General features: G+C 42.4%; 2 protein-coding genes and 1 long non-coding RNA gene across 3 annotated transcripts in view; 1 reads left to right on the plus strand and 2 right to left on the minus strand.

Moving 5' to 3' along the window:
* Positions 1-5,171, minus strand: part of PHF13 (PHD finger protein 13) — a 30,805-nt gene extending 25,634 nt beyond the window's left edge. The window contains exons 1-3 of the mRNA XM_068121236.2: positions 4,338-5,171; positions 2,310-2,411; positions 1,090-1,978 (exon numbers count right to left, since the gene is read on the minus strand). Of these exons, the coding sequence (XP_067977337.2) occupies positions 1,090-1,978; positions 2,310-2,411; positions 4,338-4,349 (1,003 nt within the window). The 5' untranslated portion in view covers positions 4,350-5,171. The remainder of the gene's footprint in view (positions 1-1,089; positions 1,979-2,309; positions 2,412-4,337) is intronic.
* A 76-nt stretch (positions 5,172-5,247) lies between these two features.
* LOC137430393 (uncharacterized) lies at positions 5,248-9,468 on the plus strand. The gene is made up of 3 exons (XR_010985048.2): positions 5,248-5,611; positions 6,040-6,417; positions 6,801-9,468. It is a non-coding gene; the product is annotated as an uncharacterized LOC137430393 (long non-coding RNA).
* A 21,312-nt stretch (positions 9,469-30,780) lies between these two features.
* On the minus strand, positions 30,781-59,292 carry LOC144892667 (uncharacterized). The gene is made up of 5 exons (XM_078780636.1): positions 59,074-59,292; positions 46,738-46,869; positions 44,171-44,226; positions 33,560-33,641; positions 30,781-33,273 (listed from the first exon to the last, which is right to left on the minus strand). The coding sequence occupies exons 1-5, from the start codon at positions 59,165-59,167 to the stop codon at positions 33,248-33,250; spliced, it is 390 nt and encodes a 129-aa protein (XP_078636762.1). The 5' UTR covers positions 59,168-59,292; the 3' UTR covers positions 30,781-33,247.
* Positions 59,293-60,948: the final 1,656 nt, after the last annotated feature.

Here is a 60,948-nt window from a genome sequence, read left to right on the forward strand (position 1 = left end):
TAGACTAACACAGCAGGATTCCTCGGGCCAATAGACTAACACAGCAGGATTCCTCGGGCCAATAGACTGACACAGCAAGCTTCCTCGGGCCAATAGACTATCACAGCAGGCTTCCTCAGGCCAATAGACTAACACAGCAGGATTCCTCAGGCCAATAGACTAACACAGCAGGCTTCCTCGGGCCAATAGACTAACACAGCAGGCTTCCTCGGGCCAATAGACTATCACAGCAGGATTCCTCGGGCCAATAGACTAACACAGCAGGATTCCTCGGGCCAATAGACTAACACAGCAGGATTTCTCGGGCCAATAGACTAACACAGCAGGCTTCCTCGGGCCAATAGACTAACACAGCAGGCTTCCTCGGACCAATAGACTAACGCAGCAGGCTTCCTCGGACCAATAGACTAACACAGCAGGCTTCCTCTGGCCAATAGACTCACAGGAATCCTCCCTAAGATCGGGTCTGCTCTTGCTTATTGCTCAAATTAGCAGAGTAGATCTAGTTTCTTTTTGGTTGGAAGCACCTCTCTTCTTTAAAAAAAAGATTACATGTGTATATTGTGGAAATGTCTCCTAGTGGGTTAAAACTGTTTAATATAACTCTAGTTATTTCTTAGTTTGTTTCGGTAAGTGTGATGTGATTTTATTCGATATATATCAAATGAATTGTTATCCGTATGGCCAGATTCTCTTCCCTCTCCAAATGTTTGTGTTTAAAACAGCTTTTTTCTTTACCCTTTTTCTCTGTAATCAGTCTTACATGCCCTTTTAAGGAGAATAGCAGCCTTGCGCACCATGAAAGGCGTCAGTTTAGGCGGTAACCGGCTATTTGGGAGCTTCAGAGGTCTGGCCTCTGGGCTGTGACGCCTACGCGGTCAATGGGTGCGGAGTGAGTGGAGTCAAAGATGAACGGATGATTTAACTTGATAGTTTTGCATGACCATCTCTAACTTGCTTACATCTTACATACTTTTTGACCTACAAATACCATTCCCACATCATTTTACAACAAAAATGCGTTTTCATTACTCGTTATATATGTGGTCCCTTCATACAGCCCAATTATCCACAAGTTATAAACCTCACCTGACTCCACCATAATGTCCTCATCATTTGGGTTACCACTCTCGTCACGATACACTTTCACTTTCGGTCTGGGTTGTCGTGGTGGCATGTTTGACGGTGACAGCGGTGAAGAAGATGGTAGCATGTGTAGCTGCCTCTCTAAAAGGTCATCATCATCATCATCGTCGTCATCGTCATCTTCGTCTTCATCATTATTATTATTTTGTTGATCGAGGAAGAGGTGAGGATTGCAATGGTCCGATTGTTGCGAATCCTCATCCTCCATCGTAGCCATTACAACAGTTTTCATTTCTGTAATGGTCACCTCTCGTGCGTCCCTATCATGTTCAATTCTGGTATCATGGCCAAGAGGTACAGAGATGATGGGAGCAGGTGGAGCACATACCATGTCCATCTCAATGGGCGCTTCCCGAGCCAAAATTGCCTCAATCTCGCCATCTGTGTCGAGTTCAGAATGCTCCGACTCGGGCTTTACTGAGTCAATCGTAGTGAGAGACGAAGCCACAGCTGCAGCAGCAGCAGCAGCAGCAGCAGCAGCAGCAGCAGCAGCAACAGCATTCTTCTCTTTACGAGCTGCCTTCAGAGCTTTCAGTTTCTCCAGCTTCTTCTTCTTTTTATTTTTCCGAGATTTCTGCTTCAATGTAGACAGAGATCTTCGTCCGTGCGCCCTATGCCGATGCTTCTGCATACTCGAAGCAGATTTGAGTCGGTGGATGGCAGGTTGGATGTGCCTCGGTGAGGGAGAAGCAATTGGAGAGATATTGCTCAGTTTGCCTGAAGTTGGTTCCACAGCATGGGGATCTGGAGAGGGTCCAGCACGCCAACCTTCACCATCAAACGAACTCGCAAGGCTATTGGACGGGCTCAGTGCCGCATTCACTCTGCTGTACTGTAGAGTTTAGGTAGTAAATAAAAGACAGGAAGGATAGGGGAGGTCGAGATAAAATGTTTAAATGTGCACAGTAACTGGCTTGATTCAGAGATACAGTGATGTTTCACACAAATAAATGGCAAAGGGGAAAAAAAAGAAAAAGAAAAAGAAAAATTTGGGGAAAGAAAATAGTGTTGGCCAGAATAATAAACATGTATAGATAGCAGTAGATAAAACAAGTTACAAAAAATGAACAGGCACCAGGAGTGAGATGGGCAAACATGAAGGGGCGGCATGACAATAAGATGGTTCATAAATAGGCAAGAATGTACACACAGAGATGACCAACCTCAGCTGGGTAAGGTATGTAGCCAGCGTAGGCAAGAACAAAAGTGCAAAACTGGTTGAAATCTTCAACTGTCCGTCGGCGCTTTGCCTTGGGGAAGCTTGTCTAGATAAACAACAGAGGAGGAAGAAGATTTTGATACAGCATACACATTGGTGTTCAGTAATTTATTTGTAAAATAGTAAAAAAAAAAAAAAAACGACTAAAACAGCAATTACAGCATATGGATAACAACGCTGGCAAAAGGGACTGACACCCAAAATGGAGAGAAGTGGGAGAAGCGAGTTAAGGAAGAGAGGGGTCCACAAAAGGAGTAGAGGTGGAGAGTGGTCTGCGGAAGGAGTAGAGGTGGAGAGTGGTCTGCGGAAGGAGTAGAGGCGAAGAGTGGTCTGCGGAAGGAGTAGAGGCGGAGAGTGGTCTGCGGAAGGAGTCGAGGCGGAGAGTGGTCTGCGGAAGGAGTAGAGGTGGAGAGTGGTCTGCGGAAGGAGTAGAGGTGGAGAGTGGTCTGCGGAAGGAGTAGAGGCGGAGAGTGGTCTGCGGAAGGAGTAGAGGCGGAGAGTGGTCTGCGGAAGGAGTAGAGGCGGAGAGGGGTCTGCGGAAGGAGTAGAGGCGGAGAGTGGTCTGCGGAAGGAGTAGAGGCGGAGAGTGGTCTGCGGAAGGAGTCGAGGCGGAGAGTGGTCTGCGGAAGGAGTAGAGGCGGAGAGTGGTCTGCGGAAGTTGTAGAGGCGGAGAGTGGTCTGCGGAAGGAGTAGAGGCGGAGAGTGGTCTGCGGAAGGAGTAGAGGCGGAGAGTGGTCTGCGGAAGGAGTAGAGGCGGAGAGTGGTCTGCGGAAGGAGTAGAGGCGGAGAGTGGTCTGCGGAAGGAGTAGAGGCGGAGAGTGGTCTGCAGAAGGAGTAGAGGCAGAGGGGTCTGCAGAAGGAGTAGAGGCAGAGGGGTCTGCAGAAGGAGTAGAGGCAGAGAGGGGTCTGCGGAAGGAGTAGAGGCAGAGGAGGGGGTCTGCAGAAGGAGTAGAGGCAGAGGAGGGGGTCTGCAGAAGGAGTAGAGGCAGAGGAGGGGGTCTGCAAAAGGAGTAGAGGCGGAGAGGGGTCAGGGGAAATTGTGGGAGGATTGGGGGGGGGGGGTAGCAGAGGGAGGCCGAGGGGAAGGGAAAGTGGGGGGAAGGACTGGATGGGAGGAGGCCGGGGGGAAATGTGCGGACAGGCTGTGGAGGGGAAGCGCGGGTAGGCCGGGGGGGAGTGCGGGCAGGCTGGGGGGCAGCGTGGGGAGGCCGGGGGGGTTAAAGCGCAGGGAAGCTGGGGGGGTTAAAGCGTGGGGGGGGCGGGGAGGGGGGCCGGGGAGTGGGGGAGCATGGGGAGGCTGGAGGGGGCAGCACAGGGAAGCTGGAAAGACAGCACGGGGAGGTCAAGGGGGAGGGGAAGCACGTGGAGGCCGGGAGAGGGGAAAGCGGCGGGAGGTCGGGGAGGGGGAAAGCGTGGTGAGGCTGAGGAAAGGGGGTTGGGGAAGCATGAGAGAAAGCACGACGAGGTTGAGGTGGGGGAATGCGCGGGGAAGGCCAGGTGTGGGAGCGACTTTGAACAAGTACGAGAAGCGGTGCGGGCTCATAGAAGGGCGGGGAGAGGTGGACACTGGAGAGAAGTGGACGGGCAAGGGGATACACTCGGTCGGACAACGGTGAAAAGCATGCACGTTGCGGACAGTTGGTTACGCACGGGCCTACGCCAGGTGAAGATGCGCGTGCAGGCTCGAGCCGACCGACTGTCCGACGCACGCGGGTCCACGCTGAAGCGCACGCGGCCCGACTGTCCGACACAAACATGGCTCATACGGCGCCGGTGCAATGTGTGGGTTGTTATCTGTTTAAATGTTCGTGAAAATACTTTCCCTGCGCTGTCGAGCCAAATATACTCGCCCTCCTCGCGCAGGGTGGACGGACAGCCATGCTGTTGCAAAATAAAATTCAAAAAACAACCGAATCAAACGCCTTGTGCAAGCCAACGGACACCGAGAACAAGTGCAGCGGACGAAGCTCACCTCACAATCCATGACGTATCGCGCGAGCTCAAGGTAGATCACAGCACCTGGGAAGTAGTCGCAGGCGAGCACAGGTCCCAAGCTGTTCGCGCTTTGTGCGCTGGCCGGCCTGCCTGTCAGAGAGGCCGGCCGGCCGCGCTAGTCGATGCCGTGGTCCCAGCGGCGGCGCTAGGCCAAAGCTTCAAGCGTTCCCGGGAAAACCGCTGTTTGTGAGCGAACCCACGGTCTTCAAACTCCCACCGACGGTTACACGAGTCCCGAGCGAGTCCGTCTCAGTGTCCGAACCGTAAAACAAGTTTCTGAAAAGCCCAACGGGCGAGTGAACGGATTTTCACGCAGACATCTATTATTCCCTCATCGATCACTTCATGTCTGTCTCCGAACTCTCCTCTTTCTAAACAGTCCGTTAACAGTTTAAAATGCGAGGACAGAAGACGCAGTCTCTCCTCGTTACCCGTCTTCGTCAAGCCCCGTTCCTCCGTCACTGCGACCTGCCGCTATCCTTGTTCCTGTACCACAAACACACCGTCTAAAAGCAAGAGGGCACAAAAAAGGAGCGAAAAAGCGATTCTTTGCAGACTCCAATGTCTCTTCGACTTATCCACACAATTCCTATTAACAGCTTCGTCTCATCAACAGCTCGACAAGTCGCAGAAAGCGAACCCGAGTCCTCGACAGGCATGGAAAGAGCGACTGAACGAAATTTGAACGATCGAGAGAACGAAAAAATAACGATCGATGAAAGGAGTGAAGGAGGTAATAGCATTGAATAGAATAACGAGGAGATTAATGATAATAATAACAATGATAATAATAAAATGGCAAATGAGGCGGGAAATATGGACAGGATGTGGTGGAAACAAATTTGTGAGGAAATGAAAGTGGCGGGGGAGACTTGAAGCCCTTTGAAGAAGAAGAAGTAGTGGCTAAAGAGGAAGAAGAAGAAGTATTAAAGGAAGACGAAGAAGCGCTTAATTTCCGGTGGAATGGAAAACGGTTATAGTCTAGGTACGTGACTATCGGCTGCTGAGTAGCGCGGCGCTGTGGCACGACTACCTGGTCTGCCAGCGATCTCGGCTGTCTGCACAGACCTCTATTACTATCGCTGCAGAGATCGTATTTGTTTTTCTTAAATGAGCCGGAAATACTTATGACGCAGTTCAGATTTTTCCCTTTGACCTCGTCTTCCAACCTTTATTTTCCGACTTCGAGAAGTAGGTGAATTTATTGCCGCAAGTTTGGGTTGTCAAAACCATTCACTGATTTGGACGAAGGTAAGTTTATATCGTTCTGAAACCAATTTATCCTGTTAGTGTATATATTTATCCAAATATAGTTTTAATATTCAGTTAATTTGAGTACCGAAACTTTGTGTTTGACCATAATAAATATCATAGTCTAAGCCGGAAGGGATGCTTCAGTTAGAATACGCTGAGTTATGATAAGGCAGCTATCATCAATGAATGTTTATCATGTTAACATTGATAACTCGGTGATAGCTGCCTCATGCTTATTTTGTGTGGTAGGCATTAAAATTATTATTAGTCAATGGTTGAAGATAGCCCTCTTGAGAGGGGTTTTTTCCTCATATTTTTTATTTATTTCAATTATTCTTATTATTAGGCCTATTCATATTATTATTATTATTATTTTTAAATTATTTTAATTATTATTATTATTATTTTTTTTTTGTTGTTGAAAGGTGTGACACTGACAATCATGCCACGGCCATCAAAAAAGCTACGAGTGGCATTGCCACCGAAGATGGGTCAGAATCGACAATATCTTACAACAAATTTTAGTGTTTTACCGGAGGACCTGAAAGATTTAAAGAATGGTCACATGCTGCTTCTTTACATCACAAATGACAAGTCCCCAGGAAGAACAGTAAAGGCAGTCATGGAAAGGTCCTCCCACAAGATCACCCCAACCCAGATGCAGTCTCTTTGGAATCGTACAAAGAAGTTCTCGAACAGCACCTCAGAGAGTGTCAAGAGAAGATATACAAGCTTTTGCTGTGAAACATTCAAACTTCATCCACCAGAACTGCCACCTAGTAATTTACCTGGACCTTCAGATTGTAAGTAGACATTTATAAAAATTTTAAAAAACACTAATTGTCTCAAGTAGGCCTACCCCGTGCACATTTACTTTATTTACACTGCACGTTTTGTCGTTTACACGTACTTCAGTAAAATTGGAGAAATATAATTTTATTTTGATTGATTTTTAAAAACATTTTCATGAAAACTAAGTTTTAAATCTTGGGCAAAATCTGAAGAAATCCTGTTTGAATCCTGCTATTATTTTACAATTTAAAAGAACAAAATGTCGCTATTCCATGATATAAAAATACGTATGAAAAATAATGCTAACGGTGCACACCTGTTTCTATAGTTCAGGAACTTTTTTTTAAATCCTATGGGATATGAGACAAATGTTTTTGTTTTTTGTTTTCCCCAGTTTCAGACCAAGCACCTCTAGCCATTTCTGAAGCATCAGAATTGGCAGTGCCCAAGACGCCAGGAACAATGCAGTCACCCAAGACTCGGGGATCGTCTATTCGCTCCTCTAAACGCAAAGAGCCTCTAACCCCGAGAGAGCAGCAGCTCAAGAAAAGACTAGAATTTGTTGCACATTCAAAGAGTGTCATGAAGCAACAATACAAAAGGAAAGTAACAGAATTACGGTCCCATGTTGACTTTCAACGGATCCATCAAATCAAATACCTGAAGCAGGACCTCAACCGTAAAAAACCTGTCATTGCCAAACAGAATGCTAAAATGAAGCTGCCACAATCACAGTTTTCGAATACAGTCGTGGCACAGGAACTCAATCAAATGAAAAAGACATTTGAAAATGAAAGAAGAAAACACAGACGTACAGTAATTACATTACGTACAGTAAAAAGCCTATCTAAGGTGGTTGTCACTGAGTCTGAATCTATTGTGAATACTCGCATTGAAATTGTACAACTGAAGGAGCAACTGAAGGTGAAAAACAAAGCAATTGAAGAATTGGAGAATGAAAATTTGTCTTTGAAAGAAAGTGTCGATTTGTTACAATCTCAATCTGGTGAATCAAATTTTCAAAGGGAGGGGAAAAAATATTCTGTGAATAGAAAGGACCAAAATTGCACGTAATTGGTAAATGTTGCGCGTTGCGCTGACTCCGCACGCGAAAAAGCTGAATGCCTCAACTCTGTGTTTGCCTCTAAATCTTGTGTCCCAAACCCATCCCTCTCTGTACCCACCGTACCCAGTCGTACCCAGCTGCTCCTGGACTCTGTGTCCTTTCCTCCTGACAAGGTGGAAAAGTTTCTGTCAACCCTCGACTCGGATTCTGCAACTGGACCTGACGGCATCAGCCCACGGGTCCTAAAATCCTGTTCTTCTGCTCTTTCACTCCCTCTCTCTGTTCTCTTCACCCTCTCTTTTGCTCAAGGTCATCTTCCATCTGCTTGGAAATCTGCCAACATCACCGCTTTGCACAAAAAAGGTGCAAAAACAGATCCCAGCAACTACAGACCAATCAGCCTTCTCCCAATTATCAGCAAAGTCATGGAATCCATCATTGCTTCAGATATGAAATCTTTCCTCTTCTCCAATGGCTTGATCTCTGATCATCAATTTGGTTTCAGACCTGGTCACTCTACTCTGGACATGCTGCTTCTGCTTTCTCAACAATGGATGGAGGTCCTCAATGCCAAACAGGAAATTAGAGCAGTCTCCCTTGACATATAACGTGCCTTCGATACGGTCTGGCACCCCGCTCTGCTCACCAAACTCTCCTCACCAAACTCTCCTCTTTTGGTATCCATGGAAATCTCCACGCATGGCTGGCGGACTTCCTCTCTAGTCGTAGTCAACGTGTGGACCTGAATGGGTATCTCTCATCTCTTCCTGTTCAGGCTGGAGTTCCACAAGGCAGTGTTCTAGGCCCTGTCCTTTTTCTGGTCTTCATCAATGATCTCTCTGACTCTCTTGAAAATCCTCTATCTCTTTGCTGATGACTCTACTCTCTGTCGCTCCATTCTTCATCCCTCAGATCGGCAGTCTGCTGCCTCCTCACTCTCTGCAGACCTGGACAAAATCGCAGACTGGGCAAACAAGTGGAACATGTCTTTCAATCCTGACAAATCTCACACTCTTACGATGTCTCTCCGAAAAGACCGACTGGACAACCCTCCCATCCACTTTCTGAATAATCCTCTCCAAGAAGTTCTGTCACTCAAGCTTTTGGGTCTCACTATCTGCCATGATCTTTCCTGGGAAAACCACATTTCAAATCTGGCCTCCAAAGCCAGTCGCCGACTGGGCATCCTCCGTCGTGCGAAGTCCTTCCTTGGCACACCTGAGCTCCTCACCACATACAAGGCTTTCATCCGCAGCTCAATGGAATACTGCTCTCCCCTCTGGGCTGGTGCTCCTGCCTCACACCTAGCTCGTCTTCACGCTGTTGAAACCAAAGCATTCAGAATCATTGGAATCTCCCACGATGAAGCTAACTCCAAGGGCCTCTCACTCACTCACCGCAGGCAGGTTGGTGGTCTTTCCATCTTCTACCGACTCCTCTCTGGCCTTGCCCCCCCAGCTCTCTCTGGGCTCTGTCCCGCAAATATTCCTACAGGTCGCACAAGATCTGCCTGCAACCCTCTTATGGTCAAACTGCCAAAATCAAGACTCTCTGCTCACCTTCACTCCTTCATTCCTCTTTTCTCCTGCCTCTGGAACAAACTCCCTCACTCTCTTCAATCCCACTCCACCCTCCAGGTCTTTAAAACAGCTGTTCACCACCATCTCTTATCTTCCCCCATCCAAAACCTTGATCTTTTCTACCCCCGCTAATTTCACCCCAATTCCACTTTTTTGAAATACCAACTTCTGTCCTGGAAGTCATTGGTGTCCTTGTGTTTTATACTTCTCCCTCCACCCCCCCCCCCCTTCCCATGCCTCCTCCCCCCAAGCCCTCTCCCTTCCACACATCTCCCTGCTCTCAAATGTTGTGTTCGTGTGCTTCACCTTCTGTCCCCATCTTGTTTTCCGCTCCCGCTTTTTATATATTTTGTTTGTCTGGTTGATTTGTTTGTGAAGTAAATGTTAGCTCTTTCACGAACCTCGATTCAGTATACAAAAAAAAAAAAAAATGTCAATGCTTTAACTCTCTTAATATTAGACCGAGGACAATGATCTGGGTATCATTTTAATGGTATTTTCATGCTCTTTCCAATGGTACCAGTTGTAAAGGAGTTCCTTGTTTTTGAAATTTTTTGTCACGTACCTACTCATTCGTGAGGACGGGAACGGCTGTGGAGCGGGCTGCACGCCTGCTTGTTCATCCTATATAGCCTTCATCGAGGCCTAGTGAACAAGGGCGCATTGAGGCCTTCTTCCCACCAAGGCAGAAGTGGCGTCGGGCCTGCACGCTCCGGTAATGCCTGACATTACTGACGAGACACCGATCCGAGTTAAGTCCTCACAATTAAATTGCACCATTATTTTCCAGTTATTTTTACATTTTCCTTTGTCCGTGTTTAAGTCTGGTGTGGAGGATCCCATAGGAATTTAGTTGTACCATCGCGCTTTTCTTATCGACATTTTCTTTTAATAAATCATTTTGTTATTTTTTTGCACATTTTAAAGCCGTCTTTGTTTGAGTTTATTTATTGCAGGTTTGAGGACTGCCGGTGGGATCCGTGCAGGTAAGCGTTCTTCAGCATCCTCCCCTTTCCCTCCCCACGTGTTTTAACTCTGCCACATTTGATGAACGCCTTGGAGTCGCAGCTTGTTCGGCTATCCGTTCCTTGGAAAGATTTTAATCGCCAGGAACGCGACAATATTAATAATAACACTCGTCTGTCCGCCCGTCACAGAGGCAGGAACTTGAGCTTGCTTTAATGTAGGGGTTTCCTGCTGTCCTGGAATAATAAAACTAGTGGTAATGCCCTTGGGCCCACCTGGTAGAACCAGGGAACCACTGGTAGGCATGGATGACCCACAAAATATGTAAATCGGCCGATGGTTTGAACGTTATTCACAACTTGTGAAAGCACCATGCAGAGATGATTCCTACCAAGTTACATTTAAATCCGGTGAATAATGTTTGAGAAGTCAAAAGTAGCAATCCAGGAATGGTAATGACCTTTGACCTTTAAATTGGTCTACTTAATAAGCACTTTTTATGGGATTTGCAAGGCATCAGGAGGCCGTGGCCCTCAGAAGTTCTACAAAGATTGGTGAAAATAGGACTATTCGTTTTAGCATCACAGGTGTTAAAGGTTGTGGTCAATTTTCATCAAAATCGCCTGTGTAGTTTGAGAAGAAAGCAAAACCTATTTTGGAGGGGTCAAAACTGGACCCACTTTGACCCCTCGTATACCCCACCAGACCCCAATTTTTTTTAATGCCGTGAACAAACTTTTGTATGTCACGTGTGATGAACGTTGTGGTCAAGTTCTATTGAAATTGTGTTTGAAATTTCTAGAAGACAGCAAATGCGTTTTTGGGGGTGGGGGGGGAATCGCCTCCTCCCCTGCCCTCCCTCCCCGTAAACACCCTCAGACTGATTTTTTTTATATGTCGTGTACAAACTTTATTTCATCGTCTGCGATGTAGGTTGTGGTCAAGCTTTGTTGAAATTGTGTCGGTAGCTTCGGAGAAGAAAGTGAATACCTATTTCGGGTGGGGCCCCCCCATAGACCCTGATATATATATATATATATATATATATATATATATATATATATATATATATATATATATATATATATATATATATATATATATATGTATATATATATATATATATGTATATATATATATATATATAATTTATTTATTATTATTATTTTTTTGCTGTCATTTGCTGTCTATATATATATATATATATATATATATATATATACTAGCAGAAGTACCCGGCATTGCCGGGTGGGGGAAGGGGAGGGGAACGGGGAGGAGAGGGGGGGAGGGGGAGAGGAGTGGGGGGAGCGAGGAGTGGGAGGGTGGGGGGAGCGAGGAGTGGGAGGGTGGGGGGAGCGAGGAGTGGGAGGGTGGGAGGAGTGGGAGGGTGGGGGGGAGCGAGGAGTGGGAGGGTGGGAGGAGTGGGGAGGGCGAGGGGGGGTGGTGGGGGGAGGGGGAGAGGGGTGGGGAAGGGGTAGGACAAAGGAAGGGGTAGGGGGGAAAGGGAGGAGCATGAGGGATGGGGAAGGGGTAGGGGGGAAAGGGAGGGGCATGGGGGAAGGAGAGGGGGGGAGGGATGGGAGGGGGAGAGGAGTGGGAGGGTGGGGGGAGGGGGAGGGATGGGAGAGGAGTGGGAGGAGGGGGAAGGGGAAGGGGTAGGGCAGAAAGGAGGGGAGAGGGTAGGGGGAAGGGGGGAAAGGGAGGGGGAGGAGGGAAGGGGAGGGGAGGGATATAGATGGTTACTGGCAATTGATCACATCCAGAAATGATGTAATCCACACAGTTTATGTACTTTACATAACGTTAATAGGAATACATGGCCGTGTAGATGGGAAATACAGTTTGTTTGAAATAAATCACAAATATCAGATGAAAGTGAAAAAAAACCTATGTGGTGTGAATGGCAATGTTCCTCGCTGAAATGTGAAAAAACTGAATTACGTGCGAACGCATAACTGAGATTATGGCGGTAAAGTTGGAACATCACGTGATCCTAGCAGAAGTACCCGGCATTGCCGGGTGGGGGAGGGGAGACCCGTACATTCCCAACCCGGACATTCGCCCTCTCGACTCGAGCTCATATTCGAAATCGAAAGGGGAAAGGGGAAATCCTTCGTATTCGAATTCGTAAACACGAAATATGAATTAAAATATAATTCATATCGCACAAAATCGACACAAAACACGGTCGCATAAAGGTGAAAAACGCAATGGCTTTTCGCCCTGAATCACATGCAAACGTGACGTGTGACGGGATGGAACATCACGTGATCGCTCTGAGCGAATCAGCAAGCTGCTCGCACTGGCTGAGATTAGCGGGTACTTCGCTGAAATGCGCTGAGATAAATATGAATAAAAAATATGGATCTCGTCAAATATGGTCTCAGCCATGTTCGTCCCAGGCTCAATGGCCATGTCTATGCCAAATATCAAGCACGTGAGCCTCTCCGTTTCGGAGTCTATCGGTAACATTACACACACACACACACACACACACACACACACACACACACACACACACACACACACACACACACACACACACACACACACACACACAACTGTTTTATTTATATATATATATATATATATATATATATATATATAATACAACAATACCCCGGCCTACGTCATTAATTGGTTCCATAAGCCGTGACGTAACTCGGTTTTTGACGTAAACCGGGCGTAATGCCTTAAACATGCTTTAAAATGAAGACAAACACCGTAAAACCCATGCCTTCATATTATTCATCCAAATGACGGGAAGAGACGCCTTCGGGATGTTCTTAAGTGCCCAGGGGTTCCCCGCATGATACACCAAGAGCGGCTTCAGCTTGAAGTCGCCGGTGCAATTACCCCAAAGCATTAGGGTTAGCCGCTCCTTCGCGACTTTGTAGCCTGGCATGGTCTTCTCCTCCTTCGAGATAAAGGATCTGTCGGGCATCCTCTTCCAAAAAAGGCCTGTTTCGTCGACGTTGAAGATCTGCTCGGGCAAGAATCCCTCGTCCTCAATGATCTTCAATGTGGCAGGAAATTCCTCGGCGGCTACGGTGTCGGCAGCTGCGGCTTCGCCCTGAATCTTGACGTGCAAGCTGAAGCGCCGTTTAAAGCGTGCAAACCACGCTTGGAAACACAAGCACTATCCTTCTTAGGACCCATGGCTAACACAGACACAGAAAAGGAATAATCACAAAAACTAGCTTCACTTTTGAGCGCCCAAAATTCCCAGGCAAACGCTATAACGCACCAGGTTTACAACCTGTGCGTTAATAACAGCAAAAGGCAAAGCAAGCACGCGACCGCAGCACAGGACAAAATGCATATGGCGTCGCCTTTGTTTTGAATGAGAACCAGCAGCTATGTGTACGTATTAGGGTGGTCCTTATTCCTCAACATTCGGATTTTCTAAGCTCCAACCCCCGGGATTCATTGGAATAGTCGAGAAAACTCTCCTGGTGGACTTTTTTTTTCCAATCGGACAACATTTACCCCTCCCTCATCGACCTTGAAGTTTCACCCTGAGGAATAAAAACAACAATCCTTGAAAAAAAAAATTTGTGCCATTTATTCCCAAAATGTTAGCTTATAACACACAACATACAGTATTTTATAAATGGTTACCTCATTACACAGTTAAATGTATTAAACTATAACAAAAATCTTAAGCAAAATGTCCTACAAGTCTCCTAGGCCCGTCCGACTTAGTGCTCCTGCTCCTGCTGGGCCGCCACACCAGCAGCCACGGTCTTTTTTCTGGAGCCAGGGAACTCCGCGCGATGACGAGAGACAACTTGGAGGAGAAATTGCAGTTGCTCATCATCCTGAGTTAGCATTCGGTTGTATTCCTGGATGAGGGCAACAGTCGCCTGTACGCGAAAGCCTGGACACTGGCTCCGGAGGCCGCAGCTGCCCCTCGACACGACCTGCAACTGCTGAAGGATTTGATGACCTACATGGACATCAACCGGGACGTGGGCAAGGCAGCTCTGACCAAGCTGCAAGGGCACCTGTGGTACCTCTCGGAGGAGCTTGTCGCTCTGGCGCTCTTTGACCCCCTGGTCACGGTGGAGGAGAAGAGGCAAATACTCACCTCACCTCACTTCACACTACGGTGGGAGATGAATCTCCAGCGAAGCGCCCAAAGCTGCCCAGCCAAGACGTCTCAGGACTCCAACTGCAAGACATGGCATCAACCAACACGCGACGGTTCTTCCAGAAGCTGCGCCTGGACGACGGCTTCCTCGACACCGATCCCGCGACCTGGCTGCAGCGGGAAGACTTCCGGACAGCGGCGGCCTTCATGCAGGGGATAGCAGTCATCAACGACAACGTGGAGCGAGGAGTTGCCCTCATCCAGGAATACAACCGAATGCTAACTCAGGCTGATGAGCAACTGCAATTTCTCCTCCAAGTTGTCTCTCGTCATCGCGCGGAGTTCCCGGACTCCAGAAAGAAGACTGTGGCTGCTGGTGTGGCGGCCCAGCAGGAGCAGGAGCACTAAGTCGGACGGGCCTAGGAGCCTTGTGGGACATTTTGCTTAAGATTTTTGTTATAGTTTAATACATTTAACTGTGTAATGAGGTAACCATTTATAAAATACTGTATGTTGTGTGTTACAAGCTAACATTTTGGGAATAAATGGGACAAATTTTTTTTTTCAAGGATTGTTGTTTTTATTCCTCAGGGTGAAACTTCAAGGTCGATGAGGGAGGGGTAAATGTTGTCCGATTGGAAAAAAAAAGTTCACCAGGAGAGTTTTCTCGACTATTCCAATGAATCCTGGGGGTTGGAGCTTAGAAAATCTGAATGTTGAGGAATAAGGACCACCCTAGTACGTATACTGTACGTACATTTTAAAATATTTTTAATGTGCTTGTTGTTGTATTTTAAATTGTTTTTTACCTTCTTTTATTGTTAATTTTTATGTACTATTTTATTTATTTTAAATATATTTTTAAGGAAAAATTATTTTTTCCCACGTCGTCCTATTATGATGTAGGAGTGACGTAAAGTCGCACATAATGACGTTCGCTGAACTGAAATTTACTCTAGAAGAGTGGCGTAAAGTCGGATTTGACGTAGGTCGAAATGGCGTAAAACGGGGTATTGCTGTATATATATATATATATTTTTTTTAATGCATTAACAAACTTTTGTAGATCACAGGTGATGATGATTGTGGTCAAGTTTCATTGAAATTGTGTGTAATTTCAGGGAAGAAGATCCCAGTGTTTACAAACACCTTGATGACTGGCTGACAGACACCGCACGATGCCAATACCTCACCTGAACAATTTAAGTTCCAAGTGAGCTAAAAATGGTAACTAATAACTAGAACGGCACTCGGTAAAGTGCATCCCTTCGCCAGGCTGATTAATTTACGTTTTGTATCCCACTGATAGGCCGCATCTGGATTCAGACCGGAACCAAAATCGAATCGGCTTGTTCTTGTCGCCTAACCAACTCATCCACCTAGTTTTGTCATAACCCGTCCACAACCTTTTGAAATATTGTGCTAGATATATGGTCTTTGCCCTATCTCTCAATGGTAAATAATCACTTTAAAGATTAAAAAACTCGAGTATCCGCATTCGGACCTTCACCAAAATCGAATTGATTCGTCCTTGTCACACCCAACCTGTCCACCAAATTTCATCCGAATTCGTCCATAACTTTTTAAGATATCCTGTTCGCAGACAAACAGGCAAGGGTGAACACATAACTTCCATCCACCTTCGGTGGCGAAGATAATAGTTGGCAATAATTATAAGGATAACTAGAGCGGCCACTTAAACAGTGCCTTTTGAGTCTACACTCTTTCATAATTTTCACCTTTTCTTGCCTTAAAGCCTTGAATTAAATTGCATTAAATTAAACCTTTTTCACCTTTATTTACACGTTTGCTGTATATAGCAAAGAAGACCATGCAAACCCACACCTTCCAAGTGAAAAAGAAAGTCTACAAATTTCAGAGATTAATTAAAAATACAAAACTAGAATATCTTGGTTGGATAAGTGTCCACCCCCCTGAGTTAACACTTGTTGGACCTTTGACAGCAGTTACAGCTGTGAATCTGTTGGGATAGGTCTCTACCAACTGTGCACACCTTGATTGGGGAATATTTGCCCATTCATCAGTACAAAACTGTTCAAGCTCAGTCAAGTTGCATGGGGAGCATTGATGGACAGAAATCTTCAAGTCATGCAACAGATTTTCGATTGGATTTAGGTTGGGGCTCTGACTGGGCCACTCAAGGACATTTATATTTTTGTTCCTTAGCCACTCCAGTGTAGCTTTGGCTGTGTACCTGGGGTCGTTTTTCATGTTGAAAGGTGAACTTCTGCCCCACTTCAGCTTTCTTACAGAGGACAGCAGGTTTTCCTCCAGGATTTTTCTGTATTTTGCTCCATCCATTTTCCCTTCTATCCTGACAAGTGCCTCAGTCCCTGCTGATGAGAAACATCCCCATAATATGATGCTGCCACCACCATGCTTCACAGTAATTATGGTGTTCTTTGGGTGATGCGCTGTGTTGAGTTTGCGCCAAAAGTAATGTTACATTTGTGGGGGTAAGTAATGAAATACCTTAGTCCAGATAGGATTGTATAGGGTAGTGTGCTCCGATTGTCACGAAGATGAACCTTCCTGTAATTAAGTCAGGCCCGGATGTCCGTGTAAGCGTTATATGTCTCCATGGCGAAGGGTGGAGCTATGCTAATTAGTTAGGGTATAAGGGTAGATTTCCTGTGTGGAAATGCCTCTAGTTTTCTCTGTGTTCTTAGAACACTTGCACCACCAGCAATGCGTCAGCGCCTAAATTAAATAATGTGATTGCCGACCGGATCCAGACACTACTACTGACACCATCCAGCTCGAATCTTCTCGATGGGCGCCAAAAGTGGCCGTTAGGCCATGGCCCGAAGACCGATTGGTTAAAGCCGCATGATGCGATGGCGCGGCACGATTGCTGAGAGTGTGACGTCATCGTCGAACATTCCAGCACCAGGAACAAAAAGGCGAAGCGCCGCCATTTTCTCTCTGTTCTGGCGTTCGTGGCAGGCGGTTTCATCTTGTGCACTCTCTCTGTCCTGGGGTTCATCGTGAGCAGTCGTACATTCACTCTCTCTCTCTTGCGCTGGGTTTGATTGTGTGCGGATGCACTTTTCTCTCTCTCTGTTCCAGCATTCATTACGAACAGTCGTACAGTTGCATTGTCTCCCTTGTGCTGGGCAATTGCATTTCGCTCCCTGTTCTGGGCTGCTGAAAAGGCGGACATATCCTTATCTCTCTCATGGTGTTGGCTCATGACGGCTGCGCTTTGTGTCGTATGCGCCTGGGAAGTTCTAGATGGTCGGAGCTCGGTGCAGCCGAGCGAGAAGGACGAGGGAGGAGTGCTGGCCTGTTCGCTTCGCGTCGGCGGCTGGCGGTGAACGCAACTTCGCGCCAGCGCGTCTTTTCCCGTGCAGGGACGTGAGACCTGTGACAGCCCCGAACAGTCAAGGACGCCAGGCGGAGTATTAGGCAACGCACCACACTACACTACGCATTTATTTTTACATTCGTTCATTTCTCCCTATGTCGTGTAATCAAGTCAGTGGAAGGTCCCTCATTTAGGAATTTAGTTTACCGTCCCTTTTGTTAACCTGGCATTGATTTTTAGTAAACCTTTATTTGTTACCATTTTAATCCCTTGTGTTCTGTCTTGTTTATTTGTCGGGGGTTCGAGGACGCCCAGTGAAATCCGTTCAGGTAAGCCTTGCTACCCTCCACTCCCGCACGTGTAAAAGGAACCACCATAGTTTGGGTATACGCCTCAGAGTTAAAGCTCGTTTTGTCATCTGTAGCCTTGAAGTCTTCGCTACAGGGTGGACACGACAGTAACGTTTTGCATTTAGGCCAAAAAGTTCAATCTTGGTTTCTTCAGACCACAAAACTTTTTGCCACATGGCTTCAGAATCTCTGGAGTAGTTTTTTGCATACCTCAAACTGGACTCGAGGTGAACTTTTTTGAGTAATGGCTTCCTTCTTGCCACCCTGTACAGACCAGACTTGTGGAGTGCTCGGGATATTGTTGTCACATGCACACAGTGACCAGTCTTTGCCATAAAGGCCTGTAGCTCTTTCAAAGTTTCCATTGGCCTCTTTGTGGCCTCTCTGATCAGCCTCATCCTTTATTGGCCATCCAGTTTGGAGTTTGATCTAGGCAGAGTCTTGGTGGTACCGTATGCCTTCCACTTCTTAATGATTGTCTTGACTGTGCTCCAAGGGATATTTAAGGCCTTTGAAATATGTTTTTATACCCATCCCATGATTTGTGCCTTTCCATAACTTGATCCCAGAGGTCTTTTGAAAGCTCCGTGGTGCTCATGGTTGAGTCTTTGCTGTGAAATGCACTACCTGGCAGAGGAAACTTATGGGAACAGCTGATTTTATTCTGAAATGATCAGAATCACTACAATTTTACACGGGTGGATGCCAATTAACTTGGTGTGTGATTTTGAAGGTGAATCGCTACACCTGAGCTAATTTACAATTGTTATTATAAGGGGGACAGACACTTATCCAACCAAGATAATCTCGTTTTGTATTTTTCATTTATTTTCTTAAATTTGTAGAATTTGTTTTTCACTTGGAAGTTGTAGGTTGCTATGTGTAAATAAAGGTGGGAAAAGTCTGATTTAATTCATTTTAATTCCAGGCTATAAGGCAACAAAAGGTGAAAAATTTGAAAGCGGTTGTTGGCTTTCTATAGGCACTGTAACTGCGAGCAGTTACGCTGGGTACTGAACAGAAAACGTTTGAAATTGTTCACCCATTAGTGATGAATCACGTTGCCTGTGAGACGCCAGGATGGCAGTTTATAGTTGGTTCCAGATTCAAACCCAAGAGGCAAGTGTGTTTACCTCACTCTTACACACTTCAATCACCTTACTTACCTCATTCCTCACTCTTGCCTCACTCTTGCATCCTACTAGCCTTCCCTTTCCTCTTGTGTCCCCCCCAATCCCTCCTCACCCTCCCTGCTTCACTGCTTTCTCCCATACGATTCCTCAGTTCCTCAATATCCTTGATTTTCTTGCGTAGTAAACAGATATGCTACATATTTGTGAGTTCGTGGATGTTTACTTTGAGCATCAAAAATGATCAAGTATGAGTTTGAGAGGTGGCTTTTTAAAAACTATTTAAATCGCCAATTTCATCTCCGGTTGTAGCGATGTCAGATGATATGTTGAGGCTTTCCCACGACAGAATTAAATGTTGTGTCTTAATTGACACTGAATGGTCTGGCAAGTTCAAAATCACTAATGGATATAAGCAAGGTTGTGTGTTTGCACCAACATGGTTTAGGTTTACAGCGAAATTTAAAGAGCCTACCGGTCCGTTATCTACATTCAAACGAGATAACAGTGCTGTTTTTAGGATCTCACGCCTACACTAAGAACAAAAAAGATAATCCGTGAGATTTTGGAACTTGCTCTTTGCTGACGACTATGCGTTGGATGCATATTCTTAAGAGAAACTTCAGTTCGATACTTCTATGTTGGTTGATTTTTCTTCAAAGTTCAGACTTGTAATCAATCCAACTATAACAGAAGTGCTTCACCTGTCTGCACCTGACCAATCATGCACCCTATCTACAATAAGCATTTAGGACACAACTGATGGCAGTGAATGAATCGTTTCACCTACCGAAATAGCACCTTCTGCAATGACAAGGTTGTCGTCATTATTGAAAGGCGGATTATAAACCTTAAACAACCTTTGGTCACTGTCATGTATTGACACGAATAGGCCCCCTGGGGAAGAAGACAGAAATATAGACTGGACTGCAAACTGGAGAGTACTCATCTTTTGTGCTCATTACAAAACGCCATAGAAAAGTACTTACAGGGTATGTGGGATCATTGGTGTCAGAAGTGGGATTTTGAGGGGTGGGTTTTGTTTGGTTTTGACTCACTCGAGCAGTGAAATATCGTGTTCATGGTTCTCTCGGTGACCCAGCCCTTGAAAAAGATTGCAATGCAGCCTCATCATTTCCGACGCAAATGGGTAGTCTTCATGCAAGACTCACCTGACTCGTGGAGTGGAGGGCTTTGCACAGAGGAGTTAACATGGGGGTTAGGGAGGAAAAAGTCAGAGCTGGGACAATTTCATGTCAAAAACAGACATTGCATGGAGGAGTTAGCAGTAGGTTTTTTTTTATAACTTGCAAAATGCGAAGATGTAATGTATTGACATGAGTACGTACGCCCCCTGGTGCAGAGGACGGAAATAATGTGCTGAGACTTCAAAATGTAGAGTCACCGTCTTTACAGTCGCCTAATAACAAAACGATGGCAGAAACAAGTAGCTGCCCCAAAGCCAAGTGCAATGCGAGTCATTCCATTGCCCTATCCACAATTCTTTAAGGATGGGTAACATGGTACCTCTATCGGAGGCACATCAATCTGCTATTCAAAGCACAAATGCTTCAACTACCTCTCATGAATATCAAGTGGCAAGATAAAATTCCCAATTAAGAGGTGCTTCAAAGTGCTGGGATGACAAGTGTTTAGGCCGTGCCTGTGAATGTACAACTTTCTGGCCTGGACACTTGGCCAGAATGGGCAAATATTGTGCAGTGCTGTTTTCCCAACTTGAAGAAAGGAATGCACCCCATATGTCGTCCAAAGCTCCATTTTAAGGACAACTTGAAGGAGAATATGCAAATGTGCAACGTCCCACTCCCAACCAGGAAAGCTTTGCTCAAAAGAATGCTGTCACTGCTGGAATAACAACATTTGAGGAGAATCTGCTCCAAAGACATCGAGTGAGATGTGAGCGCCACCAGCAACATCAAACTGACGGACCTTGAAATGCAGAAAAGACAGACTGCAATGAAGATTATGGACAGTAACAGCCAAAAAGGCCACCCCCCTCCCCCCCCCCCCCATTTTTTTTTGCCATAACGATTATTCCACATTGTTTATTTATTTTCCAGTGTCTAAGGCTTATTAAGCTGCATAAGCAGGAGAAGAAGATTAGGATACATCATTGTACATTAGGCTGGCCGGATGTACCAAGAGGTACGTACACTCACCTCTATGCAGTCTAGCCAGAGTTTGAATCCCGACCCAGCTATAAGCCATCCCAATGTTTCACAGGCAGGGTGATTAATCAATGTGTGCACCGTCCCTCGGATGGACGTTAAACTGGGCGTCCCATCTACCTGCATTCGTTGATGGACGTTAAAAACATCATTGTGTCCTTCGTGAAGAGTATGTGAGCTGTGGCTCTATTTATCTCGACAACAGTGTTGCAGGTTCATTGACAAAAAGAAAGAAAACCCCCGACTACAGTTTATTTTACTTCTAAATTCCTCTTTCAGGAATTAGTTGGGGGAAAAATAAAAAATAAAAAAGACAAATATGCAAGAACCGAGAAATTCCTTTCATTCCACATTCAGGGTTAGAATGAATTGAAGATCACATCTCGGTTCCACAGATTTTAACGTCTGGATCAGCGAACAGAGATTTTGGCTTTGTGTGCACTTTTGCATTTTCACCACTAGATAGCAGGCTCTTAAGAGGTAACAAGGAGACAAGTCCCCTTCGTATGTGGTGAAAATCAAGTTATACTCTACAGATCAATACACAGGAAAACACGGGTGCAGCTTGTTGGTGTCTTCACCTGTAGATATAATTGCTTGATATTCTTAGTTGATCTTGTAATTCAGGTGTGCATCGTTAACTGTAGCCCTCTAAAACCAAGTGTAATCCAAGACCAAGTAGTAAATAAAACCAAGTAATTAACCCCTAAAATAACACAATGCAGGGGTTTATTACCTCCACCACGGAAGGTGGACCGAGATAATATGCATTCACCCCTGTTTGTCTGTGAGCAGATTATCTCAAAAAAGTTGTGGACGGATTCAGACAAAACTTGGTGGATGAGTTAGATGTGTGGCAAGAACAAGATTCGATTTTGGTTCGGGCCCAAATCCAGATCCTGCCTATTAGTGGGATACAAAACGTAAACTGTTTATGGAGTATACTCTAACAAGTGCTGTTATAGCTACTTGGTTTTAGAGGTTTACAGATGTATAGTTTGTTTGCCGAGTTCAACAGATTTGCTGGTTTAAAGAACAAGTTCCAAACAGGCATTGTAAAATGAATAAATCATTCCTGCCTTTTCGCATGCTTTGCTTATTCATGGAAATAATTTTTTGTTTGCAATTCACTTTCTTTTATTTTTTTGTAGATAAAGTCCAGACTCATTGAGGATCTAGACTAGAACATACAGGTGTTCCAAAAAGACCTGGCCAACGATACCCTTTGTTTTATATGATACAGAAACTCAAAGTTTTCTTTATTTTCAGGTCTGGTGGTTTCATGTCAAAGTAAATGGCGACTCCAAAGGAGAAGGCTCAGTGTGTCGAATAGTTAATCGAGACGAGATCCGACATACAAGTTCAGCGTAATTTCCTTACAAGATATGGAAGGAATCCACCATCGCGGACTAGTATCAGAGAGTGATACAAGAGGGTTAAGGAGACTAGAAGTTGTCAGAAACAGAAAAGTACCAGTCGACCAAGCACAAGTGCAGCAGACGTTGAACGAGTGCGTGAATCATTCTAACAAAGTCCCAGAAAATAAATCGGACGCTCATCCAGAGAACTGGGACTACCAACAACCACTGTTCACAGGATTTTGCATAAAAGACTGAAGCTTTATGACGTTAAGGGGCAGATTCTGCAGGAACTGAAACCAAATGATGGACCCAAGGAAATGCTCAGTCACATGGAGGATGATGAAGATTACCTGAGAAAGGTCATGTTCACTCACAGACGAAGCTTGCTTTTATGTATCGGGGAAGTTTAACCGGCACAATGTGAGGATCTGGGGCTCTGAAAACTCCCACGTGGTTATTGAACACGTACGTGACGGTCCAAAAGTCAATGTGTGGTGTGGCCTTCTCCGTGACCGCTTGGTCGGTCCGATTTTCTTTGCGGATGATACTGTGACCTCAAAAATTTACATGAACATGTTGGAAGGATTCACCTTCCCACAGATTGAAGACCTGCAACCCGATATCATTTTTCAACAGGACGGTGAGTCGCCTCATTTGGCCGTAGTCGTTCGAGCCACCCTGAATGAAACATTTCCAGGTCACTGGATTGGCCAAGACGGACCAACTGCCCCCACGATCACCAGACATAACCTTCCTTGGTTTTTTTTTTCTGTGGGGGTTTATGAATGATGTAGCTGACAACACTAAGGTGGCAAATCTGCAGGATCTTTGTTCTTGGATCACAGCTGCATGCGCACTTGTGGATGCAAACATGCTGAGCCGAACATTATAACAAGAACTCGTGTATCACCTTGATGTTCTGTGAGCGACAGACGGAGCTCACATTTTGTGTATTGGTGGTGTGCACAAAACTGAATTTCTGTATCATAAACCAAAAGTTATCATTGTATCATTTGTGGTTCTAGATATACAGGGTGATCAAAAAGTCTGTGCACGTACAAGTAACTAGAGAAATACAGGTGCGCAGTAACTTTTTGATCATCCTGTATTAACAACGCAAGTTGTCCAGATCCTTTTGGAACACCCTGTAGAATGGATCAGGATGTAACAACACAAGGAACAGCAGAAAGAGAGGATGTAAACACACCAACAGCAGGGTTGAGAGAAAAAATAGAGGGAGACTTGGATAAATAATGGGTGTGGGGAAGAATGAGGAGTAGGGGAGGGCGCAATGGGTGGGCATGATCGATACAGAAGTATATTCTCAAGAAGAAAAAACTGGAAATTTGGAAGGTTTGTTTGGGGTAGGTTAATCGGGGTAGAAAAGATCATGGTTTTTGGATGGGGGTGACAAGAACTGATTATGTTCGAATGAGATGGTGAACTGCGACCTTGATCTGAAATGGTAGTGTTGGAAGTCTTGAAGCATTGGAGGGAAGAATGAGATTCAAGAGAACATTGAAGTTGATTTTACAGGTGGGCAAAAAGAGGAATTAATGAGTGGAGGTGAGCTGTCATTCTGTAATAATAATTTTACATCGTTTTGGCCTATCCTTTCTATCTTTTCATCATTAGTAATGAAGACATACAAACTCTCACAGAAAAATAAGGCCCATAAAATGATGATCATTACATGCACCATTTGGATGCCCTGAAACTCAAATAAGAGGTCAAGGTAATCTCACCAAACTTTTCCCAATCTCGTGTATAGGACACCAAGGTGTCCACCAGTGGTATCCAAGCTTCCTTCACTGAGTGGATTTCTTCGCTGTTTGTAAACAGCCTGTTGCCATGAATGGAATTATTATTATTTATTTATTTCTAGACTCAGTCGAGGCTCGTGTGAGAGCTAACACATACAGTCGTGGTCAAAAATATTGGCACCGTTGCACTTTTCTTAAATAACTCACAATTTTCTCTCAAAATAAATTGAAGTGGAGACCAAATACTTTTGTCAATAATTCTTTATTTCACTGTAAATATTACAGAACCTTTGTTTTTGATTCAGAACTCAATATATCCTTTTAAATCAGAAAATAGAAATGGCATTGACAAAATTATTGACACCCTAGACTTAATATTTGGTAGCACAACATTTGGACAAAATAACTGCAGTCAAGCGCTTCCTATAGCCATGAATGAGCTTCCTACCCTCTCTACTGGCAGTTTGGCCCACTCTTCCTGTGCAAACTAAACTGCTCCAGTTCTCCCAGATTTGAAGGGTGCCTTCTCTCAACTGCTGTTTTCAAATCTCCTCACAGGTGTTCAAAAGGATTCAGATCTGGACTCATTGCTGGCCACTTCAGAACAGTCCAGCGTTTTGTTGTGAACCATTCCTGGGTGCTTTCTGAAGTGTGTTTGGGGTCATTGTCCTGCTCCAAAACGCATGACCATTGACGGAGACCCAGCTTTCTGACACTGGGTTGAACATTGCGCTCCAAAATGCCTTGGTAATCTCGTGATATCATGATGCAAGCACACATTCAAGGTAAACAATGCCAGAGGAAGCACAGCAACCCCAAAACATCACTGAACCTCCTCCATGTTTGACTGTAGGGAAGGTGTTCTTTTCTTTGAAGGCTTCATTTTGTTTTCTGTAAACATAGAGATGTGCTTCACCAAAAAATCTCTAATTTGGTCTCATCTGTCCACATGACATTCTCCCAGAAAGATTTTGGCTTGTGCAGGTGTGTTTTGGCAAACTCCAATCGGGCTTTCTTCTCTCTTTCTTTTCTCTCTTCTCTCTTCTCTCTTCTCTCTTCTCTCTTCTCTCTTCTCTCTTCTCTCTCTCTTCTCCTACCATAGAACTCCCTTTCATTGAGTTAGCAACAAACAGATGGTGCGAGTTGAATGGTGTTGGCAAAACACAAACGGATGGTGTTGGCAACGAACTGTCGTACCTTGTGTCTGAAGATCAGCTTGAATCTGTTTGGCAGTTGATCAAGGTGCTTTCTCCACCATCTGAACAATCCTTCGCCACAATCTTCGATCAAGTTTTCTCTTGCGGCCACGTCTAGGGAGAATGACTACAGTGCCATGGGCCTTAAACTTCTTGCTAACAGAACGTACGGTGGACACAAGAACATCAAGGTCTCTGGAGATGGACTTGTAGCCTTGCGATTTCCATGCTTGGCTACAATCTTGTGTCTGACCTCGTCAGACAATTCTCTGGTTTTCTTTCTTTTCTCCATGCTCATTGCAGTACACACAGTGACACAAAACAGCAGAATGACTACTTTTCTCCATTCAAACTGGTTGAATGAATGTTTTTTTTTTTTTATATCGCAGGCACCTGCAATTCACCATAGGTGAGTTCAATGCCAAAGTAAGGGAGAATCACCTGCTTGAAATTTAATTATTTCTAGCAATTTCTAAAAGGTGCCAATAATATTGTCCAAGCCATTTTAGGATTTCTGTGTGGAATAAGCTAAGATTTAGTAATTTTTTCTGATTTTGTTGTTTTGTTTTGTTCCACTGCAAACCAAAGAAAGACAAATGTGGATACCATAAGATTTTAATTATAACAATTTTCTGGAAGAAATGGTGCATTATTTAAAAAACGTGCAAGGGTGCCAATATTTTTGGTCACGACTGTATATATGTTGGAAAGGAGGTGATTGTGAGGTGATGATTGAGATGTTTATGATAATGAAGGGTGTGGATAAGATATATGCAGTGGAGTTTTTCAGCAGAATGGACAGTGTTCGTACCAGGGACCATAGCTTGAGGTTAATGGAAATGAAAGTTCGGACAGTTTGAAGGCCAGGGTCTTTCAGTCGGAGAGTTATTGATGCTTGGAATGGTCTCTCTGGAATAGTTGTGGTAGTTGAGGGGATGGATATGTTTAAATGGGAATTAGATAGGCACCTGGATGGCTGGATGCATTGGAGATAGTGGTATGGGGCTTTTGGCAGGACTTGTAGGTAGCTTGTGTCGATGGGCGATGGATACTGTGGTTGGTGTAGCGCAGGCATGATGGGACAAATGGCCTCCTTTTGCGCCAAAGGTATTTGTGTGTAGATAGATGATTTGTACCATAGCCTTCCACCAGGTGGGGCTATACGATACATATTTCATCGAGAATTATGCGGTGTAGCGCAGGCATGATGGGACAAATGGCCTCCTTTTGCACCAAAGGTATTTGTGTGTAGATAGATGATTTGTACCATAGCCTTCCACCAGGTGGGGCTGTACGATACATATTTCATCGAGAATTTCGCCCCCACCCCTTCCACCTAGCACCTGTGATGATGGCAATAATGGCTTTATTGCAATTTAACCCTAAACATGGCAATTTAACCCTAAACACAGCCATCGAGACATGCCGGGCAGCAGAGCTCACGGACATGCGGATGAAATCAATGGAGCTGGAAGGGCAGCTGATCGACAGTGTCAATGTCACAGCGAGGCAACAGTGCAGCAGGAACGGCCCTCCAAAAGCAACAAGGCAAAACGACCACCCTCCCAGCATGTCAACAGACGACCGGGCCACATGTAAATACTGTGGCAATGCACACAGACGAGGACGAGAACACTGTCCAGCCTATGGTAAGGCATGCAGGTTATGTGGCACGGCTAATCACTTTGCCAAAGTATGCTTTAAGAGCACGAGAAGGCCCGCAGCAGGGCAGCTGCACAAGGTGGAAAATACTGAATCTGAAGAGGAAGATGATAACAGTGGCAATTTCATTTACACAAGCGAGTGCATCGGTGCTTTGAGGTCGAGAGGGAAAAAATGGTTCATCACACAACAACTGCATACCAAGTTACAGCAATGCCAGCTTGACTCTGGGGCAACGTGCAACGTAATGAGCCGTAAAGACGAGATGAATCTCGCACCGAAAGCGCGACTCTTACCAAGTAACACGAGACTGAAGTTGTATTCTGGCGAGTTGTTGAAGTCACTGGGACTTTTCAAAACAAAGTGTGTAATACGTGGACGAACACACAAGCTTGAGTTCGAAATTGTGGAGGTCAGTCAGAAACCCCTGTTGTCAAGCTCCACATGTGAGCGCATGGGACTGATGCACTTCACTTTCCCTGCTGAACTGCACAAAATGGAGCACCATCTGACTGGGCCTTTGACCAAACAACAGCTCATAAGCATGTACAACGATGTTTTCAATGGGCCAATAGAGTCAGTTCCAGGAGAAATACATTTTGAACTGGACGCCAAAATCCGTCCAGTCCAGTGCTCCCCATGCAATGTACCCATGGCCATGAAGTCCGCCGTGAAGGCACAGCTGGACAGACATGAGGCAGATGGGCACATTACCACTGTGACCGATCCGACAGACTGGATAAGTAACATGGTCATAGTAAAAAAGCCTGAGAAGCTGAGAATTTGCATAGATCCAAAGTTTTTGAACCAAGTACTGCGAAGATCTCACTACCTCATGCCAACACTTGAAGATGTCTTATACAAATTACCAAAGGCACGGGTATTCACACTCGTAGATGCACGTGATGCCTTTTTACAATGCAAGCTAGATGAGAAGAGCAGTTACATGACAACATTTTGGACTCCCTGGGGCAGGAAACGGTGGCTCAAACTGCCTTTTGGAGTCTCCGTAGCACCAGAGGTGTATCAACACAAGCTAACACCTGTAACAGCCCTCTAACGTTTTTTAAATGTTGGCTATATTCACACGTATATGCATAATCTTTATTTATCTGTTATTTTCTGCCCCATACAAAGCCATTTTTTATTATCCAGGCCATCTGATTGTCTGTTATCTGCTTTTTCATCTCTTGTTCATTGTAGAAACCTCTCGCCCCCTGATACCTTGCTCTTCTTGCATTAGTGCTGTCCTCTCATTTTTTAAATCGAAAAAAGTACCATTATGCATACAACTCCTAAACTTGAACTTTACCATATTTTGAAAGTTCGTCCCACCCAAAGGCAAAGAGCCTTCCATTTATTACATGTGCAAAATGGCGGAACCTTTTAATCCACACTCCACCTACCCCCTTTTTCCTAACCCATTTCTCCATAATCTTCCTGAGATCTTGGACATGCCCAAGTGGTCGTGGGTGATGGTGTAAACGTTGCCTTGAGAAATTCCTATTTCTGTGGAAGTTTCGGTGACCTTCATGTGCCAATTATCCATGATTAATGCCTCAAACTGGGTAACAGTTGGATGCGATAAGTATGGATGCTCAAAATATAAATGTATGTGGCACCATCGTACAAATCTTTACCTTTTATCAAAAGCCAACCACAAATTAAATCTCAAGTGCATTGGGATGGCAGGATGGCCGAGGGGTACGCACAATCGCCTCTAAGCTCTCCAGCCTGAGTTTGAATCCCGACCCAAATATAAACTGTCATCCCGGTGTTTCACATGCAGAGGCGTCTTGTCTGCCGGCATTAGTTAGTGGATGTTAAATATCCCACTGTGTCCTTCATGAAGAGTCGGTGAGCTATCGCCGGCACCCTGAATAAATTACAAATTATTGCTCAAACCTACAGTGGGCACTGCATCGGCGACACAGCTGCTCCCCAGCAAATGATGTTACCCACAACTACAAAAGAAGAATAAGCATTACACCGAAAATTTTTGTTCAAAAGTCGAAGCTCTGGAATTTGTATTTTGTGAGCTATCAGGGAGTCAGGGGACAGGTAGAAGAAAGTGGAAGCGACAAGCTTTTGCAAGCACCGAGTGTGTGTGTGTGTGTGTGTGTGTGTGTGTGTGTGTGTGTGTGTGTGTGTGTGTGTGTGTGTGTGTGTGTGTGTGTGTGTGTGTGTGTGTGTGTGTGTGTGTGTGTGTGTGTGTGTGTGTGTGTATGTATGTATATTGTTGCGGAGATGAGGACTGTATTTTTTTGATTGTGTGCTGTATTATTATTATTATTATTGTTTATTCTGCGCCCCCCTACCTCCGGAGCTGTGTAAAGGTGAAAGGGCATCCCATAATTAGTCCACAAGCATACACGTCAGCCAAATAATAGAATACCCCTGTTTGATAGTTATCTCTTATTCTGTGTTTTAGGGTAAGGCTGTGTCTCCCATTAATTGAAGTACTCCATTGCACCAGTGAAAGAGAATAGATCCCCTTTCATTCCCATCCCCAAAATCTCCATTCCCTTTTACATCCCCTCTGGTGATTGCCAACCCTCGATTGCCAATTACCTCCCCTCCAATAACCGCCATTGACCAGGAGGCAGGGTCGGAGAAGAAAGGCGTGTCTCCACCTCGTCATAGAGGGGAAGAGGGGCGTGCCCGCCCGTCGTCATCAAGGGCGGAGCGAGAGGGTCGCGTGACCAACCAGGGCCGAGGTGAGCACACCGATGGGCGTGTCAGGAAGGCCGGCGGCTTGATCGCTGGAGGCGCTATAAAAAGGCGCGCACGCAAGAAGCAAGAGAGAGAGTCGAGAGGAGTCAGTCGGTGGTCAGTTGGTTGCGTTGGTTGCGGTGAGGAGTCGGTGGTGGTGGTCAGTGGTTGCGTTGGTTGTGGTGAGGAGTCGGTGGTAAAGAGTGAGTGGACCAAGAAAGAGTTGAGGGTTTGGACCAGACGAGTCGGACAAGGCCTGGCAAAGCACGCGACGTCCACAGCAGCCACAACAGCAGCTTGGGGGCCTGAACGGCGGTTTGGAGCAGGGCCGTGAAGGAACGGCGGCTGCTAAACGCGCCGGTTGTGCTGCAGGACCCCCTTGGACCTTCCTCTCCCTCCAGCCATCCACCTCCTGCCTTTCCACCCTTCTTGTGTACGTGAGTTTGTTTTGTTTGTTCTGTCCCTGGGTTAATTAAGTCTGTATAAGCTAATAATTGCACTGTGTCTCTGATTCTTCTGTATATTATTTTATTATCTTTCCTTCTCCTTGGTTACTTTGAGCATGTAAATAGTAGGAATAAATTTAGTAGTATTTCCAACCTTTTTGTCTTCTTCTTCTTCTTCACATCCGTGTCGCCTTTGTCTTTTCCCTATTGAATAGCTGCGGTGCGATCCGGCCAACGTTTGGGTGGAATCGGGTGAGTCGGGGATCCTGTAACGGTCGCGGTTGGACCATCCGCTCGGCCCATCATAACATCTAAACCGCGATCAGTAACAATATATATATATATATATATATGTATATATATACTGTATATATATATATATATATATATATATATATATATATATATATATATATATATATATATATATATATATATATATATATATATATATATATATATATATATATATATCTGTCGTTCAATACATTCTTCCAATGTTTTTTTTAATGATCGCAAATAAATTAGCTTTCAGGAACGTTTTATTTGCACACATTTCAGAAGCGCACAATAATTGGATGGGCATGACTACATTATTACATATGCAATGTACACAGTAGGAAAATATCGAGAAAATGGTGGGAATTCTTGGCATCACTCAATTATTTATCTTGGATATTCAGAGGCAGCAGGTATACAATTGCACTTGAATGGATTTTGATTGGAAGGAAAAATATTTCAAACTGAAGACTTTGTGTTTGACAAGCAAACACCATATCGACATCGACATGGTAATTCAGTGCAGAACATTAAATATAAGAAAATCACGTTTTTAAACACTGACAATGAATGTCTGATCATTATAATTTATCATTGGAAATTCAACGTTTCATTATGAAGTAACTGCAACTTCATTGTGTTTACGATTAGTTCAGTATTTCATGGCTAGAAAAATCTTATCTATTATTGGGCAAGATGTATCGACATCATGTGTTTTTCAGCCAATTTGTCAGGTTCGCTATGTTAACAAATATAATTTCGTTCAAAATTTTGGGAGATTAGCAAACCTATACATTTTGGAATCATCAGAGCATGGAGAATCCGAAAATCAATGTTGGCATTTGCACAGACACCTGCATGGCCGCCATTTTGGATTTTCAAAATGGCCGCCATAAAATACATATTTTGCGCTATCTCGGCTTCTAGTCAAACTAGAAACTTAATTAAATATGCTAATCCTATGTTTTCTGGGCCAAGGAATCCAATAAAGGCCTCAAAATAGTGCTCAGGATTATAGAAAAGCAACAAACAAAGGTAATTGAAAACCATTGTCTTTATATTTGTGATATAACTGTATTACATAATACATGATATTGCAAGTCTTTATATTTGTGATATAACTATTACATAATACATGATATTGCAAGTCCTTTGAAGTTATAGGTATGGGTTTATAAAGCAAGAAAGCAGCCTTGTTAGTATCAGATTGAACTACAAGTCCTATACACAGGATCTACTAGGTCTATACCGTTCAGGAATATGCTTTTACAGATCTTCATCACTGTCCTGAGTGTCATTTTCGCAAAGGTGTCTACGCAAATGCCAACATTAATTTTTGGATTCCTCATGCTCTGAATATCCCAAAAATGTATCGTTTTGCTAATCTCCAAAAATTTTGAATGAAAAAACATAGTGAACCTGACTAAATTGTGGGCCTTCCCATATATATATTTAGTTATTAGTTATCAATTTTACAAATTGGATGGAATACCAAGAGTTATTGAAATAAAGATTTACAGACATTGACATGTTCCGGCATTTTCTCAATACTTGTTTTTTCTGGCAGATACTGAACATTGAAACTTTTTAAAGCATTAAATTTTCATAAACTGGATGCAAATGGAAATTTATATGGGATTAACACAAATGATGAAGCTGAAACATTGTAAACCAATTCAAAGTCCTTATCCATGAGAGCACAGCAGAACATATATTGCATCCACCGAAGTGCAAACATTACCTGTTTGGTGATTTTTGTCTTATGACCCTGTCCATCTAGTAGGTACTTCTGAATGTAACATTCAACCATACGGTACATCTGGCAGCACCAATCTCCTATCGATATTAACGGAGATAGGCAGATGGAATGAGAAAAAGTAAATTGTCCAATCAAGTGCTTCTAGTCCTACAAGGTCACCCGATGAAGTGGTTCGGTCTGCAGTTGCCCAAGTCCTAGATCAACTGCATAACAAAAAATAGAATAATTCACAAGCGTACCAAAAGAAGATGGATGCACGCAATATCTAAATTCGTTTTCAACCTTCTACCTAAAGCTTTGGAGGGTTTTAAACGTGTACATTACTCTTTTTGAACCATCTACTTATTTCAAAATCTTTTGATGTGCACCTGCGAACATACATGAAACGAAGCGTAGATTGCCTATGATCATGGAACACCCTAAAAAGGTAACTATTTCAGAAACTTCTGTTGAGTTTTATTTTAGAAACGATGAGACTTGCCTGACTAATCCAAGGTAGAGTCCAATGAAATTATTGATGTACTGGATGTATAAAGACCGATGCTAGGTTTAAAGCGAACTTCATGGGGTGATGGCAAAAAAAACATCGATCAACTCCCTCCATGCAAGGAAATTATGGAAAAGTTTTGGGATTGATTTAAATGCGAATTTAAAAAGAGGAAAGGCTTTTTAACTTCTTGCTTTTTCAATTGTTATTGTATCATAACATTCAGTTGTTATTGTATCACATCAAATAACGACTTAAAGATAGAAAACTGCTCAGCCAATTTCCCTCAGGTTTTGCATGTGTGGTGTTTCATGGGCCCATATGGTATTAGATTTTGGCAAATTTGTTTATGGTTTTTTTGTGAGGGAGGGGAGAGGATGTTATGAAGAATACATTTTCGTAACATTCTTTGGTGATTATAAATCAATAAACAAAACTGCTTCATCAACCACAATCTCGGGGACGATTCAATAATCAGACGCAATATTTCCAGAAGCATGCTGGGGCAGGGAGAAATAGGAAGGATGGGGAGACATTGAAAAATTGATTAGAAACTGTGTGCTACACATGTGTATTTCATCAATAGTAAGTACATTCTTATTTGATTTCTTGTCTTTAGGAAGTATAGAATTTCCGTAAGCATCACAATTTCTAATGATAAAAGTTTTGTTTAAGAATTAACATTGTGGCTGTATTTACAGTATTGCTTTGTTGTCGTAAACCACCAAACTATTCTTTCAATATGATTCACAGTTGAGTTAGACCAAGTTCCCCATCCCATCTTACTTCTCTTCTTGTATGTCTGTCTGTACAGAGGCCTTTGAAGGACGGGGAGCAGTCTTTGCATAATATCTTCATTGTCATCACCCTGAAAAGTCCCACAGCAATACATACACGTTTACCTTCACATCTACCTGCAAATATACTTTTCTTCACACTCTTTTACTTCTTCTGATCCTACTACCAGCAATTAATACAGTATCTTGCTCTACTTTTACCAGAATCATTTACATAAGCTCATAAATATATATATATATATACAGGGTGAGTCAAAAGTAGCGCCCGATTTCTGTTTATACAGAAATATATATATATATATATATTTCTGTCTGTTGATTCTTTGTTTGCCATTTGTATTACAGTGTACAAGAAGGTAGAAATAAATGAATGACATGTTTATCTAACCATTTATTCGGGGGAAAATTATTACGGGGGAAACCCGTAGCTACATTCGTTGTCGTTTTCGGACGACCGGACATCTTTGCAGTGGCTACCGACCCTGTTGGTTCAAATTTCTCGACAATCAATCGTATGTTTCTTCCCTGGGGTGGGTTAATATCGAATTCCTGTGCCAAACGGCGTGCCGCCATCGTTGGTTGTTCATTACATTTGTAGTAATGTTTCACGGCCACAATGCGTTGATTCATTGAAAGGTAATTGATGGTTCAATTTGGTGCAACTTCAGTAACTTTCCAAACTCTCAGCAATAACCTGCAAAAAAAAAAAAAATTAAGAAAATGAATAATCTGCAAGACAATATTAACAACATGACATCCCAGAAAGAATCTGACAGCCGAAAAAACAGAATTCGGGCGCTACTTTTGACTCACTCTGTCTGTGTGTGTGTGTGTGTGTGTGTGTGTGTGTGTGTGTGTGTGTGTGTGTGTGTGTGTGTGTGTGTGTGTGTGTGTGTGTGTGTGTGTGTGTGTGTGTGTGTGTGTGTGTGTGTGTGTGTGTGTGTGTGTGTGTGTGTGTGTGTGTGTGTGTGTGTATATATATATATATATATATACAGTGGGGAGAACAAGTATTTGATACACTGCCGATTTTGCAGGTTTTCCCACTTACAAAGCACGTAAAGGTCTGTAATTTTTATCATAGGTACACTTCAACTGTGGAAGACGGAATCTAAAACAAAAATCCTGAAAATCACATTGTATGATTTTTGAGTAATTAATTTGCATTTTATTGCATGAAATAAGTATTTGATCACCTACCAACCAGTAAGAATTCCGGCTCTCACAGACCTGTTAGTTTTTTCTTTAAGAAGCCCTCCCATTCTCCACTCATTACCTGTATTAACTGCACCTGTTTGAACTCGTTATCTGCATAAAAGACGTCTCCAGACCGTCTCCGACCACAAAGACCGCAAAGACCGACCGCAAAGCCGTCTCCAGACCTGTCCACACTCAATCAATCAGACTCCAACCTCTCCACAATGGGCAAGACCAGAGAGCTGTCTAAGGACATCAGGGACAAATTTGTAGACTTGCACAAGGCTGGGATGGGCTACAGGACAATAGGCAAGCAGCTTGGTGAGAAGGCAACAACTGTTGGCGCAATTATTAGAAAATGGAAGAAGTTCAAGATGACAGTCAATCTCCCTCGGTCTGGGGCTCCATGCAAGATCTCACCTCGTGGAGCCTCAATGATCATGAGAAAGGTGAGGGATCAGCCCAGAACTACACGGCAGGACCTGGTCAATGACCTGAAGAGAGCTGGGACCACAGTATCAAAGAAAACCATAAGTAACACACTACGCCGTCATGGATTAAAATCCTGCAGCGCACGCAAGGTCCCTCTGCTCAGGCCAGCGCATGTCCAGGCCCGTCTGAAGTTTGCCAATGACCATCTGGATGATCCAGAGGAGGAATGGGAGAAGGTCATGTGGTCTGATGAGACCAAAATAGAGCTTTTTGGTTTAAACTCCACTCGCCGTGTTTGGAGGAAGAAGAAGGATGAGTACAACCCCAAGAACACCATCCCAACCGTGAAGCATGGAGGTGGAAACATCATTCTTTGGGGATGCTTTTCTGCAAAGGGGACAGGACGACTGCACCGTATTGAGGGGAGGATGGATGGGGCCATGTATCGCGAGATCTTGGCCAACAATCTCCTTCCCTCAATAAGAGCATTGAAGATGGGGCGTGGCTGGGTCTTCCAGCATGACAACGACCCGAAACACACAGCCTGGGCAACTAAGGAGTGGCTCCGTACGAAGCATCTCAAGGTCCTGGAGTGGCCTAGCCAGTCTCCAGACCTGAACCCAATAGAAAATCTTTGGAGGGAGCTGAAAGTCTGTGTTGCGCAGCGACAGCCCCGAAACCTGAAGGATCTGGTGAAGATCTGTATGGAGGAGTGGGCCAAAATCCCTGCTGCAGTGTGTGCAAACCTGGTTAAGAACTACAGGAAACGTCTGATCTCTGTAATTGCAAACAAAGGTTTCTGTACCAAATATTAAGTTCTGTTTTTCTGATGTATCAAATACTTATTTCATGCAATAAAATGCAAATTAATTACTTAAAAATCATACAATGTGATTTTCAGGATTTTTGTTTTAGATTCCGTCTTCCACAGTTGAAGTGTACCTATGATAAAAATTACAGACCTTGACGTGCTTTGTAAGTGGGAAAACCTGCAAAATCGGCAGTGTATCAAATACTTGTTCTCCCCACTGTATATACTAGAACGGCACTCGGTAGAGAGCGTACAACCGCCAATCTGAACAGTTTACGTTTTGTATCCCACGAATAGGCCGGATCTGAATCCGGACATCCAAAATATAAGCGGTTTGTTATTGTCACTTAACCAACTCATCCACCCAGTTTTGTCATCATCCGTCCATTACCTCTGAGATATCGTGCTATATATTGTTTTTGGCCCTATCTCTCAATGGTGAAGATTCATTTAAACATCCCAGTATCTGGATCTTCACCAAAATCAAATCAATTTGTCCTTGTCACAAACCCAACCAGTCTGCCAAGTTTCGTCTGAATCCGGACCTCCAAAATCTAATCGGATTGTTCTCGTCACCTGAACCAGGTCATCTACCTCGTTTTATAATAATCCATCCATCACCTTTTTGAAATAACATGCTATATATCGTTTGGCCCTACCTCTCAATGGTGAAGAATAACTTTAAAAAATTCCGCATCCGGATCTTCATCAAAATCTAATCAATTAGTCCTCGTCACACACCCAACCTGTCCACAAAGTTTCGTCCGAATCCATCCATAACTTTTTGAGATATCATGTTATATATCAATTTTGGCCGTATGTCGCTTTGTTAGTATCTTTTTTTAAAACGATAATTTTTTTGCTATGCAGTCGTTTGCTTTGGCTTCTGCGTTTGACTTGTGTGAAAGCCTCATCTCCCTCTGAATTGGAGTCACTTGACCTCTTTGTGTCTGCTCACTCTTTAAAGTGCTTCCCGTCTGATTATTGGGATCAACACGTCGATGTGTTTATTTGTTCATGGCAATTCTAACACACTCGGCCTATGGCCGCGGCGTGAGTAACAAGAGAGTGTGTTTAACAATGCAGAGCCTCACCAGGCTGTATGGATTACAGTTGATCTGAGAATAAAGGATCTATATTGATGTAGATATGCATGCAGACACAACCAGTGACATACAGACTGGTGACAATAGCCTCTCCTGTCAATTCAGGAATGGATGGGTAAACTAAATACATAATATTTGGCCATTTTAAATGCGAAGTTAAAAAAAAAAAAACATAATATTAATAGCAACTAGAAGGGCACTCGGTAGAGTGCATACCTCCACCAGACTGAACAGTTTTCGTTTTGTATCCTACTGATTGGCCGGATCTGCTGATTTGGAGCAAAATATAATCGGCTTGTTCTTGTCACCTACCCAACTCATCCACCTAGTTTTGTTATAATCCATCCACAACTTTTTGAGATGTCGTGCTAGATATATATTTTTTGGCTTTATTTCTCCTTAAAAAAATTTTTTAACTCTCAAATCCAGATCCGGATTCAGATCTTCACCAAAATCGAATCATTTTGTCCTTGTCCCACACCCAAACTTGTCCACCATGTTTCGTCCAAATCCATCAATAACTTTTTGAGATATCGTGCTATATATCGTTTTTCGCCCTATCATTCAATGGTGAAGATCACGTTAAAAAAAATTATCGGATTCGGATCCTGATCCGGATCTTCACCAAATTTGAATCAATTCTTCCTTGTCACATACACAACCTGTCACAAAGGTTCGTCTGACTCAGTCAATAACTCTTTGAAATATCCTGCTTATCGTGCTGTCCCTCAATAGTGAAGAATTACATGAAAAAATTTCTCGGATCCGGATATTCACCAAAATCCTTTTTAAAAATTACATTTTTTGCGAGATTGGGTCGTCAATGTCTCAGTAGTAGAGTGGTTGTATTTTAGATATCTCAACTGTAGCGTGGTTGTATATTAGAAATCTCAACTGTAGTGTGGTTGTATTTTAGATATCTGAACTGTAGCGTGGTTGTATTTTAGATATCTCAACTGTGGCGTGGTTGTATTTTAGATATCTCAACTGCAGCGTGGTTGTATTTTAGATATCTCAACTGTAGCGTGGTTGTATTTTAGATATCTCAACTGCAGCGTGGTTGTATTTTAGATATCTCAACTGTAGCGTGGTTGTATTTTAGATATCTCAACTGTAGCGTGGTTGTATTTTCAATATCTCAACTGTGGCGTGGTTGTATTTTAGATATCTCAACTGTAGCGTGGTTGCATTTTAGATATCTCAACTGTAGCGTGGTTGCATTTTAGATATCTCAACTGTGGCGTGGTTGTATTTTAGATATCTCAACTGTAGCGTGGTTGTATTTTAGATATCTCAACTGTAGCGTGGTTGTATTTTAGATATCTCAACTGTAGCGTGGTTGCATTTTAGATATCTTAACTGTAGCGTGGTTGCATTTTAGATATCTAAACTGTAGCGTGGTTGTATTTTAGATATCTCAACTGTAGAGTGGTTGTATTTTAGATATCAACTGAAGAGTTGTTGTATTTTAGATATCTCAACTGAAGCATGGTTGTATTTTAGATATCTCAACTGAAGCATGGTTGTATTTTAGATATCTCAACTGAAGAGTGGTTGTATTTTAGACATCTCACCTGTAGCATGGTTGTATTTTAGATATCTCAACTGTAGGGTGGTTGTATTTTAGATATCTCAACTGTAGCGTGGTTGTATTTTAGATATCTCAACTGTAGCGTGGTTGTATTTTAGATATCTCAACTGTAGCGCAGTTGTATTTTAGATATCTCAACTGTAGCGTGGTTCTATTTTAGATATCTCAACTGTAGCGTGGTTGTATTTTAGATATCTCAACTGTAGCGTGGTTGCATTTTAGATATCTCAACTGTAGCGTGGTTGTATTTTAGATATCTCAACTGTAGCATGGTTGTATTTTAGATATCTCAACTGTAGCATGGTTGTATTTTAGATATCTCAACTGTAGCATGGTTGTATTTTAGATATCTCAACTGTGGGGTGGTTGGATTTTAGACATGTCAACTGTAGAGTGGTTGTATTTTAGATATCTCAACTGTAGGGTGCTTGGATTTTAGATATCTCAACTGTAGCGTGGTTGTATTTTAGATATCTCAACTGTAGCGTGGTTGCATTTTAGATATCTCAACTGTAGCGTGGTTGTATTTTAGGTATCTCAACTGTAGCGTGGTTGTATTTTAGATATCTCAACTGTAGCGTGGTTGTATTTTAGATATCTCAACTGTAGCGTGGTTGCATTTTAGATATCTCAACTGTAGCGTGGTTGTATTTTAGATATCTCAACTGTAGTGTGGTTGTATTTTAGATATCTCAACTGTAGCGTGGTTGTATTTTAGATATCTCAACTGTAGCATGGTTGTATTTTAGATATCTCAACTGTAGTGTGGTTGTATTTTAGATATCTCAACTGTAGCGTGGTTGTATTTTAGATATCTCAACTGTAGCGTGGTTGTATTCTAGATATCTCAACTGTAGCGTGGTTGTATTTTAGATATCTCAACTGCAGCGTGGTTGTATTCTAGATATCTCAACTGCAGCGTGGTTGTATTTTAGATATCTCAACTGTAGTGTGGTTGTATTTTAGATATCTCAACTGTAGCGTGGTTGTATTTTAGATATCTCAACTGCAGCATGGTTGTATTTTAGATATCTCAACTGTAGCGTGGTTGTATTTTAGATATCTCAACTGTAGCGTGGTTGTATTCTAGATATCTCAACTGTAGCGCAGTTGTATTTTAGATATCTCAACTGTAGCGTGGTTCTATTTTAGATATCTCAACTGTAGCGTGGTTGTATTTTAGATATCTCAACTGTAGCGTGGTTGCATTTTAGATATCTCAACTGTAGCGTGGTTGTATTTTAGATATCTCAACTGTAGCATGGTTGTATTTTAGATATCTCAACTGTAGCATGGTTGTATTTTAGATATCTCAACTGTAGCATGGTTGTATTTTAGATATCTCAACTGTGGGGTGGTTGGATTTTAGACATGTCAACTGTAGAGTGGTTGTATTTTAGATATCTCAACTGTAGGGTGCTTGGATTTTAGATATCTCAACTGTAGCGTGGTTGTATTTTAGATATCTCAACTGTAGCGTGGTTGCATTTTAGATATCTCAACTGTAGCGTGGTTGTATTTTAGGTATCTCAACTGTAGCGTGGTTGTATTTTAGATATCTCAACTGTAGCGTGGTTGTATTTTAGATATCTCAACTGTAGCGTGGTTGCATTTTAGATATCTCAACTGTAGCGTGGTTGTATTTTAGATATCTCAACTGTAGTGTGGTTGTATTTTAGATATCTCAACTGTAGCGTGGTTGTATTTTAGATATCTCAACTGTAGCATGGTTGTATTTTAGATATCTCAACTGTAGTGTGGTTGTATTTTAGATATCTCAACTGTAGCGTGGTTGTATTTTAGATATCTCAACTGTAGCGTGGTTGTATTCTAGATATCTCAACTGTAGCGTGGTTGTATTTTAGATATCTCAACTGTAGCGTGGTTGTATTCTAGATATCTCAACTGCAGCGTGGTTGTATTTTAGATATCTCAACTGTAGTGTGGTTGTATTTTAGATATCTCAACTGTAGCGTGGTTGTATTTTAGATATCTCAACTGCAGCATGGTTGTATTTTAGATATCTCAACTGTAGCGTGGTTGTATTTTAGATATCTCAACTGTAGCGTGGTTGTATTCTAGATATCTCAACTGCAGCGTGGTTGTATTTTAGATATCTCAACTGTAGAGTGGTTGTATTTTAGATATCTCAACTGCAGCGTGGTTGTATTTTAGATATCTCAACTGTAGCGTGGTTGTATTTTAGATATCTCAACTGTAGCGTGGTTGTATTTTAGATATCTCAACTGTAGCGTGGTTGTATTTTAGATATCTCAACTGTAGCGTGGTTGTCTTTCAGATATCTCAACTGTAGCGTGGTTGTATTTTAGATATCTCAACTGCAGCGTGGTTGTATTTTAGATATCTCAACTGTAGCATGGTTGTATTTTAGATATCTCAACTGTAGCATGGTTGTATTTTAGATATCTCAACTGTAGCGTGGTTGTATTTTAGATATCTCAACTGTAGCGTGGTTGTATTTTAGATATCTCAACTGTAGCGTGGTTGTATTTTAGATATCTCAACTGTAGCGTGGTTGTATTTTAGATATCTCAACTGTAGAGTTGTTGTATTTTAGATATCTCAAATGTAGCGTGATTGTATTTTCGATATCTCAAATGTAGTGTGGTTGTATTTTAGATGCCTAAACTGTAGCGTGGTTGTATTTTAGATATCTCAACTGTTGCGTGGTTGTATTTTAGATATCTCAACTATCGAGTGGTTGTATTTTAGATATCTCAACTGTAGCGCGGTTGTATTTTAGATATCTCAACTGTAGCGTGGTTGTATTTTAGATATCTCAACTGTAGCGTGGTTGTATTTTAGATATCTCAACTGTAGCGTGGTTGTATTTTATATATCTCAACTGTAGCGTGGTTGTATTTTAGATATCTCAACTGTAGCATGGTTGTATTTTAGATATCTCAACTGTAACGTGGTTGTATTTTATATATCTCAACTGTAACGTGGTTGTATTTTAGATATCTCAACTGTAGCGTGGTTGTATTTTAGATATCTCAACTGTAGCGTGGTTGTATTTTAGATATCTCAACTGTAGCGTGGTTGTATTTTAGATATCTCAACTGTAGCGTTGTTGTATTTTAGATATCTCAACTGTAGCATGGTTGTATTTTAGATATCTCAACTGTAGCGTGGTTGTCTTTTAGATATCTCAACTGTAACGTGGTTGTATTTTAGATATCTCAACTGTAGCGTGGTTGTATTTTAGATATCTCAACTGTAACGTGGTTGTATTTTAGATATCTCAAATGTAGTGTGGTTGTATTTTAGATATCTCAACTGTAGCGTGGTTGTATTTTAGATATCTCAACTGTAGCGTGGTTGTATTTTAGATATCTCAAATGTAGTGTGGTTGTATTTTAGATATCTCAACTGTAGCGTGGTTGTATTTTAGATATCTCAACTGCAGCATGGTTGTATTTTAGATATCTCAACTGTAGCGTGGTTGTCTTTTAGATATCTCAACTGTAGCGTGGTTGTATTTTAGATATCTCAACTGCAGCGTGGTTGTATTTTAGATATCTCAACTGTAGCATGGTTGTATTTTAGATATCTCAACTGTAGTGTGGTTGTATTTTAGATATCTCAACTGCAGCATGGTTGTATTTTAGATATCTCAACTGTAGCGTGGTTGTCTTTTAGATATCTCAACTGCAGCATGGTTGTATTTTAGATATCTCAACTGTAGCGTGGTTGTATTTTAGATATCTCAACTGTAGTGTGGTTGTATTTTAGATATCTCAACTGCAGCATGGTTGTATTTTAGATATCTCAACTGTAGCGTGGTTGTCTTTTAGATATCTCAACTGTAGCGTGGTTGTATTTTAGATATCTCAACTGCAGCGTGGTTGTATTTTAGATATCTCAACTGTAGCATGGTTGTATTTTAGATATCTCAACTGTAGCATGGTTGTATTTTAGATATCTCAACTGTAGCATGGTTGTATTTTAGATATCTCAACTGTAGCGTGGTTGTATTTTAGATATCTCAACTGTAGCGTGGTTGTATTTTAGATATCTCAACTGTAGCGTGGTTGTATTTTAGATATCTCAACTGTAGAGTTGTTGTATTTTAGATATCTCAAATGTAGTGTGGTTGTATTTTAGATGCCTAAACTGTAGCGTGGTTGTATTTTAGATATCTCAACTGTTGCGTGGTTGTATTTTAGATATCTCAACTATCGAGTGGTTGTATTTTAGATATCTCAACTGTAGCGCGGTTGTATTTTAGATATCTCAACTGTAGCGTGGTTGTATTTTAGATATCTCAACTGTAGCGTGGTTGTATTTTAGATATCTCAACTGTAGCGTGGTTGTATTTTATATATCTCAACTGTAGCGTGGTTGTATTTTCGATATCTCAACTGTAGCATGGTTGTATTTTAGATATCTCAACTGTAACGTGGTTGTATTTTATATATCTCAACTGTAACGTGGTTGTATTTTAGATATCTCAACTGTAGCGTGGTTGTATTTTAGATATCTCAACTGTAGCGTGGTTGTATTTTAGATATCTCAACTGTAGCGTGGTTGTATTTTAGATATCTCAACTGTAGCGTTGTTGTATTTTAGATATCTCAACTGTAGCGTTGTTGTATATTAGATATCTCAACTGTAGCATGGTTGTATTTTAGATATCTCAACTGTAGCGTGGTTGTATTTTAGATATCTCAACTGTAACGTGGTTGTATTTTAGATATCTCAACTGTAGCGTGGTTGTATTTTAGATATCTCAACTGTAACGTGGTTGTATTTTAGATATCTCAAATGTAGTGTGGTTGTATTTTAGATATCTCAACTGTAGCGTGGTTGTATTTTAGATATCTCAACTGTAGCGTGGTTGTATTTTAGATATCTCAAATGTAGTGTGGTTGTATTTTAGATATCTCAACTGTAGCATGGTTGTATTTTAGATATCTCAACTGTAGCGTTGTTGTATTTTAGATATCTCAACTGTAGCATGGTTCTATTTTAGATATCTCAACTGTAGCGTGGTTGTATTTTAGATATCTCAACTGTAGCGTGGTTGTATTTTAGATATCTCAACTGTAGCGTGGTTGTATTTTAGATATCTCAACTGTAACGTGGTTGTATTTTAGATATCTCAACTGTAGCATGGTTGTATTTTAGATATCTCAACTGTAGCGTGGTTGTATTTTAGATATCTCAACTGTAGCGTGGTTGTATTTTAGATATCTCAACTGTAACGTGGTTGTATTTTAGATATTTCAACTGTAGCGTGGTTGTATTTGTAGCGTGGCTGAGCCGTGTAATCCTTGGTTCATTTCCCAGCTGAATTAGATTCGTCTAAAACTGCTATATTGTGACTACCTTTACTTATGAATACAATTATTAGTCTGTAACAGCGTGCAGCAACTCTATGATGTTCAACAGTAAGCTTCCAGTGGGTGATGCAATCATACCCTTGTTGTTTATACATACCAGGCGGCTGAAAATTGGATCCTGGCTTTCGAATCTCATCCTTTCTCCAGTTGCCCCTGCAGAATATTCAACGATGTATCATGTACTTTTCATTCTTACTGGACTCCAAAAACACCAGTAGGGGAAATTGGGATGTGGAGTGTATTGAGACATCCACCTTAGCAACTATTCTAAGCCATTGATAGTAAGTGCCATTCTGTTATTAATGATACGATGTGCCATTGTGTTCGTTATGATATCAAATAATAAAATAACCGTTCCTTTCACACAGTCAAGCGCATAGGGCTGCCAAGACAGTTTCATTGGCTAAGGAGTACAATCCTGGATGGGTCGCCACTCCGATGCAGGATAATCGAATGGCTTATTACCCCAGTAAGCTGGTACTCATTTTTCCGACCCTTGGAAGGATGACAGGCTAACCCACTTGGTGTTATTTGAACGGCACGACAGGTACTCAAACTCAAGACCCTAACATCTTAAGCCAGCTACCTAAACTGTTAAGCAAACACCAGGCTCGATGTTATTAAGTGCCAACATAAGTTCTTTATGGAAGAGTCAATGTCATGGTGCTTTATATCATTGGGCAACAGTATCTGCGAGAAGGGATGTCCTAATGGCCAATTCAACCCATTTTCCCCTACTTGTGCAAAAAAAAAAGAAACCAAACACATCAATGCATAACTAATACATGTTTTTTCCCAGTGGAATTTAAGGATCATATAAAAAATATTGTTCTCATAAACGACATTCTGTGTATCCTCAGGGTGATTCATATGTTCTGGTCCCTCTGCAAGCAATAACATTGTCTTTCTTGTACAATACATAACTTGTCAGTTATGTTGATGAGATTGGTTTGTGCTCTGAATCAAAACAGTAATATATTTAATAATGCCATTGTAATATATTGTGAAGTCTCAATAGCTCAGCGGGTTGTCACCACGTTAGCGATGAGGTACTTGGGTTGGAGTCCTGGGTTGATACAGGATTTTTTCACACAAGCCCCATCTGGGAATTTATTAAAATATATACAGTGCCCCCCCCCCCCCCCCCATAAGTATTGGAACATTGAAGTCAAATTTGCTATTATTGAGATGGAGAGTGCAATTAGACATCCACTTTAGCAGCTATTCTAAGCCATTGATATTAAGTGCCATTTTGTTAATAATGAAACGAATGCCATTGTATTCGTCATGATATTAATGATATCAAGTAATAAAATAACCGTTCCTTTCACACTGAGGAGCATAGGGCTGCCAAGACAATTCCATTGGCTAAGGAATACAATTCATATATATATATATATATATATATATATATATATATATATATATATATATATTATTCAAGAAGTTTGGATTTGAGATAAAAGAATATGAGGCAAGAGTACAGAAAGTTGGCTTTTATTTATTGGTATTTATATACATATATGTTTTACCATTGTAGAACAATAGCACCTTTATGCTTAGCCCCCCCCCCCTCCCCCCTCATTTTGGTAAGCATTAGTATTGGAACAATTGACTGACAGGTGTTTCTTGTTGCTCATGTGTTTCTTATTGCATTGATTGTTCACACGTAAAAGAGCTGTGAATGTCTAGTCTTGGTTTTAGCCTTTGCTTTTGCCTTGGGAAGTCTGTCTTTTGGAGTCAGGAGGCATCAACCAACATGAAAACCAGAGAAGTCTATGAAAGGAAAAACAAGCAATTTGGAAGCTGAAAGAACAAAATACTTCAATTACAAGCATCGCACAAAAACTGGACGTAGAAAATACAAAAATTTGTATTACAAGCGTCCCTCTAGTATACTTAGCAACATACAATGGCCAGGTTGGCAAAAAAAACTGCAGTTAATGACAGAAAAATCATCAGAGCAGTGAAGAAAAACCCTCAAACAACTGTGTAGTGACATCACCAACAACCTCCAGAGTGCATGGGACGAAGTATCACGATCTACCGTTCGTAGAAGACTTGGACAGCAGAATTACAAAGGCTACACTACACTGCAGCCTTTGGTTTTGTTTTTGTTTAGTTTGTTTTAGCTGTTTATCTTTCCTGATAATGAAATGGTGAACTGGTATTTATTATCTTTTAACCCATGTTACCATGTCGTACATCTCATTACATATACAGTACATGGTAGATGAAAAGGCTTGAAGTAAAAATGTTTTTTTGTGGAAACCGAGACAGTTCATACCTTTTTATCAATATGGGATTTCTGAAGCGTCTATCTCATCCAAGAAATGTAACATTTTTCTATGTATTCAGCTTGACCATGATATCGTTTTCTACGCTTGGAATAATAATGCAGGGTGTTTGAGCATTGCCTTCACAGTACAAATCTCAAATGTGAAATGGAAATTTGGCTAAGCCACTGGCACACTATTTTCCAAAGGCACTAATCGATCTTTAATACCATTCAGATCCAGATCTTTGCCAAAACGCTCGAGGATGGTCAGCTTTAAGGTCCCTTCCAGGCTCCAACATACTTATCTTGACCTTAACAAAAGCACGATAAATTATTTATCAACATTTGTTTCATGGTAATGTAAAAACAACAATTTTCGTGCCCACCTTGGTCCTGTAGCGCAGCACGTGATGCCGCTCCCAGGGCAGTATTGTCTCGACCCCAGAACAATGGGCGTGCTTCTCTGGCTCCCACGACTGGTCGCGTGTTTTCAATCCACGGGTCCATGTCAACGAGCTCTGTAAAGACCATAGACATTAAGATTAACCAAAAATATTCCAAATGGAGTCAAGTGTACCAGCCATGAGCATTTGAAGCTTTCAGGAAAGGGAGATATATAATTACTATACATACATACATACATATATATATATAGATATAGATATATATATATATATATATATATATAGATAGTACCAAGATTCTGCCCTGCTTTGACCATGATACTTCACTTCCCCCTGTCTTTGGCCAACTCTCTCCACTCTCCAAGCACCCACAGTTTACTGATGTCCTTCGTCGCACAATCCTCCCATCAAAACTGCGGTCTACCTCTTTCCCTCCCTCAACCTATCCGCTCTCGTTGCCATTCCCTCTCCCCCCATCTAAGCCGCGATTTCACCAATCTCCCCCTCAAGCTCATCTTCACACCAATCTCCTCTGAGTTCATCAATTTTCCTTTTATCCACCCACTCGCTCCTGCAATCCTCCTCATCCAGTTGTTCTCGCATACCTGCAGCCTCTAATGGTGCCTCTGTCAGTGCCACGGTTTCCAGACCATAAAGGTAGGCCTGCGTTACACACAACATCAGAACCTTTCCTTTCAATTTCATGATTTCTTTCTGTCTGCCATTAATCCCTCCACCCTGCTCCACGCATTCACACCCATCTGAATCCTCCTGCACACCTCTGCCTCCGACTTACCATCCTTGGTCATTGCTCCCCTCTGATACTCAAACCTATTTCCATGTGGTCTCTTTCCCCTGTAATCTGATATTCATTTATTTTCTCTGCTGCCCGACCCACATCACCTCAGTCTTCTTAATACTCATCTTCAGCGCTCCCAAAATGCCTCCTACCACTCCCTCAGTATTTCCTGCATCTCCCACCGACTCTCCACCACAACTGCCAGATCGTCTGGATACAACATCCTCCCCAGAATACCCCTCATGTTCATCTTCCTGCTTGCCAGGTCCATCTCCATGATAATAATAATAATAATAATAATCTATATACAGACTTGGCATTTAATATGGAATATTTTTTTTGTGGGGGTGAACTTACTTTTCAAGATGACTTAGAACCAAAAGTTCATTGGAATTATGTTGAAATTATTCTAGATTTTGTTAATGTGACCTTTAAAAGAAACAAATATCACTTTTGACATTTCGAAGCAAATAAATTGATCCTTGAAAGTGATGTAAACTGATATCGAACTCAATTCACGGACAGTACTGTGTTAAACTTCTGTACGTTTTCCAGAAGTATCTCTTTATTTTGCACATTAGCCAAAATTTTTTTTAACAAAAACAAAAGTTAAATTACGACTGGGATTACGGACAGTAAAATTACAGTTCAGTACTTCGTGCAACCCCCACGAGCATTCAGGAGAGCACGTACACGTTGAGGCATGCTGTTCACGAGATTTGCCAAGGTTTAGACAGGAATCGCTTGCCATGCAGTTACAATAGCCTGCTGCAATTCATGCACAGAGGCAGGCTGCTGGTCCAAGTTGTCAATTTAACGCGTTAATTCTGCCCACAAGTTCTCTATCGGATTCATATCTGGGGACATGGCAGGCCACTCCATATGCTCTACACCACGGTCAGCAAGAAAGTGTTGGATCATGCGTGCACGATGAGGCCGTGCATTGTCATCTTGGAAGACAAAGTTTCCTCGAAAGGCTGCACGAACAAATGGAAGCAATGTTTCTTCCAGAATGGCCCTGTGCTTGAACTGGTTCAGGTTTCCATTCAGAACAACCAGGTCAGTTTTGCCCCCTGCATGAAAAGCAGCCCAAACGGTCACCCCACCACCTCCAGCTTGGACTCTTGGCACTATACAATCTTCATTGTAGGCTTCATGCACTTGTCTGTGCACTCGGACACGGCCATCTTGACGATAGACCAGAAATCTAGACTCGTCACTGAAGATCATATGATTCCAGTGTCCTGGCTGCCATTGACGGTGCTCTCTGGCCCACTGCAATCGGCGCTGGCGGTGTTGTCTGGTCAGGCGTGGCTTTCTCAGGGGATGCCTGGCACGATAACCAGTCGTTGGTTGACTAGCCTTCTGGATACAGGCACATTTGTCAGTTGCTGCCACTCAGCCCCAAGCCGATTAGCTGACTTGGTACGGCCATTGCGGACTAACCGGTGCAGCTGGCGATCATCCCTCCTTGTGGTTCTGCGGGGACGTCCTGGCCTCAGTATTGGAGTAGGGACACCCCTCCAAGCATTTATTTTCAGGATATTTGAGACCTGACCTTGAGTGATGCCATACTGCCAAGCAATAGCACGCTGTTTCATGCCGGAATTTCGTAAAGCCACCACTAAATGACAAACAGCATTGTCGAGTTGACGGACCATCTCCAGGGGAAGCGGCAATAACTTTTGTAGACGTGCAGCAGTTGTTTTCCACTAATACAGAACGCACAACCCTTATATACCCGATTGTGAAGCCAATCGTCAAATGTACCTGTCCGTACATTTTGTCATGCCACCTGTGATATAATCCTGTTATTGACTTCTTGCTGCGACAGACAATCAGTGACATGGTTCTTTTAACAAAGAAATCACCGAAGCGTAAAAGAAACTCACCAGATTGATATACTGAGTTCAGAAAGTAAACCCAAGTCAAGAAAAAATATATATTACATATTAAATGCCAAGTCTGTATATAAAACACAGTTTGTGTGTGTGTGTAATGTTACCGATAGACTCCTAAACGGAGAGGCTCACGTACTTGATATTTGGCACAGACATGGCCATTGAGCCTGGGAAGAACATGGCCGACCGAAAAATTTATTTCATAATATTTTTTTACCATATTTTTACCTCAGCGCGGAATATTATGACCGGAATCTGACCGGTAGCGGAGCAGCGCGCTGATTCACTCAGAGCGATCACGTGATGTTCGTTGCCGCCATTAACTCAGTTACGCGTTCGCACGTATTTCAGAGCGAAAAGCGATTGTGTTTTTGCCGGGTACTTCTTCATGATTAGCATTTAGCATGATTTAGCATGATTTAGCATAGATAGTAGCATGTTTCACATAGATTTTTTTTTTAGCGAGCAGAAGTACCCGGCATTGTACGAATAATATATGGATAGTGCCGTGTCGGGCGGAGTGATGCCGCTGTGGGAGGGACCGAGCAAGGTCGCTGTGGGCGGGACCGAGCGAGGTCGCTGTGGGCGGGGCCGGGTGAGGTCGCTGTGGGCGGGACCGTGCGAGGTCGCTGTGGGCGGGGCCGAGCGAGGCAGCTGTGGGCGGGGCCGAGAGAGGTCGCTGTGGGCGGGGCCGAGCGAGGTCTGCGTTAGTGCGGTGCCGTTGCCGTTGCCTGGTATAAAAAGACGGTGCTTGATGCTCTCTGCGTCAAGATACAGACTTGATGTCCGTATCTTTACAACAGACATTCCAATGATGATAAATGTAATACCACTCAAGGAAGGCCCACAACTCAAGAGAGTGGAAAAAAACAATAAAATGAACAAAAATACGGGGAAGGAGAAGCAACCACTCAGAAAAATGACAGAAAATCATTTCCCTTAAATTTACCGTGTTCACCAACTAGCACGACCAGATACAGGACACCAAAATAATTTCCCTTACACATATCGTGTCCACCAACCAGCAAGACCATACCACTTACCTCTGGATCAAACTGTATTTCAAATATTCAAACGGTTTTTACATGCTGCCGTCTCCTAGCAACCAATGAAATTTTTCAAAAATATTGTAGTACATTTATTTTTTAATAATGTACCATATTTACGGCAGTATATTTATTTACGTCATGAGTAAGGAAGGAAAATTTCCAGCGCGCTCATTCGCTCATTCGCGGTCATTGATGACGATCACGATCACGTGATGACGTGTCACGAATGATGTTCGTGACGCGATCACGTGATGTTCCTTGCCGCCATAAACTCACATCAAGTAGCACAGATTTTAGCATGATTAGCATTTAGCATGATTTAGCATAGATAGTAGCATGTTTCACATAGATTTTTTTTCAGGGAGGAATATTATACACGGATTCTGACCGGTGGCAGAGCAGCGCGCTGATTCGCTCAGAGCGATCACGTGATGTTCCATCTCTGCCGCCAGTTGGCTTCACTTTTCACGGAGTATGAGCGTTCTATATATTTTCAATTCAGTGCGCCCGACTCGCTCACGTACTTGATTTGTGGCATAGACATGGCCATTGGGCCTTCACGGTGTAATTTGTGCGAGGCTTTTGTCCGAGTGAGCTTGAGTCGAGAGGGCGAATGTACGGGTTGGGAATGTCCGGGTCTCCCTTCCCCCACCCGGCAACGCCGGTACTGGAGGGCGTCACAGGATCGGTGAGTCTCCAAAATCCGCTTCGTGCTGTTGCGAAGATTCAGGACAATGTCGCGATTGTTGTGCTGCTCTCCGACCATGAGAACTGCAACGTCATTGTTGACTGGCCCACCCCTTTCCTCCCCCTTCCCCCCTCTGTCCTCCCCTCCCTTCCCCCTCCACCTTACCGCCTCCCCTTCTCCCCTCCCCCTCCCTTTTCCCCCTCCCCCTCCCTTTTCCCCCTCCCCCCTACCCCTACCCCTTCCCCTCTCCCCTTACCCCTTCCCCTCCCCCTCCCCCTCCCCCACCCCCCCCCTCCCCACAGCCCTCCTGTCCTCCCCTCCCCTCCCCCTCCCCTGTAAACTAACTAGTTGGCATTTGAAAAGTGCAGCAGAGCAGCAGTTCGGAGCAGGAGTTGAGTGCGGAGTGGTTCGAGTATTTATGAGAGTTACGAGATCGGAGAAAGATGCGCATGAACCGGGTAAAAGCGCTCATATTAAAGTGGACGCTCGGTTGAGCTTAAGGACGAGCCTCTAGTGGGTTACGTGAGTGATAGCGCGCTGATACCTCGACGCGCTGAGAGACGCGTACATTCCTTCCCGCCTTCCTGCCTCATCTGCTGCCTTTTGTTCGAGGGATGCGCTGCGAGGATCCTTTCCACCACCTGCTTGCCATCTTCGTGGGACATGCTGGGACCGTGGAGAGCAGGCCGGGCCGCCGTTCCTGGACGACCAAGGCAGCGCGGGAACACCATTCTGCCTTCAATTCCCCTTTGTGAGTGTGATCGGGCCCGTGTCTGGGATTTAAGCATAAGACTGCTTAAGTTCTGCTCTGTGTCTGCTTTCTACCAAATTGTACAAAAGTGTAAATAATAATTAAATTGTGTTATTCCTTTTATTCGACCGCCTTGTGTTTTCCATCATTGACTAAGCATGGTACGAATAGAACCTCTCTAATCGGGGTCCAATATTAACGGTGACTGCACGGACCACGTGGTACACAATCCGCTTGGTGTACTCAAATTACACGTGGCTCGTGCGAGGCTTGCTTCCCCGCTTCCGTGGCGGCGCAGGTATTTAGGTATGTGCGAGACTTGGTCCCGAAACCCTAACTTGCGTTTGCCCGGAAGGGGCGTTTCAAGTGTCGGTTACGCCGGCCCAGAAAGACCAAGGGGCTTGCTTAATCCCCCCTTGGTAAGGGTAGGAATGGCGGCGGAAAACCGTAACAATATATATATATATATATATATATATATATATATATATATATATATATATATATATATATATATATATATATATATATATATATATATATATATATACTAGCAGAAGTACCCGGCGTTGCCGGGCGGGGGAGGGGAGGGGAATGGGGGGTAGGGGAGGGGAATGGAACGGGGGGGAAGGGAGGGTGTGGAGAGGGGAGGGGGGAAGGGGAGGGGAGGGGGGCTAAAGGGGGCAGTCAGAAGTGGAAGCTCTTTTACGGAGAATTTCTATCTTAAAGGGAGGGGGGGAAGGGTGGGGAGAGGGGGAAGGGGAGCAGTCAGAAGTGGAAGCTCTTTTACGGAGAATTTATATCTTAAAGGGAAGGGAAGGGGAGGGGAGGGGGAAGGGGGTGGGGAGAGGGGGAAGGGGAGCAGTCAGAAGTGGAAGCTCTTTTACAGAGAATTTTTATCTTAAAGGGGAGGGGGTGGGGAGGCAGGAGAGGAAGGGGAGCGGCACACGTTTCTGAGTTAAGTGTGATGCCGATCAGGAAGAAGAAGAAGCCATACTACCAAATTCGTACACTTCCGGAATTTTGATTTATTTGTATTCAAATGTCTGGTAATTGTTTTGTATTTCTTTATGCGAATGTGTACTTGTCTATAACTGTCATTCATTGTAAAAGGCTTCGGTACTATCGAGCGATTTATTATTATTATTATTATTATTATTTATTTTTTTTAACTCCAAAAAAAACGAACTTTTTTTTCTTTTTTTTGTGCCTAAAACACTCCCAGGCACTCACTGATGAACCTCTTAAAGTTTGATGAAGATCCATTCAGCCATCTCTGAATAAAACGCAGACACACACACAGACAACTTGCGTTTATATACATAAATTGGGATTTAAATTTAATTCAAAAATTGATCCAGACGTCTATTCTCTTTCAAACATTCAAACCGACAGAGGTAGTTATTTATCACAGCATCTGTAGAATTTTCACCCTTTTACTCAACTCCGTTTCGCTGTTATTTGGTGGAGCAAAAAGTCAACTGAGCTTTATAGATATTTCGATTTCGGTTGAAGATTTAGGGTGAAAGAATATTTTTTTAAATTTCAAAAAAGATCCCCTCAGCACATACATATGGGAGGGGTAGGTGCAAACTGGAACTTTTGGACAATAACACCTCAACACCACGTAATTAAAAACACCTCACCACCACGTAATTCAAAACACCTCACCACCACGACATTCAAAACACCTCACCACCACGACATTCAAAACACCTCACCACCATGTAATTCAAAACACCTCACCACCACGTAATTCAAAACACCTCACCACCACGTAATTCAAAACACCTCACCACCACGACATTCAAAACACCTCACCACCACGACATTCAAAACACCTCACCACCACGACATTCAAAACACCTCACCACCACGACATTCAAAACACCTCACCACCATGTAATTCAAAACACCTCACCACCACGTAATTCAAAACACCTCACCACCACGTAATTCAAAACACCTCACCACCACGACATTCAAAACACCTCACCACCACGACATTCAAAACACCTCACCACCATGTAATTCAAAACACCTCACCACCACGTAATTCAAAACACCTCACCACCACGTAATTCAAAACACCTCACCACCACGACATTCAAAACACCTCACCACCACGACATTCAAAACACCTCACCACCACGACATTCAAAACACCTCACCACCATGTAATTCAAAACACCTCACCACCACGTAATTCAAAACACCTCACCACCACGTAATTCAAAACACCTCACCACCACGACATTCAAAACACCTCACCACCACGACATTCAAAACACCTCACCACCATGTAATTCAAAACACCTCACCACCACGTAATTCAAAACACCTCACCACCACGTAATTCAAAACACCTCACCACCATGTAATTCAAAACACCTCACCACCACGACATTCAAAACACCTCACCACCACGACATTCAAAACACCTCACCACCATGTAATTCAAAACAGCTCACCACCACGACATTCAAAACACCTCACCACCACGACATTCAAAACACCTCACCACCATGTAATTCAAAACACCTCACCACCACGTAATTCGAAACACCTCACCACCACGACATTCAAAACACCTCACCACCACGACATTCAAAACACCTCACCACCACGACATTCAAAACACCTCACCACCATGTAATTCAAAACACCTCACCACCATGTAATTCAAAACACCTCACCACCACGTAATTCAAAACACCTCACCACCACGACATTCAAAACACCTCACCACCACGACATTCAAAACACCTCACCACCATGTAATTCAAAACACCTCACCACCACGACATTCAAAACACCTCACCACCACGACATTCAAAACACCTCACCACCATGTAATTCAAAACACCTCACCACCACGTAATTCAAAACACCTCACCACCATGTAATTCAAAACACCTCACCACCACGTAATTCAAAACACCTCACCACCACGTAATTCAAAACACCTCACCACCACGACATTCAAAACACCTCACCACCACGACATTCAAAACACCTCACCACCACGACATTCAAAACACCTCACCACCACGACATTCAAAACACCTCACCACCACGACATTCAAAACACCTCACCACCATGTAATTCAAAACACCTCACCACCACGACATTCAAAACACCTCACCACCATGTAATTCAAAACACCTCGCAGCCACATTATTAAAAACACTTCACCGCCACGGAAACAAAAGTTTGAGGGAATAGTTCAGTGACAACACAGACACGGCCCAGATGTGTAGATATATAGATAGATGACTGTACCTGAGTTGCTGCTTTGTCATGGTTTACACCAATCATAATACAAACAATTATTTTCCACAAATGTATTTGTAATATACGTGATATTACATTTTAGAATCAATTGAAGTTGAAGATTTAAGTGGAAAAAAAAAAAAAAAAAAAATACCCTTAGGCCATACACACGGGAGAGATGGGTGCATAATAGAAGTTTGGTACGATTTCACCAAAGTTTGAGGGAGTAGTTCAGTGACAACACAGACACTGCACAGATATATGTATAGATATATATGTTGTCTTTATTAATAGCCTCACGTTTCAAGAACTAACTAGTTCCTTCCTCAGAGGCGTTGCGTGTGGTGTTATCCGTTAAGTTCCATTGGGGACGGTTCACGTGATGGATTGGTCCAAGTCCTTGCCAATCACAGGGCTTCCCTGCATTCAAATGATTCTGCCGTTTTTTACGTTGTAATTGATTGCGTAGTGCTATGTATGTGGGGTGTGTACTGTGTATGTCACATCTTGTATATGCATATTAAAAAAGACATTAAGAATAGCACTACACAATCAATTACAACGTCAAAAACGGCAGAATCATTTGAATGCAGGGAAGCCCTGTGATTGGCAAGGACTTGGACCAATCCATCACGTGAACCGTCCCCAACGGAACTTAGCAGTTAACACCACACTCAACGCCTCTGAGGAAGAGAACTACTTTGTTCTTGAAACGTCAGGCTATTAATAAAGAATATTTTAATTATTTTACTGCTCAGTGTGCGATAATTTACAATATGAATCCTGAGCTACAAATCTTTCGACATGTATGTATATATATATATATATATATACATATATATATATATATATATATATATTGTTACAGACGCGGCTTTTAGATGTTATATTGACCGAGCGGTGGTGTATTTAACCGCGTCCGAACAGTTACTCCCCGATTAAAACCCGATTCCACCCGACGTTGACCAGATCGCCCCACAGATATTCAATCGGGAAATCTCTAAAGCGACCGAAAGAGAAGGAAAAAGAAGAAGAAGAAGAATACGGAGGAAGAACAGGTTTTATTATACACACACAAGCAATGGATGGAAGAAACAGTAACACAGCGAATCCTTAACTTACACTATTCATTTTTACTTAGCCCCAAGACAAACGAGTAGGACAGGATGTTCACACTTACACAGGGGATAATTGCAGGCAGGTAGGCTTGAGATGGAGGCAAGGTCGGCAGGCCGCAGTTCGCAATTCCTCGCGGTTTTGGCGGGAAAACCTCCGTCGTGTCTCCACTGGGGTAGACGTTACGCGCTGGTTCGGCACACCTGCTCCTTCCTTGGGGTGGGGCCGTCTCCCTCCTTTCAGCGCGTCTCTCCAAAGCTGGTCTCCTTGCCGAGTACCTCTCCTCTTTGGCTTGGAGCGTTTCGCATCTCACAGCCTCTTTGCTCCTCTCCCAGGGTCATCTCGCAGCTCCTCTGGTAAAGCAGTCCCTTGCAGTCGCTTTTATCACCTCGAGCGAAATCAAGCCGCCGACTCCGAGGGCACGCCTACCGGGTCACTCACCGCGGTGTTGATTGGCTGTTAGGGCTGGTTCACTCCTTCCCTCTTATGACGAGGTGGAGACACGCCTTTCTTCCCCAACCTTACCTCGTGGCCAATGGTGGTTTGAAGAAAACCGGCCAAAATGCGGAAGGCAATTGGAAGGGAGGTTTTGGGGAAATTGGAAGGGCCTACGCTTATTTTGTTTGATACAATGCAAAGTCAATCTAGTGGGAAAACACATACTTAGCCTACATGGAATAAGGAAATACACTATTTAAAAGATATATCGTGACCTGCGTGTACTTTTCATGCAATTTAACTAGGACGCTGACTGCGACCATTATTTACATTACAGGGTAGTACCGCACCTTTTGTAACGTTCACATTGTAACGTTTTCACATTCGTTACACTTCCTCCAAAATTGTTACACTTCTCAAAAACCGTTACACTTCTCAAATTCGTTACACACTTCTCAAAATCGTTACACACTTCTCAAAATCGTTACAATATATATATATATATATATATATATATATATATATATATATATATATATATATATACAGTATATATATATATATATATATATATATATATATATATATAATCACACAAGATATATATATATATATAATCACACAAGATATATATATATATATAATCACACAAGATATATATATATATATAATCACACAAGATATATATATATATATAATCACACAAGATATATATATATATATAATCACACAAGATATATATATATATATATAATCACACAAGATATATATATATATATATAATCACACAAGATATATATATATATATATAATCACACAAGATATATATATATATATAATCACACAACATATATATATATATATATAATCACACAATATATATATATATATATATATATAATCACACAAGATATATATATATATATATATATAATCACACAAGATATATATATATATATATATATAATCACACAAGATATATATATATATATAATCACACAAGATATATATATATAATCACACAATATATATATATATATATATATATATATAATCACACAAGATATATATATATATATATATAATCACACAAGATATATATATATATATAATCACACAAGATATATATATAATCACAAGATATATATATATATATATATATAATCACACAAGATATATATATATATATATATATATAATCACACAAGATATATCTTCTATCTATAATTCCAGTAATCTCTGTGTGTTTGTTTGTACGTTTGTACGTTTGTTTGTCTGTGACCGCTGTTTCTCGACAACCACGGGTCCGATATACTTGAAACTTGCCAGGTATATTGCTGGGGACCCGAGGATGTGCCTTTTCAAGGTTTCATATTAATCGGACAATTACTTACCGAGCTATGTCCAAAAAACGATTCAACCAATCAGAGAGCAGCGAGCTATCGCGTGTGCCGAACGTGGCGAACACACTCTGCCTCGGATGGCACATTTGAGAGCGTATTCATTTATTTCCCGTCGGCAAACTATGTTGGCGCTATGTTGGCGTTAAACGATGTTTTAAAACTAATTAAAACCCCGGGGGGATTGTCACTGTACTCGCAAGCCGTTCGCCGTTCGCTTTGGCGTTGCGAATGAACCAAAACATTTCATGCACCAAACCATTTCATGTAAAGCGTTCGCCGTTCGCTTTGGCGTTGCGAATGGACCAAAACATTTCATGGACCAAACCATTTCATGTAAATAGAGGGGGGGATATAATTTTAGATATAGATATAGTACGGGCATGCCCTAGTATATATAATCACACAAGATATATATATAATCACACAAGATATATATATATATATATAATCACATGATATATATATATATATATATAATCACACAAGATATATATATATATATATAATCACACAAGATATATATATATATATATATAATCACACAAGATATATATATAATCACACGATATATATATATATATAATCACACAAGATATATATATAATCACACAAGATATATATATATAATCACACAAGATATATATATATATATATATATAATCACACAAGATATATATATATATATATATACATATATATATATATATATATATATATATATATATATATATATATATATATATATATATATATATATATATATATATATATATATATATATATATATACTGTATATATATATATTTATTTATTTATATACATGTACACTGCATATGCATAAAAATCACTGAGCTGGACGTGTGAATTACAGACCATGTGAGTATTGACAAAGGACTTACCTGGAGCCAAAGGCTGCAGTAAAGGAGCACAGGTGAGAAACGAGAACCTCGTGGCGAGAGCGAGTGCGAACAGAGCGACCGTCGGACACATCATGATGTTCTCTGTCTCTTTCTCGTGCCCTGTTACACTTGGAGAGGTTTAGCGGATATAAAAATGTCAGCCGGAGGATAACAGGTAGTGTGTCTCTCGGTTCAGGCTCTTCTTGTTGCAGCTTTTATACAAATCAAACCGTCTACCCCTCCCCTCTGCCCCCCCCCTCTCCCATCCCATCCCACCCTACCCCTCCTTCCTCTCATTCACTTCCTCAACATCCCCCTCCCCCTCTGATAGCAAGCGAGCGTGCAGTCACACAGACAGGTAAAGACATTAATATTAATCAGATCATTTTTCATTATCCAAGGTTAACAGGGTCACCTTTATGAGTGTATGTCCGGCTTTTTAATTAACCAGAGAGCGAGGCCAGTGTGTTGGAGGAGTTTAATCCAGTTGGGATTTGAATAGAAACGGACAGGTTGCTCGTATGTTATAAACTATAAAGGGTCCAGGCAGATCGATGATGACAAGGATAGGACAAAGACCGAGGACAATTCAAATTCGCAAAGCTAACGACAGATTGCAGCAACTGTTGGCACCATAAACTATTGATCAGCAACTCAAAGCAGATAACTTCAAATAATGAGAAGATGATATGCCGGAGATACTTTTGTAACAAAAGCCTGTATTTTATAGCGTCTATACAAATGCTTGATTCGTATATAAATATGTTATTTGCTCCTTTTTGTCGTTCTTTTGTGATATCAAAGTTTTCCTTGTGCGAGGCTGCGGATACAAAGGAACGTGAGGAGGAAGATGAAGAATATGCGAGGTACGCATAGGGCAGGTGCACTCACCTGCACGATCACGGGTTGTTTGCATAAATACCTTTCTCATTACAATGCACATGGTTACTCATGATATTATGTTATACTACAACGCCACTCAGTGGAGTGCACACCTCCGCCAGGATGAACAGCTTATGTTTTGTATCCCAATGAGAGATCAGATCTGGATTCGGACCTGAACCAAAATGTAATCGGCTTGCTCTTGTCACCTAACCAACTCGTCCACCAAGTTTTGTCAAAATCTGTCCACAACTTTATAAAATATCATGTTATATATCGCTTTAGGTCCAATCACTTAAAAAACTAGATGGTATTCATACAATACTTACCCCACGCAGTCTTCAGAAGGCCTTGGTGCGAGCCAATTCTTCTGGGTTTTTTTTTCTTTGATCCAATATGGCTGCCAGTCCACTTGACCGATGACGTCACTTTTATCAAAGTACACTTCCCATGCGTAATTGATTAATTCGTTAAAGTTTCGCATTGATCGGTCGGGGCTGTTCGGTTTAGGGTACGACGGAGCCGGGCATTCACCCCGAGCGGCACTTAAATGTGCACAGATTATACTTTGAAAAGTCTGCTATAGAGTACATTCATGAGCCTTTACAAAGTAGCTCTTATTCTCGTTCTCGAGTGTTTTCATAACTACCAAGGCTGATAAAGACGCCAGAATAGATCACAAAAGTATAAATCGGGAGATTGTTAAAACAGCACAATAGAAGCTTAAGCGGTTACAATGATTCTAATTTCTAACGCGAGGAAGTGACATCGTCTTTGGGCATTAGGCTTTGTTTCATTCACCATGTAATTTCTGAGGGGTCGAGCGTCGTCCAAGTAATACGCGATATATCAAAGGGTCATGTAACGTGTTGTAAAGTTTAAATTTCCTCTGTTGAACGGTTTTTCGATGTACGCTCTTAACAAAATGCAGACACTGGGTCGTTAAGGGTCTTCGGGGTCTTTTGAGTCTACGGTGCCTTTAAGGATCTTTGG

Source organism: Myxine glutinosa, chromosome 6, assembly GCF_964187855.1.
Source record: "Myxine glutinosa chromosome 6, kmMyxGlut1.1, whole genome shotgun sequence".
Taxonomy (NCBI): Eukaryota; Metazoa; Chordata; class Myxini; order Myxiniformes; family Myxinidae; genus Myxine; species Myxine glutinosa.

Excerpts from the sequence above, each read along its gene's own strand:
- LOC144892667 (XM_078780636.1), bottom strand. The coding sequence starts at position 59,167 with ATGATGTGTCCGACGGTCGCTCTGTTCGCACTCGCTCTCGCCACGAGG. Across the intron at positions 46,870-59,073 it reads ACTGCAGCCTTTGGCTCCAG|AGCTCGTTGACATGGACCCG; the intron begins GTAAGTCCTTTG and ends TGGTCTTTACAG. Across the intron at positions 44,227-46,737 it reads TGCTGCGCTACAGGACCAAG|GGGCAACTGGAGAAAGGATG; the intron begins GTGGGCACGAAA and ends AATATTCTGCAG.